At 36.7% G+C, this 72089-nt stretch overlaps 1 protein-coding gene across 1 annotated transcript; it reads right to left on the bottom strand.

The window, feature by feature from the left end:
- Nucleotides 1-18427: 18427 nt before the first annotated feature.
- On the bottom strand, nt 18428-67957 carry LOC145675480 (uncharacterized). Its single transcript, XM_081745917.1, has 2 exons — nt 67379-67957; nt 18428-22256 (listed from the first exon to the last, which is right to left on the bottom strand). Exons 1-2 carry the CDS (start codon nt 67786-67788, stop codon nt 20447-20449), a joined length of 2220 nt encoding a protein of 739 aa, XP_081602043.1. The 5' UTR covers nt 67789-67957; the 3' UTR covers nt 18428-20446.
- Nucleotides 67958-72089: the final 4132 nt, after the last annotated feature.

Below are 72089 nucleotides of genomic sequence, written 5' to 3'. Positions count from 1 at the left end.
ATGTGTGATTTCACGTTTAACAGAGACAAACATTTTAAGTACGAGTACTTTAAATAAATCAGTTAACTTGATCTTTTTTATGAAGTTTATGATATAAAATTGTTTCTCAAAGCCTTTGTATTTTAATAAGCCTTCTCTAAAATCAATGCACATGAAATGTGCTTGAATCTTCCGAGTTCTTTTAAACTATATGTTGTGGAAATTTATATGTTTCTGGCCAATCCTTTCGACAATGAGATCTCGGAAACTACAGGCTCTAGAAAGATGATGTTTTCATTGATCGATTGGAAATTTTGCGTAGATTGTCCAGTTCTAATTGAATATTTTAAAAACATGGCCGTTAATTCTTGATTACATTTTTTAGGATACGCATGGAAGCGTTGAAATTAAAAAAAAATAAATAAATAAAGCACCATATCCTACGCGTAATACATTCCAACACCACGCTGTTGTATATAGCAGTTGCATATGTCTCAGGCGTTTATTTCATGGCGAAATAATAATGAAAAAGGAACGATAACCATTTCTCCAGTTTAACCAGTAAAATAAATCTTTATTTTTGGAGCGATTTGCCCAATGAATTCCATATATAACTGCGATTATAATTAATTGTGTCTGTAATGTATTTGCTTATTACATACTGCATGGAAAAAGAAAGAAAACACTGGTCATGCATGAATTAGAAACTCCAACCGGAAGTAGGCTCAAATCTTGCAAACGGTGCGAAATATTGAGGTCCCCTTTATGATACGCCTTGCCATTTTTTTTTAAATCAAGACTTTTTCACTTGTGTCTTTGTAAAGGGAAATGTACAGATGTGAGGAATGAGAAGGATATTTATGCTCATATGTGAATGATGCGCTGTGTAGAGAGCACAGGTTCAGCTAGTATATATATATATATATATATATATATATATATATATATATACATATATATATATAGTACATTGGAGTGTTCAACACTATATAACGCCGGCTTGTGGAACACTGTACGAAGCAAGGAGCACTGAAAGTTTACTGGAAGAACAAGAGTGAAATGAATCTCAATCAACATCGTACTTCGGGAAGCAGTGGTTTTTCAGCTGTAATGATAAGATAAAAAAATTAACACTAAAACAGAACTTCATAACATTACATCATACGCTGGATATCGAACCAGTCCATTTTATTAACAAGTGAAGTGTTTCTTGGAGAAATTTCCACTGAAACAGTCACTGAAGGAAAAATCTGCGATGCTGAGAACCAATCTTCTTGTGCAGGGTAGGGAACAATATCAGTTCTAGGGCCTGCTGCCTACTGTCAATTTACACTTCGCACGAACAGTGTCTAAATACCTAAATACCGTAATTTTGTGCTGAGTATGGTAGTCCAAAACACAAGGGAGGCACAGGGAAAGATTGAATCCATGTATGTCCTCGAACCAAAGGCCATCAGCAAGATCCTGGGAACGTCCGCTGGAAGGTAACAGGTGTCTTCCAGATATGAGAAAAGGAGCCAGGACTGGAGATGCATGCAGACTACAATGCAAAATAGAGACCTCGTGCAGAAATGACGTTTAGCTGTGAGGTCGACATGAACGATGTGCTGGACAACGATATCAGCTGTATCCGGAAGTGGTTGTTACCTGCAGCTGTAAGGATGTTACATCTTCTGCGATGAACTTGGGCTTGTTGGTGGTAATGGAGAACTGGACACCATGTTCCAACAAATCCTGGATTGGTGTGTTCTTTGGCGAAGAACATCGGCTTGACAACTGGAGCAGTAGTATCTGCTGCGATGAACTTCTACTTGCTGTGTACCTTATGAATTAGACTGCCACTCAACTGCAGCATGAAGAGGGGTTTCATCTGCAGCGATGAACATTTTCTAGTTGTGCGCCTGGTGGACAAGACTGTGGCTTCACTGCAGCTTGAAGAGTGGTTGCTTCGGCGCGATTAACTTGGCTGATATACAGGAATTGGTAGAGATCTCAACGTCTTCGAGAAACAGGATGCCTGGCTGGCCATTGCGTCATCTCCCATCTTCCGGTAGCAGGAACGGCATCAACGATTGTGTCAGGCAGAGAGTTGTAGTAAAAGGGCAAATGTAAGGGATGAATTGCCATCTTATGTTGGAGTAAAGGACTTTCTCGCTTTATTTAGTTACTCAATATTAGCACTAGCTACAAATTGGAAAAAATTAGGTGGAGATATCTAATATGAAGCTAATGTTCACAACCCATGTTTTTTGTTTGCTTGTTTGTTTTAATGTTTGTATAAGCAAGTTAATATTAAACACGTTCCACATCGTAATTTAAAACACGATGAGGATCTGCTGAAAATTACTATATTTGGTCGTGGATATCATTTTTCTTTTTCAAACAATGTTAAATACTTTGTGCAATGTATGCAAACATTCATTGACACGAAAGGTCACTGGATACAGATGTCAGGGTGAAAGTGGGCGTAACCTTGAGTCACTACTCTAGCACGTATTTGAGTATCGGAATCCAGAGCAATAAGTGATCTGAAAGAGAGGGGGGAGATTGTATGCCAGCAACGAAGGAGTGTCTGGGAATCCCAGCGCGAGGGGAGGGTGGAGTATTCTAGCAGCAGAGGAAGACAAGTCGTCATGCCGTGGTGGGGGAAGGAAGGTGAACTATGGAATGCTAGAGTCAAGGCACTAAATGGAAGAGAGAGTGTGCATGAGCTGTGATGCATGATTTTAGACTCAACTGCACGGAGGGAGGGTTAGGTAATTGCAAGAAAGAGAGGTCTATCTAGGATTTCAGCGAGAAATTGCTGAAAGCATGGTTCGTATTTCTTGTTCTTTAAAAAAAACTAAATGAATTGGGAGTTTGTAAAACTCGAAATGAATTTATTTGGAAGTACTTGTCTCTTTTAAATATATGGATATATTGTATTTTCGTTTGTATGTAGGTGAGAATTCAATTTGACAACTGAATAATCAATGATTTTATGATTTAAAAAATTGCTTGTATTTTAGGATGGAATCGCCGACATAAAAGTAATTTTTCCCATCATGACTGGTGAGTAATTTCCTACAAGCGTCTACGTAGAAGGCCTGGAATAATGTCTTGGACGGATAAGTTTGAACATGTATGTTCGTTTTTGTATAGGCCCCGTCGATATATATCACAGTCAAGACAACCACGTATTTTTGCATACAACCACGGTTTCAAATTAGGAATAAATACCTTGAACATATTAGCAAGTACATCTTTATAAAACCTGGGTGTACTGCAGAAAACGTATGCAATTCTTCAAATATTGTTCTTGAATTTACTCAGGATGCATAATAATGCTCGATGACTGTCATTGTAAAAATAACGGCGATGTAAAATGTTATCCTTGAAGGAGTACTGTTTGTTCCAAGTGAAGTACTTGGGATGTATTTTGTCTTCTACTTGCAAGACATGAATAATTTTCGAAAAGAAGTTATCCTGCCTTTGTAACTCAGCAATATTTCTGTCTTTCGTGAGGGCCAAGATTTGAAGAGGGGTGGGATTTTGCTTTAACTAGATGTAAATCCTGACAATCAAATTCGAGAGGTTGTCGTTGCAATAGGTCCGCTATACAATTTTGTGAACTTTTAATTAAGGATAATTTAAATTGAAACTGAGAAATCTGTCCATCGTAAAAGTTTCGGGGATAAGTTGGCAGTGTCTCTAATAGCTAGTAACGCTGAGCTATCAGTTAATATTGTAAACGGGGCTCCTAATAAATACTTTCTGAACTTATTCAAGGAATAGTAAATGGCAAATAACTCTTGCTCATATATGGGTAAGAGTTTAACGCGAGGAGAATGGCACGCGGACACATAGGCGACGGGGCGCTAAACGGTAGAATCGTTGCGTTTTTGCATTATAACGGAACGGATTCCCTGTGAACTGCTATGAGCCATTAGAAAATGCTCTGCATTTTCAGTTCAAAATATTTCTAATATTGGTTCTTGCGTAATAGCTGTTCTAATCCTCTCATGCGCCAACGAAATCTCATCCGTCCAATGTAGTTTCTGTGGATTACCTTTGAGTACACTGTAAAGGCGAGCCGCTATTAATGACAGGTTCGCGTAAAAGTTTCTGTAGTAATTTACCGTTGCTGAAAAGGATTTCAATTTTTTAACCGTAGTCGGACATGGTAGTGCTAGTGTGGCTTGAGTTTTTGCAGGGTTGGGTTTTATTTTACAGTTTGAAATAACATGACCCAAAAATTCGACCCCTTGCACTCCAAAGACAGATTTCTTTAAACTCAAAAGCAATGAATATTTTTATGCCAGGGTGAATATTTTTTTTAGTGAGTCTAAAAGGTCCTCAAGTGTTCGTCCGATACTTAGGAAATCATCTACATATAATACCAAATGGGAGTGTGGAATGTGTTGAAAAATCTCTTTTAATACACACCTAATATGTAAGTGGAATTGGAGTGCCCTTGTAGCATTTCTGTTAAATAATAATGCGAATGTGGCAGTAGCGTAGCCAGGATGTGTGTTTGGGGGGCCAAGTGCTGCTATAGGTACATATAGAAAAAATACAAACAAAACAATATATAAACATAAAAATACATAAAAAATTACAAACATCAAAGTACCAAAGTACATTGTCGGACCTCTTTGGGGGGAAGCCGGCCCCTCCGGGCCCTACCTTCCCTACGCCACTGGAATGTGGTAAGTCAAGATCTCGAAGTGAAAATGCTGTAGCATCTTGATCTTCTTTAGACAAGTTCAATTGAAGAAAAAAGAGGATACAAGATGCAAAGACGCCATAAACGACGCGTGACTAATTTGGTCTAGCGTGTCAGTGACACCACTCATTGCATGGGAAATTCTAGCCGATTTCTTAGACAAAACCCTGAGGTCCAAAACCAATCTAATGTCTTCGCTGTTTGGTTTAGGGAATGCAGCAAGTTATTTTGATATGGGCTGTTTGACTTACGTATCACCCCATTATTAATAAGTTCTATTACTTTTTGGCGCACCTTGTCTCTCAATTTATGCTTAATGGTGAATTGGGATCATTAAATGGTACTCTGTCTATCAAGTCTAAAGATACTTTGTAAGCATCGATACAGGGAAATTCAGTATCAAGCCACTGAAAGCAAGGACATGACTACTAAGAATTTCTAAAAGTCGCTGTTTATAATGGGGAAGAAGGGTTTCATTGATTTTGAATTTATATATGGTTTTATTTTCTCGAAACGCTCTGCTTTTCTTTTGTCTACCTGCTCTGGTGTTGGGTCGTAATGCTTCCTAACTGTGTGCACTTTGACTTTGTTTTGGTCTGGTGAGAAGAAAATGCCTGAAGCTATTACTGTGTTTCGTCTAAATTTAACATACCGGGATGTTATGTTAATTATTGGAATGCACAAGTTTGAAGGATGAAGAATAACATGAGCCGAATAGCATTTTTGAACTTCTTTAAAATTTGGGTGGTTTATGTAAAAAGTAGTATGCGGGTTTCGAGTAGGGAATAATAAAGGAACAAAACGCATTTGACCCGTGGAATAACCGTGCTATATCGAGTTTTAAATGCTAATTTAACTCGGTTAACAAGAGTTGGAGATAGAGTAGCAGTTTGCGTACTATTTCAGGGGTGAGAGGAGCAAATGCCAAACCTGTGAAGTGTGAGAATTTGTTTGTCATAATCCATATGAGCCCTATGATCTTGTAAAAACTGACTCCAAAGAAGCAAAGGAGTAGATGTTATTGGTGTTACTCTAAGTAAAAGAGTAAAAGAGTTGTTACCTATCAATACAATTAATGTTACAGGTTTCGTTAGTTCTAGCTCAATATAAGATATCCCAGAAAGTGTCGCTTTTAGAAAAAAAGAGTTTTACAGTTGGAGGTAGTAAAGATTCAGAAATGAGGTTCACTTCTGAGCCACTCTCAAGGAATATTGGGTACATTTTACCTTCTATCTGACAATTTATCATCGGTAAATGTCTATGAAATTTTAATAGAAACTGGTTAGCAGACGATATCTGCGAGGATGGAGAAAATTCAGAAATGGTAGTCGATTTCACCTGAGTTGTTTCAGAGGAAGAGTAACCTAGGATGAGGGACGAAGAAGAATGAGGAGGTGCATTATCAGGGAGATGGATCCTTGTAAACCATGTACTGTATGATAGAGGTGGGGGAACTGCTGAGGGAAGCGATGTTACTACTGAGGAATTGTAGGAAGGTGAGGGAACTATACTCGATAAAGATTTTACAGGAGTAGCAACTATAGGGAGGTGGGGAGTGACTGGTAAGGTAGATACTGGAACTGACAGGATAGGTTCCGGCACTGAAGGAACTAAAGGTATAGGAACTGAGAGGAAAGCTTTCAGTTCTGAGGGAATTGAAGGTATAGATGCCGGTACTAGAGGAACTGGAAGTATAGGTGCCGGTACTGAATCTGTAGGTGCCATTACTGATGGCACTGAGGCTGTAGGTGTCGGTACTGAAGATATTAATGCTGTAGGTGCTGATACTGAAGGAACTGCATGTATAAATGCCGGTAACAATGGGACTAAAAGTGAAGGTGCCAGTACTGCACGATCTGAGGTGTCTAGGGACCCCACGTTTACTCGTTTTTATGTTCAAAAGTTTGTAAATTATAGGACGGAGCCGGATTCCCAAATGAGGAAGGGGAGGGAAAAGGGGTAAAGGGATAAAACGGAGGGTACTGGGGTAGGAACACTGGGTTCATTGCATAAGGATAGGTAGGGGTAGGTTAATGATACTGTTGATATGAACCTCGTCTGTTACGATTTCTTCTGCGTGAGCCGCGATGTGGAGGTTCAAAGGCGATTGTTGTGAATTTGGTGAGTGGCTTCGGCCGGTAGAGGCACTCATTACTGTTTGTATCGTCGTCACGGTTCGATCCTGGAATCCACATGTAGAACATTTATGACTGCACTGACGATTCGCCGACAGTGATCTGTGCCGATTACTGGATACCGAAGGAGATGTATGCGGCGTGGAAGACTTGTCACGGTCACGTGACTTGCTTCTAGACCTTGAAAAATGCGTAAGTTAACTGTTGACAAACGTCACCGTAGTGTTTCTGCTCTAAGAATTTTGTACTGTGTTATGCAAAAGCGTGAGTGAATCTAATTTTGAAATTATTGTCTGCAAGGCGTCTTCCGAATGTGCTACTGAACGAACAGCAGACTTAACAGTTGTTTCTAACACAGGGGATTGTAACCGCTTTTAGGCCAAGAATTCAGCCCTTTGTAAAGTTTCTCCTTGCGCCACTAAAGTATCAAATGATGCGATGGAATGCTGAGCAAAATCCACAATATTTTGGTAACAACCTATTAATATCAGAGAGTAGCTCCGTAAAAGTTAATTCGAGAGGAAGCTGCTTACTTAAATATTGCTTTGCATATATACTATGTGATCAAAAGTATCTGCACCCGCCCCCAAGATATACGTTTTTCATATTAGTTGCATTGTGCTGTCACCTACTGCCAGGTACTCATTATCAGTGACCTCAGTAGTCATTACACATCGTGAGAAAGCAGAATGGGGCGCTCCGAGGAACTCACGGACTTCGAACGTGGTCAAGTGATTCGGTGTCACTTGAGTGAGAAGTCTGTACGCAAGATTTTCACACTCCTCAACATGTCTAGGTTCACTGTGTCTGATATGATAGTCAAGTGGAAACGTGAAGGGACACGTATAGCACAAAAGCGTACAGGCCGATTTCGTCTGTTGACTGACAAACCGCCGACAGTTGAAGAGGGTCGTAAGCTGTAATAGGCAGACATCTATCCAGAACATCACACAGGAATTCCAAACTACATCAGGATCGACTCCAAGTACTATGACAGGCGTGAGGTGAGAAAATTTGGATTTCACGGTCGAGCGGCTGGTCATAAGCCACACATCCGGCAGGTAAATGCCAAAGGACGGACGTAAATGCCTCGCTTGGTATAAGGAGCATAAACATTGGACAATTGAACACTGGAAAAATGTTGTGTGGAGTGACGAATCACGGTACCTAATGTGGCGATCCGATGACAGGGTGTGGGTATGGCGAATGCCCTGTCTACGTCATCTGTCAGCAGTGGTGTAGCCAAGGAGGGGCCAATCGGGGCCAGGCGCCCCAAATGGTTTCCTGGCCACCCCAAATGACCAGCTTTTAAAACATCATAGTAAAATTATCTCGCTTCATTCATTTAAAAGTAACAAAGTTTATTGACAATAATTTACGGTAAAATAGTATGGAGAAATATTGTTTTTCCATACCGATCGAAAAATATCTCTTCCTTATACCGATCGAAAAAAATAGGATATTTTTTTGTGACAGCAGATTACACAATTTACTGCGATTTATATTTGACAGTTTGAAGACAAACGTTTTAACAAGGTACTACAAATGTAGTCATAAAACAAAGGTACTATACTGATTTGTAAGTACAGTATATTTTTATATGCTTTAACAAGTGTTTTAAAAAACAGTGAAATTTCAAAGAAAATCAATCTTGTGTTGATATGTTCTGTATACAGTCTTAAATTTAAATAAAATGGTAACCAAGAGAAGTTTTGTTGCTTTTTCACCCACCACCTTCGAACATCGATATGTCACCTAACCTGGAAGATCAAAAATAATCCCCATCCCCATCGACGACCTTCTGAAAACGTTCTGGAAGGCCATTGAATCCTTCGCGGTAGAACTTGGTGGGCCGTGCAACGAAGAATGTATCAGGTACATTTTGGACTTTTACTAGGGATTTGAACTGGCGTCCTCTAAGGTGATTGTCCAAAGAATGGAACAGGTGATAATCGGACGGTGCAATACCCGGGGAATATAGTGGTTGCAATATTGTTTCCCATCCAAGGCGGAAAATGGTATCCTGAGTCATCCTAGCCACGTGGGACTTAGCGTTGTCCCGTAAACGAGGACCCATTTGCAATGCAGAAGTGATGGCACCAGAGTTTTGAGTTTTTGTTGAGCACAGCTCAACTGCTGACATTACACAGTTGCATTGATACTCTGACCATCTGGTAGCAGTTCCCGATGCACGATGCACCAAACACAGAGAAGGACATTCTTCTGGTACAGTGCTGGTTTCGACTGTTTTGCAATCGGTTCATGGGATGCTAACCAATGATGACGGCGCCGTAGAGCTTCGTATAGAACCCACTTTTTATCACATGTCAACGCCCTCCCCAGAAATGACTCCGGAACAGTAAATAAACACAGGCGACTGCCGCGTTGTCTTTTGGTCCGGAGTCAAAACATGTGAGACCCATCGACCCAACTTGTAGTGCTTCACAAGGTGAAGGATGTGCAGCCGAATGGTTTCTCCACACACTGAATTGTAGTCCCAGTTCCTCTTTGTACATGTGTTGGTCTTCTGGCACGTGGTGTTTTCGGGTGTTTCGTCATCGTCCTTAAACTTGTTAAACTATCGCTGCACTGTCAGCGTCGTCACGAAACCCTCACCAAAGGCCTGGTATATCTTCTGTCCCGCTACAGCGGGGTTTGACCTCCATTTGAACTCGTTCAGCATACATGCTCTTATGACGCTTTGTGGATATCCCAAGTTCCCTCTGTCTTTACGCAAGTTCACGGTGTATTTGAATTGCCACAACCAGGTAGTATGTTGGATATACCCACACGAACAACTGACGTTCGCCTTATCTCCACTCGCATTCAACTCACGGTGTGAGGTCCAATTGAACACAGACCTCCACGAAAAGGGACAGAACTTTCTTGGTTACCTTTATAGTTATGCACAAAAGTAAAGCGTTTGGTCTCGGCCAGTAGTTCTTGATTAAGTATAATAAAGAGTATCTTGAATATAATTTATCGATAATAATAATAATAATAATAATAATAATAATAATAATAATAATAATAATAATAAGAAGAAGAAGCTAAAATAATGTTTTTAGTTTTCCAGAAGGAAACCAAAATTTTCCTTTCTTTCAGGCCTCAAAAACACTAGCAGCAACATATGTTTTTGGCTTTGTACATTGTAGCTGGCCCTCCCTCAAAAACGACGGGCCCCTCCTACACAAACCTGCTGGCTACACCCCTGTCTGTCAGATTGTGTAGTGCCAACAGTAAAATTCGGAGGTGGTGATGTTATGGTGTGGTCATGTTTTTCTTGGAGGGGGCTGCACCCCTTGTTTTGCGTGATACTCTCACCGCGCAGGCCAATATTGATGTTTTAAGTACCTTCTAGCTTCCCACAGTTGAAGAACAATTCGGGAAAGGCGATTGCATCTTTCAACAATCTAGCACCTGTTGATACTGCACGGCCTGTGGCGGAGTGGTTACACGACCATAACATCCCTGTAATAGACGGGTCTGCACAGAGTCCTGACTTGAATTCTATAGAACAGCTTTGGGATGTTTTGGAACGCCGACTTCGTGCCAGGCCTCACCGACCTACACAGATACGTCTTCTCAGTTCAGCACTCCGTGAAGACTGGGCTGTCATTCTCCAAGAAACCTTCCAGCACCTGATTGAAAGTATGCCTGCGAGAGTAGAAGCTGTCATCAAGGCTAAGAGTGGGCCAACACCATATTGAATTCCAGCAGTACCGATGGAGGGCGCCACGAACTTGTCATTCATTTTCAGCCAGGTGACTGGATACTTCTGATCACATAGTGTATGTATAACAAGTGAGACTCGTCTGGTAAATTGACCACTTGACCGTTATTATCTATCACTGTGAGCTGAGGATCTGAACTCGAAATCTGCTCTAAAAAGGCTTTCTTGAGATATGTCCAATTTAAGGTCAAGTGTGTATCTTTTGACTTAAACCAGTATAGCGGAGTGTCGGACAAACAAAGCGGAAATATCTGCACCTTCGTTTCATCTGATCAATTTGATAATACGAACGCGTACATACAAACGTTGTAAAGACTATGAATTTGTTAAAATCTTGAAAATGATATTTTATTAATCTAAATGTCAATTCGTTGACTTTACTCTCTACTACATTAAATACACGAACAACTAATTCTGATATTTTCTCTATATATTTATTCTTAATCTGAGCCATTCTTTTTCCATGTCTTTACATAACTTACCTTATTATCATCGTAGATCCTCTTAACCCTTATAAGGAAACATCTTTTCTACATACGCCAAAGGAAACACGGGTGAAAATTCACCCAGCTATTACGTAGTATAAACAGGTTTGCACAACGATCATATAGCTACTACCAAATGGAGAAACTTAGCATGGAGAACAAAGTTCAACGCAGTGTTGCCAGTCTGCAGCAAAAAGAAATAACTTTCATCTGGGTGAATTTTCACCCATGTTTCCTTTTAGGGGTTAAATCATATTTCTTCATATATTTATAATCTTTCACGTTATCTTTTAAATCCTCAACTACTATATCTTCAATCTCATTAATCTATATGTTGATTCTCTTTATTTGCACATACTTGTACCCATTTTACCTTACCAACGGCTAGTGTCACATACTTGAACACTTTGTACCTACGTCCTTCTTATCCTCTAACGTTCTCCCCTTTTACAAATCAGAAGAACTTATACATTGAGTAACATAACCAAACCTATACCCAGTAACATAACCTAAAACTAGCAACATAACCTAACAATAAAACAGTAATTCCTAATCACTCTTGCACAATTCACATTTCTTCTTTTTCTTTTTTCTGTCCCATCTTTCCCACAAGTAATTAGTATGCTCTTGCATCTTCTCTTGTTGCTCCAATACCTGAAGAAGGACTACCTTTATGTTCTGCGGTAAATTTGCTACATTGTGCTGTATCTGCACTGAATCATGTCTCTCCTGTTATTTAGTTTCCGCTTTCTTCATATTTACCCGAAGCTTAGACCACCACCATTTTCTTAAAGAGTTCCTCTTTTTGTTGTGGGCGAAATCTTGACCTGTACCTGTGCCAAGCAAATTAATTTTAGGTATGAACAAATTATCTTGAAAACTATCATCACTCCAACTCTTCGCTTCTCCATCACTATTTTGCCTCTCAGCCATCATATATGTTGAATTAAAGGCCATTTGCTCTTCTGAAAATACATCTGGGGAACAATCTGGGGAATTACCTGTTATGCAAAGAAAGTGTTTACTATGCAGAAGAAAATGTTACGAATAATGTTATCAGTCCCGTTTCATACACCAAGTAGACCACTGTTTCAGACTTAAAATATTACCATTGCCGTGTATATACATTCTAGAAACAACATCATTTATACATATGAATAAAAGAAACTTTCAACTCAACTCGGATCTACACGAATACAACACAAGAACAACCAATCATATTCATATCCAAAATTTCCGTCTAACAAGAACTCAAAATTCGTTACACCACATAGGAATAAAACTTTATAATAAATTACCAGATCGTGTCAAACGAATGCCAAACTTGCAGTTTAAAAGACACCTCAAGTTACTGTTACTCAAACATTTTTTCTATGGTTTAGATGAATATCTTCACTGTGATCTTTCTTTATAATGTAAATATTAAGATTTATTTGAATTTTAAAATATATAAAACAAGGTAAATTTATATTTTCTCTAAAAGTACACTTAGTTTGTTTTATTGTTACGTATATATTTTGTATTATTACTTTATATATTGTATTATCATATATTATTTTAAATAATTGTATTACTAATTGTAGCGTATCTTTTGCCATAATTATTATTATTATAACTTGTAATAGTAACTGTATCTCTTGACGAAGCCATGAACGCTAAGTTCTTACGGCGGAAAATGAAATAAATAAATAAATAAATAAAAATCTTGATCATAAAATAAAAAAGTTAGATATACCGGGTTTCTCCATACTTGATACCGCTTCTTCTTCCTCACTAGTAACACCTGTGATAGAATCCAGCCTCATCAGATTAGCTAACTAAATCACTTTTTCTTGCTGTGATGGTAATACTTTATCTTCTGTATCCATAACATTTTGCTTTGATGAAACAAAACCAGTAACTTTATTGTTAAAGGTATCAAACTGACAAGCCAACGCGAAATGATTCATTCTCCCACAACGTAAACAGACTTTACCCCAAGCCGGACAAGCTTTCCTTTTATCCTTAAGCTTACAAAATTTACAGCTAATCACAGACTGAGTTCAGGACGAAGATGAGGCACCAGAAATAGATGAAAAATGTACGGAAGCGTTCTGTGACCTCTGGGCTGACCGATGAACCGTATTGATCTCTTGTTTAGGGTTAGGTTTAAACCAGCTTAACTGTTCTTCGGTACTTTCCATGTTCAATGCAATCTCCGTAGCTTTAAGAACAGTTAACTCCTTGGTGTTTAACAATTTTTGCCGAATGGATTCGTCTGCAACTCCAAATACAAACTAGTCTCGCAATTGTTCATCTAAACAACACTTGTATTCACAGGAAGGCAATGTTTTTTTTAGCTCCAGGACAAAATTAGTGATAGATTGATAACGTTTTTGTTTCAATGTATAGAATTGATATCTTTCTCAAATGATATTGACTTTCGCAGCATAATCAATTTTCATTTCTTCTTAAATTTATGGAAATAACTTGTCTGATGGAGAGGCTGGCCAATAAATATTACATAATTGTTCATAAGCCTCTGCCCCAATAACTCTAAACAGCGTGGAAACCTTTCTTTCTTCTGGAATTTCAAATTTCAAGTTTTTCCTCCTATTTCAATTATCGAAAAGATGAGATTTTGTATCTCAAGAAAATGCCCATTTAAATAACATGGGAATTTCTTCATATTCCCTTAGGCCCCTCAAGAAATAAAAATATTCACTTTTGGCAATTTTCCTGTAGGTTAGACCCGGAAAGCTACAATCATGCCAAATTTTATCATTCTAATCCTGTCGGGAGTGCCTAAACATTTTGAGGTGTAGAAAATTTCCCATATTAATAACATGGGAAAGAATTTTCAGTTCCCCATAAAACCACTCTATAGTTGAAATTTTCAATTTTAGCGATTCACTTAGTTAACGCTAACGAAAACGTATAACCATACCGAATTTCAAGTTTTTATTTCAATTTCAAGTGCCTAAAATATGAGATTATATGTAAAAAAAAAAGCCCATTTAAACAACATGGGGAATTTCTTCATGTCCCTTTTAGACCCCCTAAAAATTAAAAAAAAAACATTTTTTGTAATTTTTCTGTCGGTTAGTCCCCAAATCAACAATCATGTGAAATTTAATCATTGTAGCCCTACAGGAAGTGCCCAATAATTTCGGGGTGTAAAAGTTGTCCCATATAAATAACATGAGAAAGATTTTTCAGTCTCCCATAAAACCACTCTACAGTTACAAATTTTTATTTTTACTTATTTACTTAGTTAACGCTAACGGAAACGTACAAGCATACCGCATTTGAAGTTATTATTCCAATTCCAAGTACCGAAAACATGAGAGTATGTGTCCAAAGAAACAACTATTTAAATAACATGGGGAAATTATTTATTCTCCCTTTAGAGCCCCTAAGATTTAAAAATATTCACTTTTGGCAATTTTCCTGTCGGGTAGTCTCGGAAAGCTACAAACATGCTAAATTTAATTATTGTAGCCCTACAGGAAGTGCTCAATAATTTAAGTCAGCTCATGTAGGTTTATATATAGTTAAGATTAACATTTATATATTACAGTGATTCAAAAATGTATTTTTTCGAGTAGTTAGCTCCTCTAAAAACACACAGGCCTCGAAAGCCAAATAGTAGTATAAGTCCTATTCCTATTGTTACAACTACAATTACAATTATCAATATCCAAAAGTGCCTAAAGGTCTTTTTTCTCTTAGATATATTCACCTAAGATAAGCAGACAGAAACAAATGGAAAATGAAGGGAAATGGAGGTCTTGAAAATAAAACGCAGACAAATTCACCAGTCTTCAGAAGATATTGTCTATGATGCAGTGAACAGAGTGAGTCGGTATGTCAGAATGAGTCGGTGGGTCGCAGTGAGTCACGGTGGGTTGTGGGTCGCAGTGGATCATATCATGTTGACCCACGACCCACTGACCCACTCAGAAAATTTGACCCACTTGACCCACTCCATCTCTGCTTCCAATATGTGGATATTGTCCATAATGTGATTTGAATAAATGATCTAAAGCTCCTTCATTAGACAGGAGAAAACAGAAATTTCACTGTTATGTTTTGGGACAATTACATGTTTTTTTTTTTAAAAAAAACAAGGTACACTGTTTTGCAATGAATTGAAGGAAAGTATCACGTTTAATGTAGGTTTGTTAAAATATGGGTATGGATAGTTAACAAACCTTAATATAGCGCAACGTTACTTGCATGTTTACTTGTCTATGAGTTGTGAAAACCTAAACTTTCCGGGCCATTGTTTTTTCAGAAAAACAGCAGATCGTATATTTAGAAGTAACATAATATTGACCATGTTTATAAACAAATTTGGTAACCTATATTACACGGTAAATAACCGCAATATTTAGAGGTCGTTGTGTTTCATTTTTTTTAAACCACAGGTGTGTTATTAACGTACAATATTTACGGTAATTATCACACCAATTCCCTATCTAGTGGTCCTTGCCGGTCCAGCATGCGCTCTTGCTAGATTCAGTAAGAATTCTTGCTGGGCAGTGTATATTGACCAAATTTTAATCGAATAGCTGGAACTGTATCAGTACACACACGGCTAGCAATAATTTTTGTTGGATGGATCCAACTAGAGCACACACTGGTTCAGCACACACTGGTTTAACCTGGACCGTGTGTAGCGCAGTGAATCTGTGTTGCGACCGGGTTAGATTGCCTTATAAGGCCATTCAAGTAATGTGTAAAAATGTTTCCTAGAGTAGCCCTGGGCTTTCTCTTGGGTTTTCCTTACCCAAACTAGATCAATCTCGGATGATATCTTCTTTTCTGGATACCCTGGCCTGGACTTTTGTTACGAGACCTCGGAAATCCGAGTGTTTGTTGCGAGACCACCCTAAAAATACACCTGGATAACTAAGGATACATTCTGTATAATGGTCATTAAAAATTGTTAACTAGCCTGACAGAAGATAATAACAATAATAAATATAATAATAATAATAATAAAAATATTTTAAAATTTCAATCGTTGTTCATGAATTTTTATAATAAATTTACTTCTGTATGACAGCAAAACATCCAATTCTGAATTTTCTCTCCCGTTATTTATTAAGGTGTTAATGATACTCAACTGAAAATTTCAGATTTGACCAATGAGCGATACAGTGTGTTCATTCGAATACTTCAGATTTTAGAAAGTTACTGCTCATCGTATACAAAAGATATAATGAACATGAGTAATTACTACTCGTTGGTGCTTGTACACCTATACGCAGCAACCAACAGCTAAAATGTAATTTGTACTTAATTCAGTACATGTGAAGGGAAACAATATATACAACAAAAATTGTTCCAAATATACAGAAAACTAGAATGAACAATATGTTATATCAAAATGGTAGTAAGTGAACCTAATTCCAAGAGACACTACTTTTCCTTAGTTTCCGGGGTGGACGTTAATGATGAGTCTTCTTCATAAAGCACTGTCCCGCAATTCTTCCCCTGTTAAATCTTTCTTTCTAAAGTTAATGATTACCGTACTTGCCCACTTCCTTCTTGGTCTCCATCTATCTCTCTTCCCATTCTTTTCTATCATTCATCTAACTAATAGTCGTTTCGTCTTCTCATAAGATGGCCATACCACTGCAATTTTCTTTCTTGGGTCTTCTTAAATATTTCTATGACCTCGGTTTTCCCCTCACTCGCTCATTTTCTCACTCTGTCTCTTCTTGCTGCCCCACACATTAAGCACAGCATTCTCATTTCAGTAACATTCAATCTTCTTTCCTGCGTTTCCTTTAGGCCTATTGGTCATATCTATAATTTACAACTAGATACACTCTAAATTCCTCCGTGAACAAACCCTTTATTTCCCCAAGAGAACTAAATAATTCCTAATTAATATTATTCTTTATTTGGAAATGAAATTCTTTAGTTTTACATCCGACAGGTATGGCGGCTGGGCTAAAGGAAACGGTGATGATAAGAAATGAATGGAATGAATAAAGTAGGTGAAAATGGGATAACTCCGAGAAAACCTACGCACACGGTGTTTGTCCACTACAAAGTTCATTTGGCGCGAGCTAGGATCGAACCAGGGACCCCAAGAGGTAAGCGCTCTACCATTGAGCTACCGCGTAATATTTCGTTGGATTATGGTTAATCACAATACACTAAATGAGCAACTCGACGCTTTCATATGTACGTCATTTTACGATTGTTTCATCAAACCAGTTATCCATAAAGAGCAGGGGATTTACATTGCCAATCGTTGAATACGCTACTTGCTTGCACCACAGAAATGTAAATTCGTATATCTTACTGAAGTGAACGAAAAAAGCGTCCCAACTACGACGTGCATAATATCCATAAGAATATAAGTTGAAATTAATTTTTAGTTTGTAGAATTTAACCCTTGTTCTGATATCATCTGCCACATACCTAGGTACATTGCTTTTTCTTTTCACAATTTCCAATTTCGTCGTGTATTGAACAGAATACCAGGTTCGATATTACATAAAAACACTGTATTTCTTGAATGTCATAGCTGACTTTTCTCACGCTTTGAAGACGTAGTTGGATCAAACACACATGTTCTTTTAAGATATCCATAAATCGATATTCTGTTGCAGTGTTAAGACTAGCTAGCTTTATTGCATTCTTTTCGCTATGAGTACCAGTAGACCTCAAATATTGTAATCAGCTATTCATTAGATTAGTCTCATTATTACGGTTTCAGATACCGAAGTAGGCATTACCAATTTCGCACAATAGTCCCTGAGAATACGCAATATTGTGACAGTTTCGGGAGTTCGGGACATGGTCTGTGGGTGTCTTCTCATGTAAGCATGGTACCAGGTTTCTCCGATTCATTGTCTTTGAACGGGGTTTTACGTTTTCCTCCATTCACAATATTTTAAAACATATTCAGAAGATCATGTTTCTTCTGTAGAGTGCCGTTTTGTTCATATTAATGAGCCAGTTTGCAAATCCCTCTTCTTTCTGTGTTAGATATGGTTCTTTACCCGTTCTCCGCTCTTCGGGACTGCAACCATGAAGTTTATCCATCAGAATTACCGGAGGAATTCCATAAATGCTGATGCCTTTCGTATCGACTACTGTTTTTTGTGACAAGCCTCCAGAGCAATTTGTACGTCTTCGTTTGAATAAGCCGGCCGTTTAAGCCTAGGCCTACTCGGACTCATTATCTCTGAAACAAGAAAATTCTTAAGGACATGCAAGGAAAACAGGCGTGTATTCCAGACGTAAGCTGATAGTAGCTATTCTGCTAATAATATTTGAATGCTCTTCCACGGCGAAGCGAGAATGATGTAATTCAGTATTATACGAATTAGACCAAATACCGTAAATTTATTATTGAAATGAAATGCTATACTTATTTTTTTGTAAATATCATTATTAGCTTATTTTGAGAATATATACCTAAGAAATAATTTGACTTCGTTGTTCATTTAATCTTAGTAAAATAACTATTCTTTTCTAAACTCAGACTATATTATAATATTTGGTAGCCATCGATAAAGAATAACTTGTTACAAGGAGTTAGCGACAACGAGGCATAGAAATAGAGACTACTAATATTACAAATTTGTATGTAGAGTGAAATGTTCAAGAGCAAATAATTAAAAAAAAAAGAAAATCTTACATCCAGTATAAACCAAAGCGGAATTAAAATAATGAAATAGAAAGCTGGAATCTCTGAATCCTAGAGACAGTGTCCTGTGCCCTTCTACATTGTTCTCATGTCTTACATTAACATGGCACAAGTCCCCTGACCGTAGGTGCAACGTGTTTTAGTTCATAATAATTTGTGCATCCTGGCGTCATAACGTCTGTTTGGAGTTGCCTAGCTAGTGAACTTTGGAAACATCAATTACATACCTTACAATGCTACCAGATGAAGAAATAATAAAATGTTTAACTTAGCAAATATATTTAAATAAACTCCCTTTTAAATCTCGCTCTTCTAATACTTTTTATTATTACGTGTTAATTTAGTTTCTTTTCGTTATTACAAAAATATGGCAATATTAAATAAATACGCCAACAAACATGACGTATATTTTCAATTACGTGACATATTGCAGTATAATATTTGTAATAAACATGAAATTTCCTAACAAGGTATCTATCGTGTTGTATGTATAATGATTGTGGTTTAACTTCTTTAGTTTATGTTTAATTGAAATTAATTGACTTTGTTGAACAGTTTTTGCAGTAACAACACTGCAGTAGCAAGAGAATTGTTTGTAGGGTCTTCTAATAAGTGCAGCACCGCCTTGCTCAACAATGTTAATGTTACTTTACTTGTGATTCAGAGCTAGCAGGCAGGTGTAGTTTTTTTTATGAAAGAAGGATGTGTTAATAGGAACCTGCATATTGAAATATTCTACATTAATGACTTATCGCACAGAAAATCTTAGTTAGAGATGGCAATCGCAAATTTGCAAGAAAACCGCGAAAAATATTTCTAGGGTCTAATTTGGTACATCAAGACTTCAAAAATGGGTAGAGAAGTATTCCATTTCAAATTTTCATTGCGAGTCAGCGATCTTTCAATGCAAATGCTCTTGAACAATATGGAGCTACAAAATTGTTATTAAAATTTGAGAGAGTTTCTTCTATATTTTCACTGCAGTCATTGCAAAACACGTTTGTCACATGTATGGAGCTGTATGCTTTAACATATGTTAAACCAACTGTGTACGTAGTGTATATCCCTTTCCACAGAGCTGACAAGTGTGAGGTTTTTCACCTGTATTTATAAATTCATGTCGTGCCAAACGTGAACGTTTGGTAAATTCCTTTCTCACAAACCTGACAAGTAAGAGATTTTTCACCTGAATGCATTAATTAACGACTTGCCAACTTAGAACTCTTACGAAATACTTTTCCACACTGTTGCCACATATGAGGTTTTTAACCCGAGTGTATTAACATGTGTTGACAAATTGGAAAGGTGTGTAAATCCTTTTCCACAAACATGGGGCTTTTCACCTGTATGTATTAACGTATGTCTTGCCAAACTTGAACTCTGACGAAATCCCTTTCCACATTGTTGACATATCAGATTTTTGCCCCGAATGTATTAATATATGTGTTGACAAACGGGAACTGTCTGTAAATCCTTTTCCACAAACCTGGCAAAAATGGGGCTTTTCACCGGTATGTATTAACGTATGTCTTGCCAAATTTGAACTCCTACGAAATACTTTCCACATTTTTGGCGCATATGAGGGTTTTGACCCGGATGCATTAACATATGTGTTGACAAATGTGAACAGTCTGTAAATCCTTTTCCACAAACCTCACAAATATGGGGCTTTTCAACTTTATGTATTAACGTATGTATTGCCAAACTTGAACTCTTATGAAATCCCTTTCTACATAGTTGGCACATATGAGGTTATTAACCTGAATGTATTAACATATGTGTTGACAAATTGGAACGGTGTGTAAATCCTTTTCCACAAATCTTACAAATATGGGGCTTTTCACCTGTATGTATTAACGTATGTGTTGCCAAATTTGAACTGTGACGAAACCCCTTTCCACATTGTTGGCAGGTATGAGGTTTTTGACCCGAATGTATTAACATGTGTGTTGACAAATTGCAGCGCTGTGTAAATCCTTTTCCACAAACCTCACAAATATTGGTCTTTTCACCTGTATGTATTAACATATGTCTTGCCAAACTTGAACTCTGACGAAATCCCTTTCCGCATTGTTGACAGATATGTGGTTTTTGATTCGAATGTATTAACATGTGTATTGACAAATTGGAACGGTGTGTAAATCCTTTTCCACAAACCTCACAAATATGGGACTTTTCACCTGTATGTATTAACGTATGTCTTGCCAAACTTGAACTCTGACGAAATCCCTTTCCACATTTATGACATATATGAGATTTTTCACACGAATGTATTTTTATATGTGTTGACAAACTGGAACTGTCTGTAAATCCTTTTCCACAAACTTCACAAAAATGGGGCTTTTCACCTGTATGTATTAACGTATGTCTTGCCAAATTTGAACTCCTACGAAATACTTTTCCACATTGGTGGCACATGTGAGGTTTTTGACCCGAATGTATTAACATATGTGTTGACAAATGTGAACGGTTTGTAAATCCTTTTCCACAAATCTCACAAATATGGGGCTTTTCACCTTTATGTATTAACGTATGTAGTGCCAAACTTGAACTGTGACGAAATCCCTTTCCACATAGTTGGCACATATGAGATTTTTGACCTGAATGTATTAACATATGTGTTGACAAATTGGAACGGGCTTTAAATCGTTTTCCACAAACCTCACAAATATGGGGCTTTTCACCTGTATGTATTAACGTATGTCTTGCCAAACTTGAACTGTGACGAAATCCCTTTCCACATTGTTGACATATATGAGATTTTTCAGACGAATGTATTAACATGTGTGTTGACAAATTGCAACGGTGTGTAAATCCTTTTCCACAAACCTCACAAATATGGGGCTTTTCACCTGTATGTATTAACATATGTCTTGCCAAACTTGAACTCTGACGAAATCCCTTTCCACATTGTTGGCAGATATGTGTTTTTTGTCCCGAATGTATTAACATATGTGTTGACAAATTGGAACGGTGTGTAAATCCTTTCCCACAAAAATCACAAATATGGGACTTTTCACCTGTATGTATTAACTTATGTCTCGCCAATTGTGAAGGATGTACAAGTCCTTGTCTACATTCCTCACAAGTATGAGGTCTTTCATCTATATGTATTAATTTGTACTTTTCCAAACCTGAACGTTGACGAAATCCCTTTCCACACTCTAGGCATGTATTATGATTATCAAATGTGTGAACTAACTTGTGTTTGGACAGCTCTGAGGAACTGCTTTGTCCTTTTTTACATTCTTGGTAGGTGTGACGTTTCACCATCGTGACTGTTGCAATTTCTGGATTTCCAGTGTATCGTTTGGAACATATTCGGCGTGTTTGAGGTTTTCCGGCAGTGTGTAGTAACATGTGTCTAGCTAAAGTTGTACTTCGACTAAATCCCTTTTCACCGTTTTGGCATGTATGTTTGTCACTTTGATGCGTTAACGTATCTGTTCGAGTAAATAGTTTCCCAAACTTGCTGCAACTTTGAGATTTATTATCGAGAAGAGAAATTGCTTCCTTTTTTGTAACAAATTTATTCGCCATTGTGGGAAGAGTATCACTACGGCACCTGTAACCAATTCAATAAACAGGGAAGTGCAAAACGATTAAATTAACAGGAAATCCACAATAAATGACAACGCTTGTAACATACAGCAATAAGAATACTGCATCTTGAAAGTTTGTCATACGCAGATACTGATACTCATATATTTCATAATAAACCTACGTATATTATTGCACTATTCCATAAAATCTTTTAGAAATATGGAACCGAGAGCTATGGAGGGGTGATCATAATACTCTATTTTCCAAACAAGAAAATGTCCTTTGCTTAATTATCTCAAATTGTACTTAAATTGATATATAAGATATCAAACTTAAGTAGATACATAGTAACATATGGTAGACTATAAAATGAATACGTCATTATTATAGGTGTAAATAGAGTTCTATGTTACTGAAAACGTTCATCATTAATTTTCGCGCTAGAAAGTTCAGTAACTCTGTGAACTTGTCCTAATTAAAGTTAATAAAAACAACTAGCATAAAGACAAAAAAACAAAGGAAGGTTAAAACATCTAAAAATTTGCACAAAAATACCAATTTTAAACAGATTGCCAATCTCTTCTAGTGATTTTAATATCAGCTCAAAACTTTGACATATTAATTTTGATCCAAACTACAATTTTCATTTGTATTGACATATATTTCCCTGGTTAGGTGTGATACATATGGCGGCGATACGTTAGAGTTGTTTTGATCGTGATGTTAGCAAAATCACAGTATTTTATAGAAAGCAGAACGATATTCCATGTAAACTAACAGCTATTTGTGGGATAGTGTGTGGGTCTTGTGCTTCCAAAGTCCTAAGTATTCTAAGTAAAGACATTTGTCATGATAAACATATTTTGAAAGCAAATCTCCATAAGAGAAAGTCAACAGCCCATCTTGTCACCCAGAAAAGCCCTCTAACCGCGAACTGGCAAATCAAATTTGTGCGGAGGTAAAGTTGGTGATATAATTCCCCAACGTGATCAAAAACATGATCGGCAATATCATAGAAACTGTGACAAGTCTTGCAGTGCAACGTATTGAAGATATTTTTTAATGCAATAAAAAAGTAGTGCATGACTTGAAGAGAAGCTGAAGAAAAAGGACGATACTATCAACGTTCTCACTACAGAACTTTCCAATCTTGACGAGAGAGCAGGTCATTTTGTACGATATTCGCGAAGTCATAGTGTATCCTTTTTTGCTGTACTACATAAGGCAGCAGACGATACTACAGAATGAGTAATCTCACTGATAATTCACCAATTTTCAGACAAGGGCTTAGGGGATTGCAAATCAGATTAAACTGAAAGGAACTAAACTAACATTTCGTGAAAACCTGTGTTCTCAATACTTGCAGCTCTGGGAAGCAACATCAGATGAGTTTGGCTTTAAGAACACTTGGACTTATGACGGAAAAATAGTAGTGAAACATGGAAGTATTAAGCATTACATTTTAGTAGCTTTGCTCAGATGGACTACATAAAATTGCACGTTTCTGTGAATAATTATGAACACATCCTTGTAACAGGTTTCTATTCAACTTATTTTCTTATTTTTTGCTAGTTTCGTGAAATATTGTTATAGTTCAGTGTATTTAAGATACATATTAATAACTATTTCAATTCGTATTTTACTCCACTTCATATTACAAAGCTTGTGATGTCTAAGTTACATATATTTTTCTCTATTAACCTGTCATGTATTATTATTTCCAAGCAGTGACACGTTCTTTACATGTTCCTGTCCACTCAATTTACATCATAAAATGTTTGAGAACCCCTAACGTTCTTTGGAGAATGCTTTGTGCCGCCATTGCACAAATCTGAAAACTGAAAATTCTTCAAAGAAAAGGTTAGGATTCTTAGACGATAATATGCCGTATCACGACTTCGATCTGTAGTTTGTGCAATATTTTGAATTCTAAATTTTGTTCTCCCACGCTTTTGGGAGCTACAACACGTAAATGACGCGTTTTTCGTCCTATGATTATTGCAACTTCTTGTTAGTGTTGCTCTCAGGAATTACTCCTCTGTTTGTGTATAACGAATTTAGCGACATATTATACAGGGTGCGGCAGCGTTTATAGTAGGATATTAAAAGCACACCATCAGGCAGTAACTGTAATTTAATTATTACCTCTTATATCACTTAATAAATACAGGTACGGCATTTACTAATGTATAAGTCATTGTCCATTGCGTAGATTACTTTTCGAAAATGACCCCTGTCAAATGATGTCCCCTCTGCACAACACATGCATCTAGGCAGCGTTGGAAGCTTTCCATAGCCCGGCGTAATGTATTCCCTGGGACATTGCCGACGGTAGTTCTGATGCGATCCTTCAACTCAGGAATGGTGGCACAACGTGTTCGGAACACATCTTGCTTCAGGTAGCATCAAAGGAAAGTGTCTGCACTTGAAAGATCAGGTGAGAGAGACGGCCAGGAAATGTCACCAAAACGGGAAATTATTCTGCAAGGGCTTGGTGAGCAGTTCATGCGGGTTTACATCTCTCCAATAACGAATACTCTGTTTATTCACTGAACCACATAATTCGAAATAAGCATCATCTGACATCACGATGGTGTGCAACATTTGTGGATTTTGGTGAGATGACGTATGGTTAAGCAGAATGGTTCTCGTTAAACTCAATCGCGAGGCCTAATTTCCTTAACAATCTGCAGCTTATATGGGTGAAAATGGAGATTTTCCTGCAATATTCTTCTGAATGAGCAATCGGACATATGCACCGTTTGCGAATGACGACGAGCAGATCTTTTTGGGCTACGCAATATTGCACCATGAACATTTTCCACGGCTTCGGGTGTCCGCACAGTTCTTTCACTACTTCCCCGTTTGCCATTGCAAACAGAACCTGTTGTTCGAAATGCACGTACCCACCTCACAATGGTCCGTCCATCTGGAGCTTTGCCATGACGTCCCAAGTTGAAATGTTGCCGTAATAGACGGTGGCTAGCAATAACAGGGTCGTTATTCTTGATATAGCTCACTAGTACACGAATGCGGCACGAGCTGGTGCGCATTCATGCAGTACGTCATTGTACTACGTAAGTCAAATTACGCTATGAACGCTGCCGGATCCTGTATATATAAACTACAATGATATTCTTAGAAGTAGAGCATATATTTCCAAACGAAAACTAAAAGTTTCGGTAATCAGTAATGAAAGGATAGTGTAATATATTACAGTATATGTATCTCGTACTTGTATATTATTGAAATATATAAATTTAGATTAAGGAATATTCTTTCTTCTCAAACATATACCTAGGTATCTATCTATCTATCTATCTATCTATCTATCTATATATATATATATATATATATATATATATATATATATATATGTATGTATATATATATACATATATACAGTGGCGGATCCAAGGTGGGCTATAGGGACTGCTATAGCCCCCCTTTGACGCTCAAGTATACACTGGATAAAATGGACTTCAATCCTGCTTTACACTGGATAAAACGGCAAAATATGTTCCGCCGTCCTTGATCATATCCTGGATCCGCCTCTGTATATATATATATATATATATATATATATATATATATATATATATATATATATATATATATATATATACTACCGATGAAAAATTTTGGAACGCCCCCGAATTTTTGAATGTATCTACTCTGATCCTATAATTATTGTACGAAAACTATATTACCCTGCATCAGAGATACTCCTGACTATAGCATCAAAGTTACGACGGTCAATATGTGCCCTTCTCTGGACAATTAACGCTCAGTGGAAGCATATATCTAATGCTCGTTGTTAGTACTCGTATTTTAGCTGTCAACAATGGAGCATATGACACCATCGTAAGTACTTTTCAAAGTATGATATTTTTTTGCGTCTTAAACGTTAGCATCTCAACAAACTATAAAAACTGAAAAATTTGGAAAACTACTTTCTCTTTCACATTTTTTCACTGCATTGACCTTAACTCATGTTTCTGTTTGTAATATTCTTCGCAATATAGAATGGTTATCTCATACGAAACCGTGAAAGCTCACTCGCACAGTGTTCTCCACGTAATACAATGATTGATTCTGAGGTTTAGTATCCCTTTTAAGAGCGAGGCTGGATGAGATGTGAACCTGCAGATTAATGTGGGATTTAAGCCACATGAGCAACTGGTGTGTTCACATAACATCAATACGAAATTTTATTTAATATTTTCCGCTGATATTCGTGATTTTTTAGATATAGATGTGCAAAAAGTTCCACTGCTTTTTATATTTCCTGCATCCAGTGAGCAGTAATACTGTGAAGTCCCATGTACAGTATATTCTTATATGTACTATAAGGCTACCTGGATGTTTATGAAAAGCTGAAAATCGTCTCACCGTGTTCCTGATATTTAGATAAATCAAAAGTCCATTTGAGAAAGTTTAAATAAAGTTTCGTCTTTTTTGGATGAGAGGAACACGGCAAGATCGTTTTCAGGTTTTGGAAAACTTTCTGCTAGTCATATAATAACCATAACAATATACGCGTGCTAGACGCGAATATTCGGTATGGTTTCTACACAATGGAGTATGTTCCCCGTAAGAATACAATATGATCCAGATAACTATAAGGTATCGTTTCTGTAACAATACAATGTTTCTACACAACAATGCACTGTGAGAGTCCGGTTTCTGCAAAAATACATTATGGCTTAAATAACTATAAAATATGGTCCACGTAACTATACTAATGGTTCCTCCAACAATACAGCATGCTAATATGACTCTCCTGCAGGATTTGAAAAATCCCGTTTTTTTTTTAAAAAAAAAATTAACATTCTACCTGGGCCCCTATGTTTTTTTCGACTATTTTCCAGTTTAATTAATTTTCTTGGAAATAATTCAATTTCTTTGGAATAAAAGTGTCAATGTGTGATTTGTATGTTCAGATGCATGTCTGCGCCACAACTTGTAACAATTTTCTATTCATGCTGTTTGGAAATAAAAATGCCGCCACTTTGAAATTTTACATTGGATAGCCGAGAAAATCTATACAGCAAATTTAAAATGTCTCGGACGTGTACATTCAAACTTGCAACTTAAAAGTCGAAAAATTACACCCTTAATCGTGGATACTAGCTATTTTGAAAATTTACGTTGGTATGCCGCCTTAATCTATATAAGAAATTTAGAGTCTCGTGCTTGTACCAGACAAATTTAAACTTAAATGTAGTGTGTGAGGTACAGGCAGATAAACAAATGTAGATTAAGTCATGTCAAGAGCGTCACTGACATTCGCCAAATATGAATACCAAATATATTAATTTAAAACAGAAATATAATTCATCTTTTATAAAACAAATGTTTCAACATGCCTTACATGAAATAAATAGTCTCCAGCGTAAAATAAATGGTTACATTTTTAAATTCACTTCCGATACTTTGTGCGTTCAATTACGGGAATTACCTAAGGACTTGCTGCTTAAGGGCTCTTTCCCGAAAATTAATTTAAAACAATTACCAAAGATATAATTCATATTTTATAAAGTAAATGTTTCAAAATGTCTAAATGAAGTTAAATATTTTTCGTTGTAAAGTAAATAGTTTTATCGATGAATTATTCACTTGCGATGTTTTGTGCGTTCAATTGCGGGAATTCCTCGAAAACTTCTTTGAAACGAGATTTTCCCGAAAATGCAACTTTCTTTACTATACATCCATGCTTCCACCAGCAGGATGTTTGGGTTCAGCACTTGAAGTAGTAAGCGTTACGTAGTCTTCGGAACTCCGAATATTAAAGTTCTTAAATTTGACAAGAATTTTTACCCTGTTGTTGGTTTTGATTCTACAGAATGCTTATTTGAAAAGTAGCAAAAAATGACTGAACTAAATTGTTGTTGTTGGAAAACATAATTTTACTGACGAATCATATCTTATCATCAAATGTAAGAAATAATACTGATGTTTTTTTAATGTATTTGCATATTTACTGGTGGAGGCAGAAACTATGATCTTAAGCGCGTCAAACGTATGACGGATAACGTCCCTTGCGTAGCCAAGTCGGAGAGTATTTTCTGAGATATCATTTTGCATATTTTCCTTCAAGTAGGCTATAAGCATAATCCATACATTAATTTGTTCCGTAATTGTCTCAAGCTAAGCTTTTTTTATTTATTCAGTGCATTCACAACTTTATAAAGGTCTTACGTTGAATACTGTTGTATACCTTAACGTGAAAGCATCTAATTGGCCCAAGGAATGCCCAAAATCTGACAAAAATCATTTTCAATGCGATTACCTTCGTTGTACACTAAGTACAACTAGCAAAAAGTAAAAGAAACAGGTGGGGTTTTAGGCGGGTCCAACCCGAAAGAACCCCCATTTCTTTCGGGCTGGGCCCACCTGGTCGAACTCTGCCCTCCGGACTATAAAGTATTATTGTAACAACCATGCTGTATGGTAGGTGGAACCACATCAGTATTGTGGAAAAGCATCGTATCGTACAGGTTACTATAATATCAATATATACTTGCATATACAAAATACTGTCAAATTTATGGTAGCTTTAACAATAAATATGGTTCACGTAACTATTAAAAAACAACTATATTTTATGGTTTTCAGAACTATACGTATAGTTGTCTTTATATCGTTGTGTGCATATGCTTCTGAGTCTTACCTGGTCTCAGGGCACAGCGCACATTAAACGTTCTTCTCTAGATGAGGTTTCCGTACCTTCAACCTAGAACGTATCTTCATTTTTAAGTTATTGGGAGAGCATTCTGGGTGAATGAAAAGGTACACAGTTTCGAGGAGGAAATATGCGAGCAGAAAGGAAATATTCATTCACAGCAAAGGCAATGTGTGAGGCTTTAATGCGAGTGCCTTTGTTTCTTAAAACGAATCTAATTTGAAATTTAATTCCCGATAGATTTTTGGGTTGGTGTTGGATTGGAAACAACACAGCCTAAAAGGAAACATTCAGATATGAGAGCAGGATGGAGAATGTATGTATAGAAACTGCAACTGACTCGGATTTGCCAATAAATGAATACTACTTACGGCTTTGGTTCCAACCATTCCAGTTCGTAGTAGTCTGTATTAACACACACACTAGCACTTCACTAATACACAGTTCCTGAAGGTTGTTAAGTGACACTAGTCCGAAAAATGAAGTGGGAAGGTTTTTAGTCCATCAAGCATCTAGATTGATTGGAGATTAACTCTGGGCGACGACCACTTATGAATCTGGACTCCAGCATCGTAGACTGCTAGGCAATTATCTCTTCCTTCTTTTGGGTATGGACGAAGTTTTCGATGATTTTCCCTCTTTGGGAGGACCACGAGGGTGTCTTCTAAGGATCTGAAGTACCCTAAAAGTCTATGATAGTCCTTTTATCATTTTAGGTATTTTCTTCTTCAGATTCGTATATGTTTGGATAACAAAATAACACAAAGCGGAGTAGCTCGCGCACAGAGGTGTTGCGAGTTTGAAATATCGAGGAAAACAGCTTAGTATTACAAGTCCTTGCTTCTATTTGTAACTTCGCTCGGCGTTGTTCGAAGGATCTGGCGTCCCTATCTCAGCAAATCAATTGCCTGTGATGAGAACGTTCTCTTCAGTGTGTTTCCATCTTATGTCTGCAGTTTCGTTGTGTGTTTTTTTTTTCTATTCTGCTCTATCTGCATGTTTGCTTCCGGCTAATGTTGAATTATTGCAAGCTAATTGCATAAGACGCGAAAAGAAATCGTTTCTATGCAATGTAAAATTAAATTTAGAATAATCGCGTATCTTTATTTCCTTTTTACTCTTTTCTGATTTATTTTGTATTCCTTTTAGAAATTACAAATTAGATCTGTTTTACGCTCCCTCCGCGAAGTTGCAATTTTCTCAAATACAAAATTGAAAACTTGAAAATATGCAATACGGATTAAAACGAAAAAAAAAATGAGTTTCTGAAACATAACAAAGTGAAGGAAACTTGAATTTGAAACAAAAGTGAAACATATATATATGTGAAAATTAAACTCAAAATAAGGGCGAAGTAAAATGGAAAGCCCTGTATATCATTCAGGTTGTAAACACGTAAAGTGAGTGCAAGACTAACTATGACATAAACATACAATAATCAAAAGCAAAACCTAAATGCAAATATTGAATATAAAATCAAAGCTCAAAGTAATGAAAAGTATTAAAATTGCATAAAATAATAATGCATGAATCTGGAACGAATTCCTAATATTGTATAATATATGTATCATTCAAGAATCAAAAGGAAATTGAAAATTAAACATTAAATGAACATAAAATATATGCGTAAGGTACTACAAAATGTTAAATCAATGTACCTGAAATGAAAAGTATATGAGTACATACTTAAATTCTCAGCAAGCACTACGTAGTTATGGATAATGAATATAACCAACTAAAATAAAATGCAAAACGAGTTTAAAATAAATCAAACTAAAATAACATGTAAAGAAAGTGAAATCATATTCGCTTCTATAGTCCTGTGTTTCATGAACACACTTAAAACACGAATCCTACACAAATGGAGTAAAAGAAATTCCTTGCTAATTGCAAAATGTCAATGTCATTTTGTATATTACTGTAGCACTGAAAATCAAGTCTGTATTAAGTAGATTCAATGTCTGTTTGAGGAACTAACATATTGCTTAATAGTAATCATTTAAAGACAAGAATCCTCAAAATCAAATTACAGTTTCGTATAAGGAGAGGAGGGATTTAAATGCTAAGATGTTTCCACTCCGTCACTGTGTCAAGGGCAACATATGACAAGATAAACAAATGCGCATGCGCTGCATACAAGAGAGGAGGAGCACGGCAGTGCTGTATGGAGAGAAAATGATGCGATACATGTGTGTGTGTATAACAGCAAGCAGATCATCACACATGGGTATCTAATCAACGTCCTTTGATAAGCATGCGCTGCAACAAATTAAGCATATATATAGCGTAAATAAATGTTTCCTTAAAGCCCCATTATAAGGATGGGAGAAGGGAAGGATTCCAAGGAAATCTAAAACAAATAAAACGCATAAAGTAACAAACGTTTTAGTTTCCCGTATACGAAGAGTATTAAAACGTATATGTAAATAAACAACGCGTATACTTGGAATCGATTTTCCTATCATAACCTAAACAACAAGTAAAAATTAATACGCTAAATAGTTTCAACAAACGTAAAACATTAAAAGGGTTATGGAAAATCCAAGTAGGGTTCGTAGAAAACGGCAGATTACCTATTTGAGTCGGCACCTTGTGAGACTTAAGTATTTATCTAAAAGCCGGCTAAAATATATTTATAATAGGAGTTTCTGGTGAATATGCTTACAAAAGAACTAAAATCCTAAGAATAGCAAATTGGACAGCGAGTCTGAATGGAAACGACCACAGACGAGTAAGCTTATTCACACGGAACGGAAACAAAAGGTAAGGATACAAACAAAAATCCTTAAGGAAAGAGTACCCGTATCCAACAGAAACAGACTCAAATGTATCCGCGGAATTCCAGAACTGGAACAACGTAAACACAACAGAACGAGGATCTACGAAGTTCACCGAGTACGTCCGAGTATCCACATGTGGAAGCAGAGCAGAATGACATGAGCAAATGACTGGCGGGAAGGTGCGATCCCTGTAAACTAACCTAACTTACACTAAAGCTACTGGCAACGAAAACTAGAAGACTGCGTAGGTATGTTCAAAATACCAGGGGTAAATATTCCAGTTAACGTGTCGTGAAACTACTGCGTTCCCAACATACTTGTTTGACTTGTCAAAGGTCGGTGACGTCGATTGGGATTGGGAAGGGTACTGTATGGCGTGCATTGACTACTGAGTGTGTCTAACACCCTTTTTACGTTATGCATGTGCCTGTTTTTTTTTTTTTTTTTTTTTTTTTTTTTTTTTTTTTTTTTGCAAAACTGGCGGATATGTAGGGTTGCGTATTCCGGTCTCTCAAAGGAGAAGAAAGAAAAGTCTGACTACAGGACCAGCCCGATAGGCAAACGGGGATGTGCACAAAAGGAGAGGAAACGAGAAATACACAAACAAACATTCGCACAGTTGAGTTTCCGGTTTGCGTGATACAGTCTAGAGGTGTGTTCGGTAATGCCATAGTAGGACTCACATACGTACTAACAAAAGGATGCGCGCATTTGAGTAAGACTGATCACCATGTCATTCCTATTTAAAGTGCTCACAAGGATGACATGTAAGATGCATCTGGATGCTGAAAGGTACGGAAAAGAACCTGACAACATATATATTTACGAAGTAAACTGAAGTATGAGAATGGAACCTCTATACATGATCAGTTTGCTCCTACCAGAGAATACAATTCAAGTGCCTATGTCATTCCCACATGGGATAATTACTAAACAAGTCGGGAAAGGAAGACAATGGAGAACAAAGACAAATTGTATAAGTGTATACAAAGCGGACAAAGGGCACGCATGGTATACATCAAAAGGGGGAATAAATCGGACACGGTACCATCAAGGCAACCTAAGTGCACTCTGAAATTTATATCCCAAATGCAAATTTCGAATAGTCCAAAGTCTTCCAAACACGAAGTATAAAAGCAGGTGACTGAACAAAATAACGAAAAAACGGATTCGCAAAGATGACATAAACGACCTAGGAGGTGGGGAATTGCATAAAGAAAGGGGGCACATAACCGATCAAAAAAATGGGTCAAAAATGGATCACAGATTACGGCGTATGATGTGATTCGAAGTAAACAAAGTAACAAAACTCAAAGAAAAGAACAAATTCGAAACAGTGGCAAAAGTACGGTGTACTGAAGGAACTAGTAAATTTCGAAATGTTCAAAAGAACGTCAGTCTGAACAATTAAAAAATCGGAAGAATTGAAAATGAACGCGAAAAAAAATCAATCGAAATGAGTCAAAAAAAATAGGGGTATGATCTGAATAGTTTCGTAACATCCACAAAGTATTTGAAAAGAGGAACAACCAAGAGTAAGCCTGAATACCCTCACTACGAAATGTGAACGATGTACCTCCATACTAACGTGGCTGAACGTGTTATAAACGAAATGGTAAATTCCCTACGGTCATGTCGTATAACCTACGAGTAGGAAAACCTCCGAAAAATCCACGAGCTGTACCTGGTATAATAATTGTCTAAATAAAATCACCCTACACGAGAATGACCAAGCATTCGAAAGTGTACAACTAGAGATGATTTAAAGACAAAAGTAACCGGCCATGTCGTTGAACAAAGTATGTTAACCTCTCATGGAAATGTTTTCAGCTGAACCTGTAGATAACGGAATTAAGAACCTATTCGAATAACCGCCATGTCGTTACGAAGAAAACCAGACCAAACCTAAGAAAGACTACGAATGTGGGTAAGAGAGAACACTCGAAATGGAACCTTGCTTGGCAAGCGGAAACGGTTTTGGAACGCCACAATGGGTGGGAAATCCAAGGTTCACCTCCAAAACTGAAGGAACAGTTTGGGCTAGCATTGTGGTACCAAAGAAGGGTTATCTATTCACCACAGAATCAAGTCTTTCGAAGCCAATAAGAAAAGGGGGTATTTAGGAGGAACGGTTATGAACATTCTGAAAGATATTATTGTGCTTCAACATCGCGCGATTCCGCCATAGGATGTGATTCATTACAAGTCTTCATAACTTGAAGAAGGTCGACAGTGATGGAACGAATGCGAATAAATGCATAGACCAACAAACCTGCTAAAATGGCTATGAAAATGAATGCCAATGATAAAGCGGGATAAGTAACGATCGTAGAGTTGGACCAAGTTGGTAATTGACTATTAACTGACAAGTTACTAAGTTCGTAACTTAAAAGATCCAATTTCACTGTAAACTCGTCAAAATTAGCAGAAAAGTTGAAATTCGGCATTACAACAGGAATGACGGTATGATTAACGTCCAAGGGGGTTCTCGATTCGAAAAGAAAGGAACCAGCCATAAGGGTAGTAAAATTGTCATAAGGGAGAAACCGGGTCAAACCGTGCATTGCTGACATGTTCGCATAAAACGGTCTATTGTGAGAGCGTTTAATAATGTGTACATCCAACAGAGACGTAAATAACAAACCAGCCAAGGTATAGCGATACACAAATTTCTCCGAAGTATGAACGGAACGAAATGCACAATTGGATGTAGAGTTGGACAACAATAAACCATTAATACAAAGCGAAGGATGTTCCGGAGAGACGACATCAATCTGACAAAGGAAGATATGACTATGCCATTGACAATGGGCCATATTTACAGTATAAAAATGGGTGTTATGCAGGTAAACAAATGGTGGTAAAACTAGAGATGTTAACGTGTTTCCAGATAAAACTCCGGTATTAGCAATGGAATAGAGGTGAGCTATATCCGTGTGGGATACGAGAGGGATCTCCAATAGAATGGTAATTACATCATGGTCAAGGGAATATTGTAATAAGGAGACCTTCGTAACGGAGTAAAACAAACCTATGTCCGAAAGGTATACAGTATCACGTAATTGTTTGTTTCCCTGAATGTATTGGCGAGCAACATGAGATGGCAACAAACGCATAGTTAAACGATTGGCACATGTCTTCAAACATACGAATTATGTCTTCCCTAGTCAAGACATGAGTCAAATTAGCAATAAGGAAGCCTTCTGTATTCGCAAGATGACAATACAAGGCTCCTAACGAAGACTGAATTCCTGCCAAAGTCCGTCTAACAGTAAGGACAACATCATGCATGATAGAAATCTCCCTGTGAAGCGTACGTTTAAGATAGTCTATTTCCGACGCTAAAATTTGATCATGTTTTTCTAAGGAGTTGACCACAACATTTATCTTGTGTATTTGGTAAGTATTGTACGACGATAGTCCCAAGGTGGTAATACCAAGTAAAAAGGGAATAACAGCCCTTTTCGTACGACGATTAGAACAAGTTAAGTCGTCTTGTTTTTCCGCGAGTTGAAAATGACAAGGGATTTGAGAAATAATCCTGTCACGAAATTCCCGATCCGTTTCTCTATGAGACGACAAATGTCTATTCCAAGTGGGGCAACCAGACAATCGATAAGTTTGGAAGCCAAAATCCAAATGGATACGAACAGGTACAAAATAGGTGTTCGAATAAAGAAGGGCCAAGCCCTGGGATTGAAACACTGTTCCAAGAGATGGGAATGAATACTGCGCGGACAGCGGAACTGAGAAAGAACTACCAGTACTAACTATGAAGACAATTACACAAACAAGCAAGATGACATGCATCATGATGATAAGGAGGTTATTCACCTAAAGCAAGGAAAAGTCTATGCGTCTGCACGTAACTCAGCTGAAGCTGACACGACAAAACGAGAGAATTGCAGGATATGGGTTAGACAGCATGAATATGGCATAGTAAACAATCGCGATAAAACTTACGCTAACTATAATGGTCTGTCTACGGATAACGTATTAAACATGGTCCTCAGTTCAGTGAAAATCTGGAGAAGTACAGACACCACAAAAATAGTACGTACGCGGACGTCGAACTCGAGACGAATTATCCATAGAAAAGCTAGTGCGGCCAAGAAAAGGGGATCCAGGGGGGGCATGATAACGAAGTATCAGAACCTCGCACAAAACCACGTTTAGGGCGTAAGGGCGACAACGACCAAAAAGTTGAGCGGGTTCGGACTCGTGCCCTGGCGGGGAATGAACGGGGAACCCCGGCCACAAAATCCAAGAGCATTGGGAGTGCGTCGTTCTAGTAAAAGAAACACTCTGATGTTCAGCCATAAACAAGTCGAATATCCGTAAAGGCGAAGAGCCGTAAAAGGACACTAAAGACCCTAGGTACGAATGGCATTACAAAAGTAAGGTGCATACAAAGCACGGGTACCACGTTGGGGATAAATCGGGTTCAGCATCACGTTGTTTGTCCGCAGGACCACTACGGGAAAATCGGGTTTCGGGCAATACGTTGTGAGCCTGGGGCCACAAGGGTACGAGCGGGGTGCGGCACCACGTTGTGAGTGAAGGACCACGGGTTCAATTCCTAGCGGTAGAAGAGAGGTTGTCGGCAACACGGTTCGTGTAAATTGGGTTTTGGCATCACGTTGTGAGTAGACCGGGTTTCGGGATCACGATGTGAGCCAGCGGCCTCAAGGGTGCGAGCGGGTGTCGGCACCACGTTGTGGGTAAGTCGGGTTTTGGCACCACGTTGTGAGCCAGCGGCCACAAGTGTACGAGCGGGTTTCGGCACCACGTTGTGTGTGGGAAGGGCCACTGGTTCAATTCCTACCGGGAGCAGAAAGGGTTTCGGCACCACGGTTCGTGTAAGTCGGGTTTCGGCACCACGTTGTGTGCATATGCTTCTGAGTCTTACCTGGTCTCAGGGCACAGCGCACATTAAACGTTCTTCTCTAGATGAGGTTTCCGTACCTTCAACCTAGAACGTATCTTCATTTTTAAGTTATTGGGAGAGCATTCTGGGTGAATGAAAAGGTACACAGTTTCGAGGAGGAAATATGCGAGCAGAAAGGAAATATTCATTCACAGCAAAGGCAATGTGTGAGGCTTTAATGCGAGTGCCTTTGTTTCTTAAAACGAATCTAATTTGAAATTTAATTCCCGATAGATTTTTGGGTTGGTGTTGGATTGGAAACAACACAGCCTAAAAGGAAACATTCAGATATGAGAGCAGGATGGAGAATGTATGTATAGAAACTGCAACTGACTCGGATTTGCCAATAAATGAATACTACTTACGGCTTTGGTTCCAACCATTCCAGTTCGTAGTAGTCTGTATTAACACACACACTAGCACTTCACTAATACACAGTTCCTGAAGGTTGTTAAGTGACACTAGTCCGAAAAATGAAGTGGGAAGGTTTTTAGTCCATCAAGCATCTAGATTGATTGGAGATTAACTCTGGGCGACGACCACTTATGAATCTGGACTCCAGCATCGTAGACTGCTAGGCAATTATCTCTTCCTTCTTTTGGGTATGGACGAAGTTTTCGATGATTTTCCCTCTTTGGGAGGACCACGAGGGTGTCTTCTAAGGATCTGAAGTACCCTAAAAGTCTATGATAGTCCTTTTATCATTTTAGGTATTTTCTTCTTCAGATTCGTATATGTTTGGATAACAAAATAACACAAAGCGGAGTAGCTCGCGCACAGAGGTGTTGCGAGTTTGAAATATCGAGGAAAACAGCTTAGTATTACAAGTCCTTGCTTCTATTTGTAACTTCGCTCGGCGTTGTTCGAAGGATCTGGCGTCCCTATCTCAGCAAATCAATTGCCTGTGATGAGAACGTTCTCTTCAGTGTGTTTCCATCTTATGTCTGCAGTTTCGTTGTGTGTGTTTTTTTTTTCTATTCTGCTCTATCTGCATGTTTGCTTCCGGCTAATGTTGAATTATTGCAAGCTAATTGCATAAGACGCGAAAAGAAATCGTTTCTATGCAAAGTAAAATTAAATTTAGAATAATCGCGTATCTTTATTTCCTTTTTACTCTTTTCTGATTTATTTTGTATTCCTTTTAGAAATTACAAATTAGATCTGTTTTACGATATTGTCTTATTTTATGGTTCAAGCAACCATATTCTGTTACAGCTTTACAATTATGTATGAGATGGAGTGGATCAAGTATGTCAAAATTTGTAAGTGGGTCAATGGGTTTTGGGTCAACAGGAGGTGATGTACATCGACTCACCGCCCACCGTAACCTAGCATGATACACAGACCTACCATGTCCCAGTCTCACTCACTGATTCAATCGACTCAGCGTCCCACTCTGCTCAGTAAATTGTAGATAGCATCTTTTTGAGACCTGGTGAATTTGTCTACATTTTACTTTCAAGGGCTCCAATTCACTTCCTCTTTCATTTGTTTCTGTTTACTTACCTGAGGTGAATATATCTAAATGAGAAGAGAACTTCAGACACTTTTATATATTGATATTTCTAATCGTCATAATAGCAATATTGGCTTTTGAGACCTGTAGTCATGTATATGCTTTCTTTAAAAAGAGATATATAAATCTTATTGCAGGTGGACAGAAATATGTTGTACCTAGCCATATCATAATATTATTGTCATATCATATCACAATGAATGTTTTGTCAGCTGCATGGTATGTAAAAATATAACGTAGCGTAAATTTATCTTAGGAGAAAATCGTTTGCCCTAACTCTTCTCTTACAGATCGCTAATTCAATAACTCAAGCTATATTACTCATCCTCATCCTGTTTAATTCAGCTGATCAAAATCAAAACCCATAACAGTAACCACCGGTGTGTTTTGGAACAAGTTCTTTGTGGTAATTGCATATGAAGCTACCATTCCTTTAGTCTATCATCAACAAGTCACTCAACTTCCAAATCTAAAGGAAAATTATGTAAATACTAGATAACTTAGCAATGAAATTTACCCTATAAGGAACAAACACACACTATCTCTTTGTTCAGTGGTCCAGCATGTTGACAAATTGACAACTATTGTAGAATCGCATAATATGAGTAGGCTAAGTTTCAATTTCCTTAAAAGTCGAACTAAGCATAGCATAGATTTGTTCGGTAATGTTTTACATTGGTGTTGATCTGCAGCAACCGATGCTATCGTAGATAAAGTAGCAATTAGGACAAATGAATTAATATCAATAGTTGAGTCTATGAAGTCCAAAACTTTCAGAGTATGGAAATTTAGTTCAATTTGTAAACGCTAGTAGGAATTTTAACGTTCAGTTAAAAGTCTCCATCACTCAATTAGAAGAACAAACAAAACGTACCTAAGAGACTTTAAATCAAGCACTGGAAAAAAAGTATTGCGACAAATTGAGTAATTCATAAGTCGTTCATTTTTGGAAACTAAAATTCCGCATACTAACTCGTAACTAAAAATAAACAAAATGTGTCATAGCATTTTTCAAATTGTCTTTTTTGTGGGGAAAGGAATTTTTATGAGAAATTGCGAGTGGATTGGTTTGCAAAGATAATCAGAAATGATCGACATTAGTTGAGAAACAAATGTAGAAACTGAAAGCACAGTGCTTATAATTATATATACCGTTTCTACTATAATTGCTGAAGCTTACGTTTCTTATATGCAGTGTTTAGATCATAGGGCAATCAAGCCATATAGTTGTGAGAAAAATAGGCATAAAATTTGTACTCTAAGCTTAATTACATGTACATTTTAAGTTTATAGGGTATCCTTAATTATATGGAAACTTTTACTTTTTCTCATTTGCACTGATCGACTTACCTAGATTTGAGACTGAGATTTTATTCTATTTTCCACTGAGAAATATGTATATTTCAATAAGGAAATAATTATATACGATAATTACATTGAAATTTATCGTAATTCCGTCAATGACAAACACTTTACCATTTTATATCATAAAAGTCAAATTTATCGGTATTATAAAAGAGCGGCACTTGGGAAAATGACTGTAGAAATTAAAACTCCGATTAGTGATAATTTGACAGTCCTGTTTTATTACAAATTTAAACTCCTTAGTCAGTAGAAAGGAGATCATTGATCACGGGTAAGAGTTGGTAACGATGGGTTTTGGTGGTTCGGAATAGATCATAATGATTCATGGTAGGTAAGAGTAAATAGTGGGTGAAAATGGGTCATGATGGGTTTTGGGTCAGTGAGTCGTGGGTCACAATGCGTGGTGGATCAAGTTTTCCATGACACGCACCATTTTCGATACGTATATAGGATAACGTATTCCAAAGGTGAACACTGTGGTGCAAATGTTTACCTATTATTAAAAAAAATAATTTTATATATTACTAGCGTAAATTACGAGCTTGCTGGGTTAAAATAAAAACTTTAAATGTAGAAATCAATATCTCATGTGTTTGGCGCCTGTGAAAAGCACTCTATTTGGATTCGACACTAATATAAGTTATTTTTGATTAGTTTTCCTATATTTTCTCCTCCCCGCCTGCAAGATGCGGGGCTGAATTTGGGCCTAAACTGCATCGGAAGTGCCACTGTTAATCTCAGCGATCACAAAACCTATGAAACGGTCATGAATATCGGTCATTTTCGATCACTTTTTATTGATTTCCCCCGTTCCTTAAATTGCAGAGCTCAATTTTGATTTAAACAACATCGGCAGTGTCACTGTTTATTTCAGCACTACCGGAACCTATGAATACGACACTAATATCGGTCATATTTTTTTATCACTTTTTATATTTCGCCACACCCCTATGTTGTACGACCAAAGTAATAGATAAAACTCATCTTATGCCCGAACCTTATCTATATGGCGCATTTGATCTCGATGGGTCTTCTGATTAGGAGTTATTAAGTCACCCCTCCACCAAGTTGTACCGTCGAGCAGAAATGACAAGAAAATATCCCAAGCCCGAACTTCACCTATGTTCAAATTTGATCGAAATTGGGCTCGTGGCTCACGAGTTATTAAGTTTTATTTCCTTTTATATAAGAATCACTCCCCTACGTTTTATAGTCAAACTGAAATAATAAAAGACACGCGAGAGCCAAACCGCAACCATGTTGAAAATTTGATCAACGTGTTAGTGTGAAATCATAAAAACACTGATTTATACATACATACATACACACCACACACACACACACACACACATATATATATATATATATATATATATATATATTATTTCTCAAAGGATCAGCTCTCTATAGTTTTAAGGAGAGAATAATATCACATTCAAGAAAGTAGTATAATTATTTAATTTAATAGTAATAGAAAAGTACATTTTTGTATATTTTTTATAGTAGGATAATTGAATCAGGTCTAGAAATCTAGGACTAACAACAAAGGAAACCGAAGTGCTGACCACACACCACAGCAAAGTGATGAGTGCCACAAGTCCACATCTGCGCCTTGGCACTCTGAGGGCTGTTGCGTTCAGAAAAAGAAAAAGGCTTTAATAGCAATTAGTTATAAATTATATAAATGATCGTTTCGTTGCGTGTTTATTGTTATTATTATACTTTCTTAATCTTAAACAAGTAGAGTTTTAATTTAGCATAATTTTAAATAATAGTGTACAGGGGGTTACGCTTAGGTGTTCACTACAGTCGCTACAATATCGAACCCTCTTAAATGCACTGCAAACTTGTCCACAAGCAAGAAGCAATGTTCAACAGATATTGTTGTTGCTGCTGTTGATACTGATTTCTTCCCTTTCTGCATTGAGGTTATAGGAGACGGGACTTACTGACTAACGTGGAATTCGAACCACACGAGCTTTCGCTGGGAACCAAAATACGGTCTAGCGAACCGAATGCGCATAAGCTAACCGTTTAGCCACGAAGGAGCTCTTAACAGATATTGTGTTTTAATGTTTATTTCAATACACGCCTATATAAACACTTTAATATTTGCTCTCAAACGAAGGTGCGACTATGCATTATTTGCAGTCTTAAACTGTTTATCAACCACTGTATTTTCCTAATAGAGCTGACAGCGATTACAACATTGTTTGGTATCTCAAATCACTTTATACCAGAACAGCTTTAGTCACAGGCCACTGATTAACCAGGTATTGTATTTTTCTATTTTTTTTTTTAAATCAACAAACATCATTGGATATTTCAGTCGCAACAACTCAATATTAAGAACGTATAATTTATATTTCAATAACATTTATTATTTATTCGTATGAGTGATTAGCTTGATTAAGCTTATTTAAACTTAGTTTCCACCGATGTTTCATCTTTACCTTAACGCTGGATGAAAATAAACTAAATCTCACCGGGAATAAAATTCAAAACCAATGCATTTTAACCAATTGACGACTACAATGCACATTTTCATTTGAAAATAATTTCGAGTTTGTTAGGAAAAAAGGAATTAGTTGTAAAATTTTGAAAAAAATATTTAAGAAAGGGCGCGGATCAACGCACTAAAGTTTCTTGCTCTAATTTCTCACATTGAATCGTGCTAGGTAGCTGGTATTATTGAAACATTCATTCGAGAAATACGAATAAAATAATGTATTTTGGAACGTTATGTTGGAAGAAACCTTATGCCCGAAAATAAAGCATTCACTGAGAATATTTTCTTTAGAAATAACTTATGCTATATATTAGAATTATTAAAGAAATAATTATTTGTGAAATAAGAACAAAAGCGTAAGAGTAATTTCTGAGAGAAACGTCGGAAAAGTCACAAACAAGAATAAAGTACCCCTTGTGGATCCTCTTAGGATAAGTAAGTTATGTAATGTTAGTTTTCTTTTAAAAAAAAAAAAAAAAAACTTCTATGAAATACGAACAAAATCGCCTGAAACTTTCCGAGATTGTCACCAAGAAAAACTCACCTCAAAATAAACTACTCCATTTGTAAGTTTTGAGGATACCGATTTATGTCATATTGTAAATTATTTAAGAACCATTTATGAATGAAATATGGGTCAGGTAACTCGAGTCGTTTCTAAGCAAATCGTTGGGAAAAGTTTCACCCTCAAATAAACTACCTTTTATGGATTCTTTCGAGACAAGCGAGTTATGCCATATTGTAAGATAACTACTCAAATGATTATTAATCAAGTATGAACACATTCGTCCTACTTGCTTCTGAGAAAATTGTCAAAAGAAAAATCTCTCTTGAAAAACACTTATTCATGACTTTTAAGGACAAACCAGGTATACAGTATTGTTAGGTTGCTAATGGAACATTTCTATTCGAAATATGAACATTGCTGAGGCGTTAACGGGAAAACAGTTGAGGGGGAAAATCTTACCCTATGGGTAAATGCTAACCCTTGACTCAAGCATCTCACTGATTATATGACAAACAAATTATGCCATATTGTTAGGGTACTTGTGAAATAATTATGTATGAGCTCTGATTGAGAAAATAGTGCAAAAAACTCATCCCATACAGTAATTACACCTTTCGTATATTTTCGAGCAATGATACATACAAAGGTCTAGCATTGTTGACAGAATATTTGTTTCTAAAAAATAAACTCGCTACAGCTGTTTTTGAGAAATTTGAGTTATTTTAAATTTTCATCCCTCAAAAAACTACGCTTATTTTTAGGTCCAGAAGGAAGATTTGAAACGATATAATATTATAAAAACATGTCTAAAATTTGCAGAATAGACATTGAATGGCATGGTCTTTTTGATTGCATGTAAATAGTGACGTACAGACAGATCAACAGAAGAAGATATGCCGAAATCCGATTTTACCGATATGCTGGAGGCAATGAATATTAAATTCAATCGAAATCTCAAATTCGATTCTTATCACTATCATTACCTTCTTTGTCTCTGGAATGTGAACATGAATAGGCCTACACCGACACGTAAGATCATAATCTGTCATTCCAAAAGAAAAAAAATGTTTTATGCCTTGTCATGCTAGGAAAAATAATTTATATCTGTTTGTTGTATCTTTATAAGATTGGTTGTTCGCGCTAGTATATATTTTAGACGAATGGTATGATTATCGTGCATACCTATGGTATCTGACAGGTCTGCTCTTCCGCACACCAGTACCTGTACAATTCATTGGTTTTCAAAGAAAGCATTCCTTATTCCTTACACAGACTTATGAGTATGATGGCATTCCTTGCACTCCTGAGTATGACTCTTACAAAAGAAAATAAACTTTCAATACTCCAAAAAGCAGAAAACCACAAGAAAATAATTTGACGTCAGCTTTTCCTTTCATTCACGACAACAAGCTTTTATATTTCATTCGTTGTATTTGGTCAGGTTTGGTGCTCAGATTAGACAGGTTGCAGGTCGCGTATATGTTTTTTTCGTTCCTGACTGACACAAGTCCGAAGTGAGCTGAATTGTTTTGCTGTGCCAAAACGGGGAGGGGAAGGAAAAGTATACGCAGCATAAAATGAAAGCAATCGCTGTTACTAGTGGTACTCTAACCCTGAATAAATTCGTCGATTAAAAGAAAAGATCAATAAGCTATTTCCTTATTATATTGTTTCCGATATTATCATGAAAATTATACACTTCCTATAAAGTTTTAAAAAAAATGGGATAGGATGGAATTCGATCTGGTGTCAAAATAATAGAACTATTTCTAGTTAACTAATCTACCCACCAAACTACGAAGATTGCTGTAGGTTTGTTTTCTGGTTTAGGTTTTTGGTATTTTTCAGCCACTGCGGGTACCACTTCCGATCTGAAGACAAAAGGTTTCCTGTTCGTTTCTGTGTTTGCGTATGATATCTTGGTCACAGACGCTATATTTAGCAGTCTAGAGGCTAGAATTAGCAATACATTCAATACTTTACTCCACTTTCCAGTTCCTTGATCTAGGTCTTTTCACTAGAAGTTGTCAATTTCCCTTTGCAATCGTGTTTAGCTACTGCAAAAATCCTTCGAAAGCATGATTCCCAGAATACACAAAACCGAGCATAATTGTGTTTTTTGCTTATATTTTTATTTTATTACATATTTTGGAAATGGACTGCTTTCTACTATCTCCACTTTTTAATAAGATAATGTTATTCACAAACGTAAGGAAGAAGGAATAAATGTGAATAATAGAGTTACATTATACAAGACATTTGTTTTGGACAGTTGGTACATCTATAACAACGGGATGCAATAAAGAAGCAAGATAGGAGATAGAGCCTGTCCCTTGGATGCTGAATCCATGTCAAAAAAAAAGAAAAAAAGAAAGAAAGAAATTACCAACATCTTACACTGCTTTTTCTATGGAGACAAAGGTGGAAAGGAATCGTTAATAAGAAGCACTTCCAATTCAAATAGAAAGTTAAGGGAGGAGGTAGAAACTATCCTTGGGATACTGAACCGATCACAAAAAAGGCTTTTCGATATCTCTTGCAGTGTTTCTCTCTGAGAATTTAATACTAAAAGTACTAATAAAGTTAACCGTTTTCTGTTGTCGTAGATTGTTGTCGACAGCTATGCATTCTTTTCTTGCGACGCTGAATCGTTTGTGAAACAAAAGCTAATAACAATTTATTACCATTTTCTTTCTATGTCGATAAAAAGTTGAAACCGAAAACAGGTAATTTTAACCACTTCCGGATTGAATATAGTTTGAACAGGAAAGATGGAACGCATCGAAATGAAAGATGAATCGCATTGATAAAATACATCGAAATGCCGTACTTTTTTGGAGAGGGGGTCATACAGACCTCACGAGATGCAATTATTGAAATAACAAGAATCTTTGTAACTATTTATGTATAAATGGGTCAGAGCCAAAGTGGACTCAAAAAATTCGTATCTTTATTCACTTTTCTTACTAATATGCAAAGTAAGTCGTTATATTTCTTTAACTTGGACTAATACAAGTCGTACTGAACTGACTTGGACTAAATTAGTTCTTCTGTACTCTGTAGTACTTTGAAATTGTTCATATGTAATTCTGTACAATGGATCCACTTGTACAATTGTTTATTTTTTTGTCCTTCTGTACTAATGACTCTTGACGATTATATTAACAAATATGTAAAGATCAGTAAACGTATTTTTACCAGGAGTCCTTCGTGAGTGAGTCGGCAGACATATCGCATTTGCGGTCAATTAGTCCCGGTTTCGAATTCAAATGGAGGACAATTTCTTTTGGATGTAAGCCGAGAAGCTGTCTGGATTCCGCTTTAAGCTTATGTGACTCCTTCCAGCATAACCCGGTTGTTGCAAACTAACACTAAGGCGAAACAAGCTTACTTCTGTCCATATGTGATATAAATACATATAGCAAATTATTTAAAACAAAAAATCCTGGTTTAAACAAAAAAAAGGGTTTAAACAAAAAAACATTTTTTTGTTTTTTTTCAATAAAAACCATGGTTTTTGCCAACCCTGCACCTTCGTTTCTGATAGGGCTTTGAACGGTCACGATATGTTGTCTTGAGACGCTCAACCGATTGCAGAAAACGTTTCTCTCCATCTACTCTCATGTTTGTTCTGTGACAATAAACATAGAAACCAGAAATGGTTAATTGTAATCATTTCCAGTTTAGTTTAATTTCAATGGAGAAATGAAAATAGTATTTGAATGTCGAATTAATTACAAGAAACCGCAACTTGATTCTTCTTAACATGTTTGTTTTAAGAAAATCAGTATTGAAATTAGACAAAAATATGTCATGGGATTTTGAGCGAGTCTCTGATAGTCATTATATATTATATTGATACGCTGAATCGTTTGCGCAAAATTGAGTCTTGTTATGTTACCGTTTCTGCTGTATGTTAGTAAAAATTGAAAAATATATTGAACCGGAAGTAATACTAGATCTGAACAGGTTTTGATACTGGCGGAGTGCTATAAATAATCACAATATGTTATATTTCAACACTGAATTGTTTGCAAAAAGCCAATTTTCGCTATGTGTTACCACTTTGTTTCTGTAACGGTTAAATTTGGAAACTGGAAATGGCTAATTTCAACTACTTACGGTCGGGTTAACGGAGGAAATGGGGCCTGTTCTTAGGACTCATAAATAATAATAAACAAACAGCATCTTGAAAGCATTTAGCATATATACTATACGGAAATCACTTTTTAAAACCAGACGTAATAGGAAATTTGAACTATTTTCGGTTTTGATAGAATATATATGATAATCATGAATTTTGTGTTAAGACTCTGAATCGTTTGCAAAGAACCGTTTCTCGCTATATTACGATTTTCGTTCTATAGCGATTAACGTTGAAATTTCAAACGGCTTGTTCTAGCCTCTTCAGGTTTGAATAGAAAGTTAACAGAGGAGATGGAACCTATCCCTTATACAGTGAACCGATTGCAAGAAAACGTTTCTAGATACCGTTTTTCATTTTCCTCTGATACTTGTTGACAGACGGGTGGACGGACGTATTCGTTCTGGAAGACTTCAGTCACTTACCCACAGCATATTTTAAAAGTCTACAAACTTGCGTTTGGTTTATGCACATTATGAATAATAACATAACATTGAAGCCAGTGTATATAGTCCAAAATCAGCCGTAATATTGTCCCAGAATCGACGCATTACGTGTTGCTGAAAACGTGAAGTGACAAGAGTCCTTACATCCAAAAAGCTGATGCTATTCGAAACCAGTTCTGATATCCTGGCTATAAACTATACTGTAAAAAATTTGTGGATATTCAGGTACATCCAATACAAATTTTAACATACATATGTGCGTATTTGTAAAATATGTGCGTATTATACACAGCGTAACACCCTAAAAACCACAATCCAGTCGGCGGAATAATAGACGTTGTCGTAAGAAATAAAACCATAAAGGTGAAAGAACACAACTAGACTCCACCAACCAATGATCACTAATTTAAAATAATCAACGAGAAACTCAATAATTAATTATTAATAGTAAAGCAATTATTAATAACAAATATGAGCATATAGAAATATGTTTTGAAAGTAAAAAAATAACTTGTACCTGAAGACATTTGAACTCTGATTGTTTCATTGAACAATCCAACATCTTACAGATGTATTCATGCTAGAACTTCCAAATCACATTTTTGAAACTTTATTAATATCGCACATATGTAACATACCAACGGTACGAGATGTCATTCGCACGTGAATTATTGGTGCGACACCTTCAAGAGCTAAAACTCGTTTCATACATGTACGAAACCAGACTTTTAATCCTCCTTTCATAACTAGGAATCGTTTCGTACATTTACCAAGTCACTCTGTTAATCCTCAATTAATACCACATATATGTTGGTGGAACAGTAAGTTCTCGAGATAGTGAATTAACGTTGCTTGGTTTGATCTACAGATCAAATGCTTTTGAAGAAACCAGGTAAGGCTGATCAACAGACGACTAAAAACCATAAACAATAAACAAACTTAAAATGGAAACGTGGTAACTCGATGACAGCTGGGAGTTTAATAGCTGATTTAATTATATGCCTGTCGTGGTCTGTGCAGCTAACGAGGAAGATCCATAAACCGTGAGAGTTGAATTTTCATTAAAATTAGTGACAAGACTCAGTTCGAGATGCTAAGTAACGTAGTAATAGTCACTCGATGCGCAAATGCTTCGTTGAGCTACTACACCGAGGCCATCTTGAATTCCAAAAGGCAATGTCCAAGAATACACATTTGGCATAAAAATGAAAACGTTTTTGGTAGATCTGACTTCAACATTGTAAACCCGGGATAGGGCATCTATATGCGGGAGTACTTCCAGTGCATGACCGCCATCTTGTAAGGCGCCATATTGAATTCCGGTCAAATATGATAAATGGCAAGTGGGTCACGTGGGGTATCAAATAGCACTGGAATTTACTCCTGAATCCATTTCCGTAACCAATGTTTACATATCTGTTTTCAGTTCAGAGTTAGGAGCTCTCTCACCTACAGGAACATATAAAAACTGTTCAAGTTAGATTTGTGTTATGAAACATGGTCGTGCGAGTAAATGCAGGATTTTAACTAATGCAGTAGTAGTCATTTGATCCACAAGGGCCACTATACCAATAAGATCTTGAGCCTAGTGAGAGAAATCATTAATTAAATTGAAATGTCTGTAGTGAAAAATGGAATAGCAGCACTGCAATAAATTATACCTATTTCAAAGTGTGATGGAATAGACTGGTGGTCGATGAAACACTTGTTTAATAGTGCTGAAGAGCAGAGAATACCAAAGGGATTGTTCATATATATATATATATTAGAAAATCCACTATAATCAGCAGGTCCAGGTCTCCCATAGCGTTAGTGATGGGCAGTGGGAATATTCCCGGTAGGAAGGAATTTAAAAATGGGAATATTCCCGGGATTTTTCCCTGGCCTATAAATTCCCGGGAAGGAATTTATTTCCATTTCTTTACTTTATCTTCCAAATTATAAGAACAATATGACTAATTACTTTATTTTAATATATTATGATTTACTTTCAGGTTTTAAAGAGTTTGGAGCTTAAAAAAGTTTAAATTATTTGACGGTACTTTATATAACTAATAATATGATTTTTTAAGTTTCATTTTCATTTGCACTAAATAGTAAGGTAATTGTTTAGTATTGAGGGGCCAAAACTAGCAAAAAGTAGGATGATTTATGGAAGAAATGAGTTGATAGTGATGTTCAAGTAGTCAAGAGAGTATCGAACATATTTTTTTAAGGCAGTAGGGTATTTATACAAAACGGAAAGGTAAGTGGAAGTGATTTATGCGAGAAAAGAAAGTGAATTGTTGATAACGAAGATAGAAAACAACGTGCCATACGGATCTCTAACCCGCCTTCATTCGCTAACGCTCGCTGTGCAATGCTGTCTGAATTTAATGTTGGTAACGTAATTTAACGTATGAAACCATAAAACAATCGCATCGGAATAGAATATCGCAAAAATAGGTGCAAAAACTGGCCCCCAATGCTAAAGAACAGCCAAAATTAGCAAAATACTAAATTACAAATGATGAAAAGGAACCATTTTGTATAGTAATTTAGAATTATGTAGAAATAGAGATGAAGTATTATTAATAAACCCTGAACCACCATTAGTAATAGACATCGGTCTGTCTCCTCTCTCTGACTCGAATTTCTAAAGAGGTTCTCGGACTTCTTTTACATGTGAATTAACGTATGGAATTTCGAAAAATAGGTAGAATAAAAGGTCGTGTACGGCTATGTTACGTGCTAAAATATAAAGATAAGTAAGTATCTTGTAAATTTTTTGAACATAAATATGTATGCGCAAATGTTGATAAATTGGTGAGACATGTATCTTCTAGCATTTACCCAATCTAATTGCTTCATAACATTTATAAATTTAATGTGTTCATAATATCAATAACAGAGTCAAGTTGAGCAAATCCACTTACATATAAATTGAAACTGATAATATATTATTTACTATATAATTTTTTCACACACACTTAATTCATAGAACATATTATAAATAAATATACATTTATGCTACTCTCTAAATATAATAAAGTGTTAATAATGTAACAGAGTACCGTTCAGAATATACATTTTAAAGAATCCTCTGGGGACAACAGTAATAATATGCTGTGATATAAAAATTAATTCAACTTTGAAATCATAATATATTAATAGAATGCAATTTTCTTTCTGATTGAACATAAATTCCCGAATAAATTCCCATTTTGGGAATCTTCCCGGGAATATTCCCAGGGAATATTCTCGAAAAATATCTTCCCGGGAATTTACCCATCACTACTTAGCGTAGCGGGCATAAGTGTGGGACGTAAACTGAATCAAACCAAAATTCTATTTTAGGCAGTTTTACATGGTCCATTATATTGTGTTTCCTTCTCCAATCTTGAAACCTTATGCAAATTCCCTCATTGTTGCAGAATATTGCGTTCCTTTCCAATATTCATATTTGACAACCTATAATTTACCGTGCATATTAAGAAGTTAAAATTCTGTAATGCATTTAATGTCAGTTTGTCTAAATAAAATCGATTTATCGCTGATGCATTGAACAATGAAGGGAACTTAAATTCAGTTCACAGTATTCTTAGAATATACACCTGAAAACTTAGAATTCACTTTTTCTTGTGTCTGTTGGCTGTTCTGCTATTAGTGATAAGATAATGCATACACACCTGCTAAGAAGAGTGGCTATAAAGATTATTACAAGATTCAGTATCAAGTTGCAATCCATAAAAAGATCCTCCTCTTGTTTTTTCCTTCAATATTAAATAATTAAATATATGCATCTTTCCACCTTTAACGGTAAAACACTAGCTTATAATAAGGGCAAGACTAGTTTTCATATCAAAACTGTGATAAATAACTAATTGTAGCAGGTGTTTCAACGATTTATTTATTATTTAAATCACGTACTTGACAACTCAAGAAATTCATTTTGGGATTTGTTCATTCATGTGTTTTAACACTCACAGTGATATATATGGCTCCTTTTTGTGTTTGAAATACTCTATGGGAATGTGCTGAATTTCCCCAATATTGTACTCCGTACTATTAAAAACGAACAAAGTGGACTTATTAGTTCTCTTGACTTTAGACTATTGTTTAGGGTATTAAAACATAGCACGCAGAATTTAGAGCGTTTTCCTATAGGCAATAATTGCAACATGGGTGTGCAGTGCGGTGTATGGTGTCTGTCTCCGAATGACAAACGGTAGTAGTACAGCAATTTTGGTGCGGGCAGGCGTGTGACGTCCGGTACGAACGTATTTGTTGGACCAGTGAAACATTCGTTCCGTGCATAAAATGCGAACAATTAATCCAATAAACGTAGTCAACATTTTAAATCAAGCAGTGGTGGAAAAGTATAGTGTCGTGAGTGAGAATGGGGTAGAAGATAAGACATTTGCAGGTACATTGCTTGCAATGATAACAAGCAAATATGATGGTAACATTTCTCTAACAGTGAGTGACACATTAGATGTAGACATTGACACAGAGAGTGAGCGTGAAGATTCGACAAACGAAATGGATTTGGAACAGATAACTAGTCCATTAATTAGTGAAAGGGAGCCTTCTACGAGCGAGTATGAGATGTCATCTCCAAGCCGGACAAAATCTGTACGTGTAAACGAAGCTGTCGTTAAAAAATACGAACAAATTCAGGAGCATGTTGCATTGTTGAAAAAGAATGGGAAGCGTAACACAGTTGCAGACGCAGCGAAGAAATTCAAATGCAATACGGCGTTTGTGTATAAGGCTTTGAAATTCCGTAACAAACCTCCTCGCTCTCATGTCATGTCACTACTAAAATAAGAAGTACTAAAAACATTCAACATTTATCGCACTAAAGGACTTACGGTACATGATTATCATTTAAAAGCGTGGATGTTGCTGACAGCGAGGAAATTGAACTATCCATTCCGTGCTTCTCGCGGTTTCATTAACAAATTTAAAAAAGAGCACAGGATTCGCTCACGAAGGATTACTCAATTTGTAACGAAGAAAGATGTTGAAAACGAAGGTGAATTAATGATAATGCCCAAAATTTTGTGATTAAAATTAATAAAATAATACATGAGAAACCGTACAACAGTGAATGCATCTTTAATACTGATCAGTCTAGGTTCGAGTACGAAATGACCTCTGGTAGAACTCTGTCAGAAATAGGTGAGAAACATACCACAGTAGTCGTTCAGTCTTTGGCCTCAGTGTCCCACGCATATACCATCCAAATTCACATTTCCTCAGTACGGCTAGGCACACACATATATATATGTTTCCAAGAGCCTAAAGGCGTGTTCGGACGCAAAGTGAAACAACAATTAGATAGACAGACACCTTTCAACATTGTTATTGATGCGAGCAAATCAGGCAAACTCACTCGCGAACACGGCAAACGGTGGCTAAAAGACGTGTTTATTCCTGATGTAAAAGAGGATTCCCTGCTGCTGCTTGACTCGTGGAGTGGACAGACGAGTGAAGAGGTGCGAAAATTGTTACATGAGAAAAACATTCGTGCTGAAGTTATACCCCCAAAGACCACCAAATTTATTCAGCCTCTTGATGTATACTTTTTTCGGCAATATAAACTGGTAATTCGGAGACTTGAGGATTATTTTCGACATAAATTCATTGTTTCTTGTACACCGAACAAGTTATCTGACAGAATTTTCATAATGAAAATGCATTCTGTTGTGTATCATCAATTTTGTGCGCCAGTCCTAAAGGACATGCTTGCATATGCATGGCAAAAATGTGGGTACGTCACCAGAGCAATAGTTGGTTCATTTACAAGTGCTCTGGAGACTATGTTGCAAGTAGAAAATAGTGTCTGTGGTTATGAAGATTGTGACGAAATGCATTTGTTAAGTGTTTGTACTGCTCCATGATGCTGTGTGCTAATCACTTCGTTATGGATCTCCATCATCACAACTGAAGAGCAAAAGGTCAGTAGGTTAATATCTGCTTATGTGCACCAGTTTATATTATTTTTCTGATAATTTATCTATTAATTTCTAATAACATCAACACATATCATTGTAAAATTACATGTGCCGTTGCACCTAACATATTACAACATATAAGTACTTATAATTTGTTACAGTGCTGCTATTCCATTTTTCACTAGAGGCATTTCAATTTAATTAATGATTTCTCTCACTAGGATCAAGATCTTATTGATATAGTGGCTATTGTAGATCAAGTGACTACTACCCTGCAGGCATTAGTTAAAACCTTGCAACTGCTCGCGTGACCGTGTCCCATAACACAAATTTCACTTGCAGAGTGTTTATATGTTCCTGTGGGTAAGAGAGCTCTTAACTCTGAACTGAAAACAGATATGTAAACATTCGTTACAAATGAATTCAGGAGTAAATTCCAGTGCTATTTGATACCCCACATGACCCACTTGCCATTTATCATATTTGACCGGGATTCAATATGGCGCCTTTCAAGATGGCGATCATGCACTGGAAGTACTCTCACATATAGACGCCCTATCGCGGTTTACAATGTTGAAGTCAGATCTACCAAAAACTGTTTCATTTTTATGCCAAAAGTGTATTCTTGGACATTGCCTATTGGAATTCAAGATGGCGTCGGTGTAGCAGCTCAACGAAGCATTTGCGCATCGAGTGACTATTACTACGTTACTTAGCATCTCGAACTGAGTCTTGTCACTAATTTTCATCAAACTTCAACTCTCACGGTTTATGGACCTTCCTCGTAAGTAAACAGCATCTTCGACTCTCACTCTAAAGGTTCTTGGTTCAACTCCTAGCTTGGAAATTCAGTATTTTTTCAAGGTACTAAGCACTGTAGATTATGTTAGCGATTGCTACTGAAAGAAATCTAACCCATTAAGGAAGAAAACCCAAAGACAAACAAGGTAAAACGGAATGCAGATTTTTTTTTTATCTTAGAGCGTTATTTCTTCTCACTGTCCACACTCCCCTGCTACTATATGATGCATATTATATTCCTTTACTTACTTTTCATCGCTTAGAACTCAATGTGAATTGAATTTTTCCTATCTATTTGCTGGTTTCTCTAATGAGGGAACCTAACCTAGTGTAAGTTTGACTTCGAGTCGAGAGTATGGCCGTTGGATACCTGTCCCAAAAGAACATAACACGAAAAGGGATACATCCTCGATCCCAACCATTGCGAAGATATAAGCGTGAAAAGCGAGAAATTGAGCTTCATACTACACATTACAAAGTCAGATTCCGGTTCAGATTTTCCACAAAAGGTCGAGTAAGGAAACTAAGCGAATACATATCATATTAGTGATATTACATATCACAGCACCTTTTGAATGAAAAATTTGTCCCCGGGGCACTCGCAGGGTCCCAGGCGGGGTCGAACTCAAAATTTTGCAAATGGAACCAGGGATCAAGTAGCATATTGTATGAAAGTTATTGTTAAATAAAAGAAGATACAAGAAATCTCAACTCTACGATAACCCTGTGCAAACGGGCAACTGGTCAAAATGTCAATACAACCTACATCAGAAAATCTATGGCCACACTTCTAAATCCGTTAAGTTGCGACAATGACAAAATAGAAAAACAGGTTGGAAGTTCAAGGCAAAAGATACATTGTCAATTGCAATAATCGTGGAGGGTGAGAAGGTCAAAAGGAAACGGTATACGCGTCGCGCATCGGGACCCTGTATTCACAGATTGTACTGTGAAATTTCTATCGGGGGATTGGCTGAACGAGAAACGTGATGGTAAAGACGAAAAGGAGTAACCTTGAAACTGTGAGACAACTTGGAGAGGAGTGGGGTTGGAGAAAACTAATAATGGTGCAGAAATAAAATATGTCGGAGGGTGCTTTTGAGAGACAAACTCTACAGCAATTTGCTTTACTTGAATACCTTGCGCTTTTAAACGTGTTTTTCTGTTTTGTTATTGTCGCAACTTAACGGATTTAAAAGAGTGGCCGTAGATTTTCTGATGTAGGTTGTATTGACATTTTGCCCAATTGCCCGTTTGCACAGGGTTATCGAAGAGAGTTGAGATTTGTTCTATCTTCTTTTATTTAACAATAGCTTTCAAACAATATGCTACTTGATTCCTAGTTCCATTTGCAAATTTTGAATTGGACCCCGCCCGGGATCCTGCGAGTGTCCCGAGGACAAAATTTTCCATTTAAATAGTTCTGTGCTCCCCACACTAATTTCATATGTATTCGCTGAATTTCCTTACCTGATTATTTCCAAAAATCTGACCCGGAATCTGACTATTTAATGTATGGTATGAAGCTCAATTTCTAACTTTTCACGCTTATATCTCCGCAACGGTTGGGATCGAGGGTGTATCCCTTTCCATGTTATGTTTTTTGGGACAAGGTATCCAACGGCCATAGTCTCGACTCAAACTTAGAGTTACACTTGGATTGGCTCCCTCGTAAGTGATATTGAGCTACTCATTGTTTCTTGCTTCCAATGGAGGAATATTCCGGTCTGTTATGTTTCGGGGCATATAAGTACTGTCATGGATGTCCCGTTATCAGACGTACACTTAAGCAATTCTACTGGAGAAAGAGAGCAATAAAAATTGTATTTAATCAAAGGAAGAGCAAATATTTTGAAAATAATTGGAAAAATTCCGATTAGCAAAGAAAATCTACAAGCAGTCATCGAAAGAAAACAGCAAATAACCTGGAAAAATTCACCAGAAGAGAAATTGAAATAATGTGTACCAACCGTTAAAATACGGAAATAAAAAAGAAAGAATTAAACAAAGAAACAAGTAAGTGTTAGAGATCATGATTCCTCTTAAATCCTGCATTAAAAGAAGAGTTCAGAGGATAAGTTTGAAAGAAGTTTAAACACAAGTAGAACGATCGCGAATTTTTTCGTTGCTTGTCAGTAGAGTTTTCTACATCCTTCTTCATTGCAAGAAACGAGATCACAATTTACTTCACTCTGCTACTAGGTTAGCATGATGTCAAATACATACTTCTACGATAAGTTTCAGTGAGGAGCAAATCAGATATGCAAATTCGGAATGTGATTTAAATAGAACGAACCGAACATCCTTCGTAGCTTGTAGCTAGGGAAAATCTTATAGTTTTTTTTAAAAAATTCTAGGAAGATAAAACGCGTAATTCCTTACACTTATCTAATAAAAGCGACAAGATCTAAAATTATATATTCCGTAGTTGGAACGAGAATAGTTGCATCAAAGGCACACCGAAATATTTTAAAAAGAAGTTACCAATCGTTTTATTTGAAATATTATTGAACCGTGAATTGATGATGTTACTTCTGCTTCCCAACCCAAAAGATGTAATTTGAAATACTTTGAAATACAATCTAAAGTAAATACAATCCCTATCAGCTGAGTGAGAGAAATTATTTGTTATTATTTAAGATCTAGAAGTTGTAGATCTTACTACTTTCTTAATACTTCGATACTTTCTTGACTACTTGAACACCACTATCAACTCATGTCTTCCGTAAATCGTCCTACTTTTTGCTAGCTTTGGCCCCCCAATACTAAGCAATTACTCTACGTTTTAGTGCAAATGAAAATGGAACTTAAAAATTCATATTATTAGTTATATAAAGTACTGTCAAAGAATCTTAAATTTTTTAACCTCCAAATTCTTTAAAACCTAAAAGTAAGTCATAATGCATTAAAATAAAGTAACTAGTCATATAGTTCTTAGAATTTCGAAGATAAAGTAGAGAAATAGAAATAAATTCCTTCCTGGGAATTTATAGGCTAGGGAAAAAACCCGGGAATATTCCCATTTTTTGAATTCCTTCCCACCGGCAATTTTCCCACTGCCCATTACTAACTCTTTACATGTCCAAAGGGTGCACGCATTACACGCCATCCACTGCAAGTGTCACTTTGGGTCACTTGCTGAGTTATATTGTGTAAAATGCTAGAATAGTGTAATAGAATATAAAATTTATATATTATATATGTGGAGGAAATTGGCCAGACCTGCTTAATATTATTTACTTCTATCTTAGTTTAATATTATATGTTAAGTATATTTACAATTTGATATATTTCTGTATTAAAAGTGTAACATTATGCATTTTTTTTTAGCATATATCATATATCTGAAAAACATTTTGCCTCTATAAAATTTCAGTTTAACTAGATTTAAACACTTACGACAGCAGGAACGTCTTTTTTTTTTTTTTAGCTCTTTTTGGAAGTTCCTTCTCCCATAGTTTTTTAAACTTCTTTTTCATTTTTTCTACTGTTTCAGCAGTACATAAGACCGAGTGAAATTGACTCGTCAGGGGGAGTATTACGGAGGTCTTGCTTAGACTCGTTAGGATCCCCGAGTCTTAAATAGGGCAGAAGGCATGAGCTATATTAGGTTCTAATCTCTAGTAGGTTTTCATTTTTAAAGGACTTCTTTCTTGGACTAAAAGGAGGTCATGTGAGAAGGGATATAGAAAATAATTCTTATACTAATTCAAGAAACAGATTTTTTGCTAGGGAATTAGGCCCTGTAGAATAGGGACAGGATTTGATCTTTGAATGCTACATTCCATATTTAGGTGGAAATGGCATTTAGATTAACAATTCCCTGCTATTAGAATTTTTGAGAATATGTTCAATACTGAAGCTGTATACTGCTTTGGTCGGTTATAAAGTATTTTGTTCCTCTTGCAGGACACATTAGGTTTTTATGAATACTCTGAACACAGATTCCTGGGTTCAATCCCTCGAAGTAGACTCGTGAGAGGCTACTGATAGAGTTTTTAGATTTTTTTTAATCACATCTCCTATTTCAAGGAGTATGGTTCTTATCCAACCTTTACCTGCCAGATCTATTTAAGGATCTTTCGCTACTATAAGGCGAACTCATTCTCCTTACCTACTTATCCCTAAAATAAGTATTAAGATAGATATCCTTCTAGTGCATCTTCTATTTAAGGGAGTACACGAAATAGGGTCGTAGGCCAGAGCTTTTGATGTAGTGAGTCGATGCCCTTTATAAGTTAAGGTTGACAGAGGACGCTTTTAGTGAAGGCTAACCCTTCTGTCTGCCACAGGCACATAATTAGAGAAATCTTAGCTTAATAAAGTTTAATAAAACTTAAAAATTCTAATAGTACGAAAAATTAAGGAATTAGAGAAGGGAATACCCAAGAGGTATATCTCATGCACTTTAAAAGAGAGATATTTCATAGAATTATCAATTTTTTTTTAAATAAACTTTTAATAGAGGTAACTCATGTGTTATGATTTTATATGTAGATAAGATCCTGAGTTATAAACCTGTTTATTAAGTTAATTACTTTAGACATTACTTATTTTGTTTTAAGATACGAGTCTGAATATAATTTATTATATTCAATTTTAAAAAAAAAAGTTTGTCGAAAATTTTGTGATACATACGAATAGCCATAGCTCACTGTCTGATCGAGTTTAGTGTTACATGTAATATAGGTAACTTTAAAATTTATTATTTTTTTCTTTTTTTGGACAAACACCACGTAGCCAGGAGTTTGTCCAGTGGCTACGCGAAGCATACTAATATATCCCGCTTCATGTCTCGCATTCGCTTCAAAGATAAAGGTATGTTTCCCCATGATGGAGTGATGAACACTCACACTCAACATTTGTGGTCTGAGGCAAACTCATATGGAATGACAACTTGTGTCTATCAGGAACGGTGTTCCGTGAATGTGTGGGCATGAATCATTGATAATTCTCATTAGACCGTACCTACTACCACAATGCCTAGCCGGGTGGGAGTATTGGATAATTTTGAAAGAGATTCTGCATGAAATACTAGAGACTGTGCCACTGGCTGTTCACCGAAACATGTGGTTTATACACAACAGTGCTCCAGTACATTTGCTGTGGAGCTGCGAAATTGTCGCAACGCATCCTTTCCGAACAATGGAGGGCAGAGAAAAACCGGTATCTGGGCCACCTCGCTCATCCGACCTTAACCACTTAGATTTCTTTTTCTAGGGCCATATGAAACAACTAATCTACGCGACGCCTGTGCATCAGAGAAGGATTTGGTTGCTCGAATTGTTGCTACAGCGTGGAGCATTCAAGAAACGCCAGGAGTGTTTCAACGCGTTTGCATCTTTCCCTTCGATGCCGCTGTAATCTTTGCTTTGAAGTGGTGGGTCGAAACTTTCAACACCTTTTGTAGTGTCCGTTCTTACAACCATCCTCTTTCCATGTAAACAAAGATTCCCCTCTGTACCTTGCTCCCTACAACTACCTTCTGTATGCAGTCCCGTTATATGATTGGGAACCAGAATAATCGGCCCCTGTTACTGTACGAACAAATATCGTGAATTGAAGGAATGTTTTGTTTCACGTCCGTCAGTTTAAAACACTGAATGAAAAAAAACGTACTGTAGTCGCATTTGTGTGATGTACTGATCCAAGTAAATGTGCTAAAACAGTTATCTGTAGTCTTCTTCTTCTAATATTAATATTATAATAATAATTATTATTATTACGCATTCTTTATTTGTCTGTAGTTCTTGTTCAATTACTGTAGTTGTAAAGGTATATGCGTTCTCAAAAGCATTGCCATATCATTAATATGAACAAATCAGCAATCGCAATTTCTTTATTTTCTGTTACTTTTCGGTTTGTGCCGTACGTATTTTTACATTCTAGCGACGAAAAGTTTTCAGTGAATTCTTGTACAAAGACGTTACTAGTATATTTTGAGGAGATATGCAACCACACTCAGTAATTTTTACTTCATCCGCTATCTTTTATCTTCGTGTATGAGTATTGACCTGCCGTATTATTTCCAGGCAGTGAAATTGCGATTGCTGGGAATCCCTAACGTTCTTTGGGAAAACTCCTGCGCCGCTATTGCACAAATCTGAAAAGTGCAAATTTGGATAAAGATGTTAGGATCCTTTGTCGATATCATGCCGCATCACGCCTACAATCAGTAGTTTGTGCAATATTTAACTCTAAAGTTTGTTTTCCCACGCTTTCGGCTGGCTATAACACGTAAACGACACGCTTCTCGTCTTATGGGTTCTGGAACTTTTTTTGTTTGTTTTGCTCTCAAGAATCATCCCTCAGTTTTTGTACAACGAATTTAGCGCCACACTCTGTAACGTCATCAGAATCAATTTGATCACACTAACGCGACAACAGTAACTGTTCTCAAAAACAGCACAAATTTTCTTGTTTAGCTCATATTACACCACGATATATTCCACATCCAGAGCGTAAATCATGACTCCCCCTCTTTAGTCATTTCAAGATGAAAAAAATGAAATGAAATATTTAAGTTTAACGTCCCACGATTATGCCGGTTAGGCTAAAGGAGGCGGTGATAATGAGAAAGGAGTGAAACGGTGGAATGAAGAAAGTGAGAGGAAACGGGAGAACGCAGAGAAAATCCACGAGTACAGTGTTTGTCAACCACAGTCCACACGGCGCGAACTGGAATCGAACCAGGGACCCCAAGCACCGGAGGTGAACGCTCTACCACTGAGCCACCGCGCCCCGTCATTTCAAGATGAGCTTATTGTTTCATTTTAAACGTTGCTTCTTTTGGAATAGCATCCACCCTTCAAGTAACTGCCTCCCCTACCACCGTATCTCCTAAATCCGCCCATGCCGTAAAGTTGTCTTCCAACTGATATTAAGAGTTTTATTCCAAAATCCAACGCATCAGTAAAAGTACCCACACAAGTACGACCCCTCAATTGTTTCAGTAATATCGAAATAATTTTAATCTGAATAAAGTTATACCGAAAAACGTAACATTCAGATTTATTGTAATGTTTGGGTGGACGGTTCCTAACAACGCAAACTGCATTCCTGTCGATTTTAAATATTGAGCTGAAACCGAACGAAACAGTCCTCAAAAAGAGCCCAACAGTTCTTAAACCGAACCGAACCGTTTCAAAACCAAATTACTGTGCGATAATGATATTGATGCTTATAGATTTTTTGTACTGTTAAATTATTGGACTTGAAGAGAAGTGGTAGTTTGTTAAAAAAAGCAGAAGCTATTGAGTTCGACATAATCGGTTAAAAGTTTACTTTGTATGTTAACGTGAGAATCTTATACTTTGTTACATATTTGTCTCTGTAGTTACGAGGTATAACAACGTAAGTCTACGTGATGTTTCTATGTTGATGCTGTTCTGTTTGAACTGGGAATTATGGATATAATGTGATGTAATCTTGTGTCATTGTCTCCAGTTTCACGTGTTTAGTTGTGCGAGTGGTTCGTTTGCCTTACTGTGGTTTTTGTGATGTTAAATGCCATAGAATGGAGGTTCTGTTCGTTCAAGAGTTGATGCATTGTTTTGTGGGATGTTCATTTGTATTTTCCTAATCTTTGTGTCATGTTAAATGCCATAGAATTTCCTTTCGATGAGGAAGTCATAGAAATGTAGTGAAAAGGAACAGAAGCTATTGAGCACTGTCCGACATAATCGTTTAAAAGTGTACTACAGATGTTGTAATTTTTAATGTTTATGATACTTGAAACAGTTGTCTGTGCGAACTGGCAGATTTATTAGTAGATCTAGGTTGGAAGCACGTGAGTTTGATATTGCTGTTTGGATATTATATATGGAATAGGAAATTTTGTTCCGGTTACAGCATTGGGCAAAATTATTATATATGAGACATGCTGTGGAATTGTAAACTCAGCATTCAAATATCAGGTATTTAGACTTTATTATTTTTTCCGTAGTTGTATAATATTGATTTGGTTTCGTTTACTGTTGTTTCATTTCAACTACTATATAGTTCGGTGAAATTTCCATTGTACATTAATTGCGGTTTTTTAAACTGTAATGTGGTTAGAAGGGCTTGCTCCTTTCATGCTCATAATTTATTTTTCCTTTCTAACAGGGGACTTGCCCTCCCTCATGTTCTTTGTTCATTACGAAAGTGTGGTTGTTCTTGCTGTAGTTTTATCTATTATTTAATACATAATGTATTTCAAGCTTGGTTACATTTACAATTGGTACGATATGAAATTCAGTTAGTTCTATATGTATTAATACTTGAAACCTGAAATGTTGCAAATAAAAGTAGAAGCATTACAGTCGGAACCACCATGATTTCTAACCGATTCGATTCGTAAGAAACTAGTTCTTGGTGATAAGTAACAAAATATTCCGAGGAAACAATTAATTGAACGATTCAACTGAATGAAATGGACAAGTAAAGATTGCCTTGATGAAAAATGAAGAAAATGGTGGGCCAAAAAAGTGGAAGGAAACGGGAGAATTCCGAGAAAATCCACGCACATGCTGACTATTCACAAATAAGTTCAGTTGGTGCGAGCTAGAATTGAACCAAGGATTCCATGAGTCAGAGGTGAGCGATCTAGTACTAAGCCACCGCGGCCCCGAAACTTCCAATTCGAAAGTGCGAAACTAAAAATAAGCAAATATGCAGTGAATTTATGTATGTAAGCTTACAATAAATCTGTATTCATTTTCGGTTAAAATTTTCTCTTATCTTCTGTTTTCCTAATGTCTTTGGAAACATGCAATGAATTTAATGTATATATATATATATATATATATATATATATATATATATATATATATATATATATATAAGGTAACAGCACCAATAGCTGACACTTTAAGGATGCCTTTCTAAATCTAATGCTTTGGTTTGTAAATAAAATAACATAGAATGATTATGGCTTTAATAACTGAAAGTTTTAAGTTTAAGGAAAGGTTTTCAATTGATATAAGAACTTCAGATAAACATATATTAGTTACCGAAATTTATATGGAACATAACCCCCTTGCACCAGTTGCTGACATACAGAAAATACCAATGATCCAATACCTGACATGGTAATGTACTAAAAGCTGACAGTAAAATGAAATAATTTATTAGTAAGAATAACATCAAATATTCTTTCAAAGTATAGGTTAAACAGAAGTAACAGTACTTACAATAGGTAGAATCTGCTCTTTGGGTACTTATTCAAATGTATCCATTTTAAATTCCAAGACATTTCTTACCTTTCGTTAACATGGTATTTCTCAATTGCTTATATCAGATATGCACCCATCTGGGAATCATATTTAGGTATTGATTTTTTTCAAAAATGTCTTCATATGCATACCATAGCTTGTCCTCAAATTTCGGCCAATACCAGCCATATCCAGTCTTCAGCATGACTTTGACAAAAGCTTCGTTTTGCTCGGTCTTCAAAGCCTTTCCTGGAAAATATTCACTTTCGTACTGAACAATTGCATAATCATTGACGTGAAAATTGCCCTCGGACTCACTTCCACTAGTTGACAACCTTCCCTAATACCAATCGTCACTGTTTCCGTCAGATTCAAGTTAAAGCTCAATGGAAGAGTCGGACGATTCCTCGAAGAAAATGCCACATTTTCTCCTTCCGTCGAACTTAGTTTCTTCTCTTCCTTGACCTTCTTCGCTAATTCTTGTTACTTTCTTTATCTCCCTTTTCTCCCTGGATACGTTCCTTTTCCTTTCGCTTATTTTCATGGTATTTCTTCCACTCTGCCAAAATAAAGCTCTTTTAAATGGTGAGGGAATTAGAGTATTTTCCTTTGCTTCCTGTTCTTTGGTAGAAACGTGAGTTTCTGTAGTGTTCGAAGTCCTCACTTCTTTTTTGAGGAGTAGAAATTTTAATTACTTCTGTAATTTGTTCCTGCGTAGGAACGTCAGTTCCTGTAAGGTTTGAAATGGTTGGAATTGATGTTAGTAGTTTAATCTGTATTTTGATGAGTAGATATTTCTTCGTGGGATATATTACTTATACTTATTCGTTGTCTATTCTGGGTGGAGGATCACATCCGTTACACACTTCTCTGCATGCAGCTTTATAGATTTTCACAGAAGGAATTTTTTTTATATTTTATGTTGCCTAACCACGTGACATCACCATCGGGGATTTTTTTTTTTAACTTTCTCAGTACCAATTCATTGTTCTTGGAAACATAAGAATTCAATTATTTGGCCGATTAGTTTCCTTGTAGAGATTCTAGAGTTGTTTCTCCTTTCATGAAATTTTGATAGTCTATATTACCAGCGTTGAATGGGTTAAGACCGCATGCTCTGAATAAATTCTGTATTGTAGTTGGTGTAATTGACATTTTCATTGTTTTTCTTACAAAAGAGATGCAAGGTCTTCATTTCTCAGCTTTCTGCCGTCATGTTCGATGCTCCACTGATGCACATCACATTTCAAGGCGCTCTTGACTGGATGGCAAACTCAAACATCCATTGGTTGAAGAACATGAGTGGAATTCAGATACAAAGCCACAAGTTACCATTGTTACTACAAAAAATGCTTAGAGGCTCACTGAGATGCGATGCATGACCATCAAGGAAAACCAACGGGAACAGGTCAAAACATCCACAGCCAAAACTCCCACACTCAAGAAATGTCAAAACGCCCACACAATCGGTCATAATTCCCACACAAACGGACAAATCTCCCAAATGCACGAACGGTCATAACTCCCACAGCCAAAACCCCCACACTGGTAATCGGTCATAACCTCCAACGGTCATAACTCCCACACAAATGAACAAAACTCCCACACATAGCAACGGTCACAATCCCCAAATAAATGGACAAAACCCCCACACAAAAGGACAAAACTCCCACATGCAGAAATTGTCACAACTGCCACACAAATGGACAAAATCCCCACACAATCGGACAAATCTCCCATGTCTTGCCCTTGTACTTTTTAATAACATTTTTTATTCCACTTAAACTGATGTTGCAACTATTCTTCTTGCACTGTTTTCTAATGGCAGAAACACTAAAGTGGGCGTCATAAAGAGCCGCAACAAAGACTTGCAATCACGATCATTTCACGTCTTTGTTGGGGATTTGTCCGATTGTGTGGGGTTTTTGTCCATTTGTGTGGCAGTTGTGACAATTTCTGCATGTGGGAATTTTGAACATTTGTGTGGGAGCTTTGTCCATTTATGTGGGGATTATGACCATTGCTGTGTGTGGCTATTTTGTCCATTTCTGTGGACGTTTTGTCATTTCTTGAGTGTGGGAGTTTTGACCGTTCGTGCGTTTGGGAGATTTGTCTATTTGTGTGGTAGTTATGAACGATCGTGTGGGCGTTTTGACATTTCTTGAGTGTGGGGATTTTGACCTAGACCCAAACCAACACAGGAGTTTTGATATTTTTCAAGCCATGGTTGAAACACATTAGTCATATATTCAAAAAATCTCTCTCCTGTCATTTAACCTGACTCAGATCTACCAATATCCAATTCTTAGGCACTATATTAACTAAATAAGCTGGTATTCGTTTGTAACTGTGTACAACCATCGGGGGGAGCCAAAATACCCGAAGCACTAGCTATAACCAGCGTTATCATACATTCCTTTCCATCATTGCTTGCATGTGTATATATTTTCTTCTTCCTTACAAATTAACACTATCTCCTTTTGGACATAGAATGCAGTCTGCATATTTGCGGATCCCAAACGTTTCAGCATATCCTCTGATCTGATTGGTCGATAAGATGCGATATCACAAGACATGATCTACATATAGCACAAAGTAAACGAGAGTTGTTGTCGGCTGTGGTAGCCGAGTGGTCTAGCGTAACATGCTAGTAACGAAAATGTTTTTGGCGAGGGTTCGAATCCTGTCTACGGACAGTTTTTTTTACTACTTTTAAAAATGTTTATAACACTTCTTTCGTTAAAATAAGATTAATGAATGAAAAGTTAAGAAAAGCATGTCATGAATTTTTGTCTTAAATTTGTTTAGAGCAACCACAAAACACTTTTTTTTTCTTTTGTAAAATAACGATGTTTGCGTCATTGCATTGCTCAAATTCAATGAAATTTTTTTCATGTCAGGTCTTGGTACAAAACAACATTTTGTTGCTGCAGTACGTAACAGACCCTGTCAGCTTTTGGACCGAGACATCCAAATTTAGTGAAATTGATAACAGAAGATAAGTGTTACTTTCTCGTGTAAATTATGTATGAAATTCATAAATTAATGTCGTTATGCTGTTTACCAATGCCTGACATGCAGTGTCAGCTACTGGAATAACCATACACAAAAGGACACCAATACCTGACACCCCCCTCCTGAAATTTTAGAATTTGAAATTGAACAAAATTTTTTTCCCGTAATTCACTACACTGTTTCACCAACAGAATACATGTTCAACATGCCACTGAACTAGAAAAAAATCATAAATTAACATAAGAGTAACAAGGGAAGTAGGCTTACCGTATTTCTTAAGAATTCTTCTCACTTCTGCATATTTCCTGATAACACGTAATTCAACTTCGGCATACTTGTATCAATTGGGGCGCAAATTAACCACGATTAAGCAAAATGCTGCCAAATCACCAAAAAAGGTTTGTGCGTTCATAAATCTGTTAATGATCACAAATAATCTTATTATGTACAATTTACGATAAAAGTGTCAGCTTTTAGGGCAGTGTTTGCTACTGGTGCTCTTACCTTATATATATATATATATATATATACACTTAGAATAAATCTGCACCCATTTTTGGTTAGAATTATCCCTTATCTCCTGTTTTGCTAATGTGTTTGGATGTCCTCCGGAAAGTGTCGCTTGGAGCATTTGAGATGATTCGTCGGTAAAATAAAATACGTCCATATATTTTGTTCCACTACAACATATTTTACGTGTGCATTTCGGAATTTATGGGACGTCCTTTCGTCACGCTCACTGTTCTTTCACATATGAAACATTATCGTAGAATACCCATTTTGTAACTATGTACAAGAGTTAGTGAATAATGTATAATCAATAATACGGTAATTATTACTTGCGTTATATTAGTACCCATTGAAATACGACCTACATAAAATTTGTATGTGTGGTATCGTTCATTCTTCTTTATTGTGTACAGGAAGTCTATGTGTGCCGTAGCTTATTAAATATTAATTTACGTATATTACTAATTTAAGTTCCAGTATCAAAAATACCTAACTATTTCTCGTGAAGTATTGTTGTTTACTATACAATTTTTGGGTTATAGTTAAGGAGCCGTACTTCCCATTTAGGGAAGGACGAGAAACGCCATACTTTCAGGAATTATTCATTGACTAGCTAGGATGTTAAAAAGTAGGTAATAGACGGAGTTCGTGCCCTTGTACTTAGTGTGTTTAGGTAGTGCAACAGTAAGATGTATCCTTGTGCACGGGAGATGAGAAGTAGCTGTTCTTAACTATTACCAATTTCTGAACCCGCGCAACTGCATTAACATCTTAACCAACTGCTACATAGAAAGTTTAACCTTACCTTTCCCGCTCAAATGATTTGAAACTTTCTGTTGTTAAAAGCTTGTAGTCATTAGAGTACGACGCGCAGGTCTCTTCAACCACTATTTTTCTTAACGCTTCTATATTACTTTCAAATGCAGGATCTACTACAGGAAATTCTGATTTCACTGTATCAATGTTCAATTTCATATCCGAGGAATACATAGCTAGATCCTTCTCCTTTATTTCATCTCCTTCCGTTGTAGATAATATTGATTTGTTGTTGTCAGTCGTGAATTCGTATATCCACCCTTTCCCTTCGAGTGGATCTTCCTCATAGAAGTTATTCTCAATTTCTTCTTTGCACACCAATTCCAATTTAACACTCGCCTCACCATCCGCCTTATCTTCACATTTAATAGAATTTTCATGTGTGATTGATACTTCCATTTTCTTTTATGCTGTCACTTTAATGAAATTACTTACAAGAGCGTTCATAGAAGCAACTTAACACTTGCATTTACACATACGAACAGATATTTAGACAATACAGGTTATTTGCTTCTTAAAAGCAACACGTTTGAGCGCCTCCTTCTTTCAAGCTCAGAATATTACGAGGTCAGGGCCAGCGCACTGTTGCCAACTCGCCAGTGTGAAATGTCGCTAGTTTAGTACTCTAAAGTCGCTAGAAGTCGCTAAACGCCTCCTGCCAAGTCGCTAGAAAAGTCGCTATACAATTTTACAAAGGAATTAAAATAATTTAAATATTTTTCATATACAATGGAAGACTTGAGATTCTTTTCTTTTTTAAAATGACCATCTTGACAAAACCACTGCACTATGCGCTTTGAAGAATACAAAATTAATAAATATAGCATTGAAAGTTTGCAAATACTTAAAATTTTGGATCACTTTTTCCCATTCCTTGTTATTGACTACGATTATCTTTTGGGGGGTTGGGGAATTCATGTTGCTTTCGTATTAGAACACTTCACCGAACTCACTCGACGAGATTTCTGTGTAATTTATATTAAGAACAACCGCAGTTCAATTAATATATAAACCACACGCACAACACTGAACCAGAAAAGCACAATGTTCTCCAGCGTCACTGTCACTGTACGCACTGTGCAATGCAAGAGATTACCAGCTATAACGCAACTAGTTAGATACGCAACGGATTTCCGCGGATTTCCGAACCACAGTGAAGAAGGGCATAATCCTCATAGCAGCGATGAATCCAACGAAGTAGGTCGCTCCTAGCAGTAGTGCAACCGAGTGTGTAAAAGTAATTATTAGTACCACGAACTTCATTTTTTGGATACTTTAATATAAACATAGAACAAAATATTTGAATTCCCAAATGTCGCTAGATTTGTCGCTAGGCGCTAAATAAAAATTTTTGTCGTTACACACTTCCAAAAGTCGCCAGTTCTGGCGACAAAGTCGCTAAATTGGCAACACTGGGCCAGCGTTGACAATACTAGTGATGGGCAGTGGGAATATTCCCGGTGGGAAGGAATTTTAAAATGGGAATATTCCCGGGTTTTTTCCCCTTGCCTATAAATTCCCGGGAAGGAGTTTATTTCCATGTCTTTACTTTATCTTCCAAATTATAAGAACCATATGACTAATTACTTTATTTTAATATATAATGATTTATTTCTAGGCTTTAAAGAATTTGGAGGTTAAAAAATTTAAAATTATTTGACGGTACTTTATATAACTAATGATATGTTTTTTTTAAGTTCCATTTCCATTTGCACTAAAAACCAAAGTAATTGTTCAGAATTGGGGGGCCAAAACTAGCAAAAAGTAGAATGATTTACTGAGGAAATGAGGTGATAGTGATGTTCAAGTAGTCAAGAAAGTATGGAACACATTTTTATTAGGGTAGTTGGAGATTTATTCAAAACGGAAAGGAAAGTGGAAGTGATTTATGTGAGAAAAGAAAGCGAATTGTTGGTAACGAAGATAGAAAACAACGTGCCATGCGGGGCTCTAACCCGCCTTCATTCGCTAACGCTTGCTCTGCAATGCAGTCTGAATTTAATGTTGGTAACGTAATTTAACGTATGAAACCATACAGCAACCACATCGGAATAGAATGTAGCAAAACAGTAGGTGCAAAAGCTGGCCCCCAATGCTAAAGAACAGCCAAAATTAGCAAAGTACTAATTTACAAATTATGAAAAAGAACCATTTTGTAAAGTAATTAAGAATTATGTAGAAATAGAGATGAATAACGATTAATAAACACTGAACCACCATTAGTAATAGACATCGGTCTGTCTCCTCTCTCTGACTCGAATTTCTGAGGAAGTACTCGGACTTCTTTTACATGTGAATTAGCGTATAGAATTTCGAGAAATAGGTAGAATGAAAGGTCGTGTATGGCAATGTTACGTGCTAAAAAATAAAGATAAGTAAGTGTCTTGCAAATTTTGTGAACATAAATATGTATGCGCAAATTTTGATAAATTGGTGAGACATGTATCTTCTAGCATTTACCCAATCTAATTGGTTTATAACATTTATAAATTTAATGGGCCTTATGCAGAGTCGATCTGACGATTGATTAGTATCATACTAAAGTGTTATACCAACATATGTTTCCTGCAGTAGTTATGCCTTTAATATTACGCTAATCATACATCAAAACGACTCTGCATAAGGCGGAATGTGTTTATAATACCAGTAATAGAGTCAAGTTCAGCAAATCCACTTACATATAAATTTAAACTGTTACTATATAATTTTTTTCGCACATATTTAATTGATAGAACATGTTATAAATAAATATACATTTATGCGTACTCTCTAAATATAATAAAGTATTATTAAAGTAATATAGTATCGTTCAGAATATAAATTTTAAAGAATCCTCTGTGGGCAATAGTAATAATATGCTGTGATATAAAAATTAATTAAACTTTAAAATCATAATATAGTAGTAGAATGCAAATTTCTTTCTGATTGAACATAAATTCCCGGATAAATTCCCATTTTGGGAATATTCCCGAAAAATATCTTCCGGGAATTTACCCATCACTAGCCAATACCTAGTGATGGGTAAATACGTCCGAGAAGTTGCCCCCCCCCCCATTGATGTAGTAATGATCTCTTCTAGTGGAATTGTTAGTGATTCGTTAGTGCTTCTGAGAACACCAACTCCCAAATTAGTGCTTCAATAGTTTGGACGGTAGAAGCAAAGAACTATGGGGAGGGGGGCAATTTCACGTTAGTCCCCCCCAGAAAGCACTGACGATTAAACCTAGTGCAATTGTTAGTGCATCGTTAGTGCTTCCAGAAAACACTAATAGTTTCGTTAGTGCTTCACAATTAGTGTGGCTATGGCCAGTTATATATCACGAAATTCCCATAAGGAATACATGGGGAATTATTCATTGGCTCAAATTCCCGCCAAATTCAAAAGCGCTAATGACCTCTTCTAGTGTAACTGTTAGTGCTTCGTCAGTGCTTCTGAGAACACCAACTCCAACGTTAATGCTTCAATAGTTTGGACGCTAGAAGCAAAAAACTTGGGGAGGCAACTTCACATTAGCCCACCCCCCAGAAAGTCCTAACGATTAAACCTAGTGCAATCGTTAGTGCTTCCAGAAAACACTAAGAGTTTCGTTAGTGCTTCACAATTAGTGTGGCTATGGCGAGTTATATGTCACAAAATTCCCATAAGGAATACATGGGGAATTTTTATTGGGACAAATTCCCGATAAATTCAAAAGCGCTAATGATATCTTTTAGCGCAATCGTTAGTGCTTCATTAGTGCTTCTTAGAATACCGAGTTGAAACATTAGTGCTGCAATAGTTCGGACGCTAGAAGCAAAAAAACTTTTGGGGTGCAACTTCTCGTTAGCCCCCAGGAAACACTAACGATTAAACCTGGTGCAATCGTTAGTGCATCTTTAGTGCTTTTAGAAACACTAATGGTTTTGTTTTGCTTTATTATTATTGTAGATCTGCCCACTTATATGTCACAGAGATGTCCAAACTCACGAGGTCGTCGCTCACAAGTTCGAAACTTACACGCACTCGACCTCGACTTCACGAAGTGAGCGTGAGTTAAGGCTGGTGATGTGAACCTGAGGTTGAGTGAGCTCTAGGTGAGACTGGTGAGTTGAGCGTGAGGTCAGACTGGTGTTGTAAGCGTGAGGTTGAGTGAGTGTGAGGTCAGACTGGTGATGCGAACGTGAAGTTGAGTGAGCGTGAGGTCAGACTGGTGATGTGAGCGTGAGGTTGTGTGAGCATGAGGTCGAAATGAGTTCGTGAGTTCAGCTCGAAATTAGTTTTTGAGCGTGAGGTTGAGTGAGGTTAGGTCAAAGTGGTCACCTCTGGTTACGAAACTCCCGTAAATACATGGGAAATATTTCACTGGGACAAATTCCCGACAAATTCAAAACAGATAATGATATCTTTAATACATTCGTTAGTGCTTCGTTAGTGCTTCCTAGAGCAGTGACTCTTAACACTAGTGCTGCAATAGTTTGGACACTAGAAGCAAAAGAACCTTGATGGACAAACGTGAAGTTAGCCCCACAGGAAGTACTAACAATCAAACCTAGTGCAATTGATAGTACATTGTTGGTGGTCCTAGAAAACACTAAGTTTCGTTACTGCTTCATTATTAGTGAAGAAAGTCACGTAAGAAAAACATTGGGAATTTTTCGTTGAGTTAAACTTCCGCCCAATTCAAAAGCACTAATGATCTCTTCCAGTGCAATCGTTAATA

This window comes from Thermobia domestica, chromosome 18 (genome assembly GCF_964235325.1).
Source record: "Thermobia domestica chromosome 18, izTheDome1.hap1.1, whole genome shotgun sequence".
NCBI lineage: Eukaryota > Metazoa > Arthropoda > Insecta > Zygentoma > Lepismatidae > Thermobia > Thermobia domestica.
This window is presented reverse-complemented; position numbering and strand designations above follow the sequence as displayed.

Bases quoted from the DNA above. Each gene is read 5' to 3' on its own strand.
- LOC145675480 (XM_081745917.1), bottom strand. From the start codon at position 67,788: ATGGAAGTATCAATCACACATGAAAATTCTATTAAATGTGAAGATAAG. The intron at 22,257-67,378 runs GTAAGGTTAAAC...AATTGGTTACAG, and splicing joins AAATCATTTGAGCGGGAAAG to GTGCCGTAGTGATACTCTTC.